The following is a 72,089-nucleotide window of genomic DNA, read 5'->3' as shown; positions in this document are numbered from 1 at the left end:
CAACGACTCTTGTCTAGAGTTGTGGGCACTATCACAACCTGAGTGTACTATACACTGAAAGGAGAGGGAGGTGAGTGTCTCAATCTGAATGATGAGTCTCTGTTTGCTATTCATAGAGAGATTGGCCTCACCCCAGGGAATAGCCCATGAATAAATGAGATTTATGGTGACATCTCTGCTATTTACAAGACTGAAGTCATAGTGGTTGCTATGGTGGCCCTTGGAATGGTTCTCAGGCATTGAGCTGAAGAGGAGACTCCCATGGCTTAGCCCCAGTGTTCAGAGCTGGTTTGAGAACATCCTGGACTAGATGTCTCCTTCTTCACTCCATGTCTGGAAGGAAGTTGTTGAGTTAGCAACTATGTGGTGAGGTAGTAAAAGGATCTTAAATTTTAAACTAAAACTAAGCAATTATCTCCTTGTTTCTCTCTCTCACACCTCCCATAGTTTCCAGCATAGTGAGAAGTTTCACTCAAATTCCAACAATTGGGGCTGGTGGGACATTCCACTGTGGTTTCACAGATGCTCTTCTTGTGAGCATCTCATGACTTTACTCTGACATTTCTGAGCTTGTCACTATTCCTTTAAAGATCTAAGGAAAAATCCTGATGGATTGTTCAAAGGCTTAAATCACACAGAATTAAAATTGCAAGTGTAGCCTTAAATGGGTCATAGGATTTTTCAAGTTCTTGTGGTAAGGCTAGGCTTTATCATTTGGTGACAATAAATAGTCACGACAGTTAAAAGTTACTCTAATAGTAGTTCTGAGAATTAACTAGTCAACTCCAACCATTGTTCTTTAAGCCAATTCCAAAGTACTGAGAATGTAGCATTAACAAAGCCTGTGAGGCTAAATGTAGTTATCCATGGATTATAGTCTTAGTAGGAATGAACTCTGCTGGGGCACAACTCAGTCTTAGAGTACACACTTAGTGTGAATATGCCCCTAGGTTTAATCATCTGCACCCAAACTAACAGGAAAAATGACCTAAAGCTACTTTCCAAAAATAGCAACTAAATCATCATTATTAATCATATATATATATGATTATACATATATTATATATATATATTAGTTGTGTGTATATATGTATATATGTGTTTATATATATTATATATATGTGTGTGTGTGTATATATATATGATGTATATCAATGGTCACTTAGAAGAACATATCACTAATACTTAAATAAAGGCTTGTGGATGTTTATACTACCAAAGTTCTTAACATATGTTCAGTTATTCTTTTACATTTTTTGTTGCATAATTTCATTATGGCTTTTGGGGGGTGTTTTGGTTTTTCAAGGCAGTATTTCAGACTTGGCCATCCTGGACCTTTCTCTGTAGACCAGGTTGGCCTTGATTATATAGAGATCCAGCTGCCTGTGTCTCCCAAGTGCTGAGATTAAAGGTGGGAGCCACCACTGCCCATACAACTTAATTCTTAACATGATAAATTATGGTGGCTATAGAAACACAGTTTTAGTTTTCTACCCTTTATATGTACATAAATCTGTGGCTTCAAAGCCACTCTAATTCAAACAGCTCTCAGCTATATAAGTTAAGCAACAGTTTCTGGGATTTAGAATGAACCACTTCTATCCATAGTTACTACACATTGCTGTACTGAGAACGTAAGTTGTAATGTGGTTGGGAAAAAGTATCCATCAGTAAAGTCATTTTAGTTTATATAGCGTGGAAGATCTGTTCTGAGGCTCACAAATTAGTGTCACGGGGTGTCTTCCTATCAGCTTACAGAGGCAGCTGGACCAGTAAAACAAGAGAGACACTTCAGCTGGAGAGAGAGAGTACCTCCAGTGTGTGAGGTACTTGCAATAGTAACTAGCATGAAGACTTGAGTTAAAGTCCCAGGCTCGACTGCAAGCTGGGTGTGGTAGCGCCCACTTATCTCTCTGCTATAGCACCAGTCCTAATAGGTCTTAATAATAAAAACCCAGAGTCAGATATTGGGGGAAATGCTGAGAGATCAGAGAAGGAGCCAGCCACAAGAGAAACCTCTTACCTCTACTGAATCCTCAGACCAAAGGGGGGTCCTGTCCTTAGGAATCCTCAGATTGAATGCAATGAGCTCCTGTCTCTTCCCTCCTTATACTCCTCTCTCTGCCCAGCCATATCACTCCTGTCCCCACCTCCCTAGTGCTGGGATTAAAGGCGTGTAATTCCAAATACTGGGATTAAAGGTGTGAGTCACCACCATCTGGTTCTGTTTTTCTTTTAAACTGGATCAGTCTTGTGTATCTCAGGGTGGCCTTGAACTCACAGAGATCTGTCTGCCTCTGCCTCTAGAGTGCTGGGATTAAAGGTGTCTACCACCCGTGCCTGGCATGTAAGGCTAACTAGTGTGGCTAGCTCTGCACTTTGATCTTCAGGCAAGCTTTATTTGTTAGATCACAAACAAAATATCACCACATCCTGCTTTTCTGGTAAGATGGGAAGCAAAGGTAGAATCTTTGGAATCTCCCAGATCAGCTAACCTGGTATATATAGTGGTAATGAGAGACCTTTTTCCCAAACAAGATGGAAGGCATTGATTGACATCCAGCATTGCCCTCTGATGCCTACATGCATGCCTACACACACACACACACACACACACACACACACACACACACACACACACACTGCATACACAAACATGCAGGTGTGGTTTCTTTCCCACTTGGTCCTGCAGCCTTTTAGGCTCAAATAAACACACTGAGGCTGATATGAATCATAAACAGCTTGGCTGTTGGCTCAGCCCTCTTTTTGGCTAGCTCTTTCTTAATTATTAACACATAACTATTAACCTATGTATTTCTACACAGTGTTAGTTTACCAGAGAATGCCCAGGCACCCTATGTTCCCAGTGGCTACACGGCATCCCCCTGGCAGCTTCTCCTTGCCTCCTCTCCCCAGAGTTCTCCTTGGCTGGTAGCCCCGCCTATACTTCCTGCCTGGCTACTGGCCAATCAATGTTTCATTCATCAACCAACAAGACAAACATATATTAGCACAGAATCTCCCCATCACAAACATGTATATAATACACTTCACATATACAGGCCCCCTTACAGTAACTTTGATTTACAAAGTCAGATTTAAATCTATTAAAGTCTTTTATGCTACTGGTCAGAAGGGCTGTTTAGAATAGCAGTTTAATGTACTATACAATGTATGTAGGGAATTATAGTGGATGCCAGATTACGTAGTAGGTTGCCCTGACTGTTCAGCTTGATCCCAGGTTTCTTGCTCATGGATCTCTTATCTGCAAATGTACATGATTTTGAGTGGAATGTTCTTTGTTTGGAGGCTTGACAAAGGCACACAAACTCTAGCACAGTGTGAAGAAGGCAGGTCCTGGGTTTACACTTCATGCCTGCTCAAATGCTTCGTGTCTTTATACTAATGTAGAACCCTTGTGCTCTTGATCAAGCAGAGATGGCTGCATCTGAAGATTTCTGTTTAGAATCTTGGAGGAAGTTCTTTGAGAATGCCCCCATTTTCAGGCTCTTAAAACATGTAATGAACATGCCTTGGGAGCCCAGTGCACACAGCTGGTTGAAACATCTCCTAGACTCTGCTTTATCCTCTGGATGATGTAAATTCTACTACTCTTTTCTGACCTCACCTCATTGTCTCTACTTCAACCTTTCTGACCGCCTGATCTTCCCCCAGTTTGCTTATAGTGAAGGGTCTGTACACAAGGTATTTCCTAAGGCAGGCTGTCATCGTCCCCTTGCCTCTGCTGCAGACAGTGTGGTTTGAAAGGGCTCTCTACACACCATGATCAAGAATAACCATGCTTTCTTTCAGGGGACCCTTCCTTTCATTCAGAAGTCAGTACTTTTGCATTCCTGAACCTTTGAAGCTCCAACAGAAAAAAAGGATCAGAAAAAGAGAGAGAGAGAAAAGCACCTTGGTTAAGGTGTATGATAGGGGCCAGGTGGCTATTACTAAGAGGAGGAAATTAATCAAACCATTCCTGAACACATTAGGCAAATTGTTTCACTCCGAGTTAAAAAGCAGCTGGGGAGTATTAAAGTTCGGGGTTCCTGTATGTACTTTATGATGGTCTTAGCTTATGACCTTATATCGTTTTTATTTCTCTATTAAATCAAGATATATCTCATTGAGCTGCCATCCCATATGACATGGAAAGGTTCATTTCAGTGTGTGTGACTAGAATTGCCCCTGATAAAAGGGAATGATACATCTGTTTTCCCCATGTACCCAGTGTGGACAGCTGGAGTTCATATTGCTGTGGATGCCCAAAGACGATGTCACTTTTGGGCTCAATGTGTGTCCCCAAGAGTATCCGAGTCCTAACACCAAATACCTCTGCATATTACCTTAGTTGGAAGTAGGTCTCTTTAGATAGTCACATTAAGATGAGGACATGAGAGTGGCCCTTAATCCACTCTGACAAGTGTCCTTATGCTGTGCTTTGAATGTGAAATGTCCCCATAGGCTCATTGTTTGAACACTTGGTCTCCAGATGGGGGTGCTGTTTTGGAAAGTTATAGTGCCTTTAAGAGATAGAAACTTCCTGAACAAATGGGAACTATGGACAAACTTTGAGGTTTCAGAACCTGATCTACTTCCTGTCTGCTCTCTGCTTCCTGATTCTGCATGTAGACTGTCCAGGCACTGCCTGCTCCTGTTGCTATGGCTCCCCCACCATGATGATTCTATTCCTTTTTATGCCACGTGGCAAAATAAGCCCTTCCTTTCCTGAAGTTGAGGAAAGTAATTAGTCCACCTTATCAAAGGGGACTATTGGGCAAAGACACAAGAAGAATGTCACCTGAAGATTGGAACTATAGTGCAACTAATCAGAGAGTCCCAAAGATTGCTGGAAAGCCACCCAAATCAAGGACATAGACACAAGCTCATACTAGCTCACAACCCTATGGAGTACCCAAACCTGTGCCACCTTGATTTTGGACTTATAGCTGGTACCAAATCAAATTTCCATTGTTGAAGTCACCCAGTTTGTGACACTTTATTCCATCAGCGTGAGACATGAATGCAGAGACTCTTTGATCCTATCTAAAAGAGTAAGCACTGAGCACCCAGCTTCATGGCACACTTTACATGGGAAAGAAATTCCACTTCTCCTCGTGTAGTGAGGTAACTGTCCAACCCATGTGTCCTCATTATGCTACTTGTTCATAATGGCAGCTTGAGATTGATATCCCCACCATAAACTAGCGTTGACTGTCATATGGGAAGCAGATCTGAAGTATGCCAAACACTCTCCTGTGGAAACTGTCTAATTTCTTCACTATATAGAGCACACTTGAGCAGACAAATGGTAGAACCACAGAGGCTGCAAAAGAACTTCTTCAGTCCCAGATTCCAAGTCATTTTAAACATGAGATAATTAGTTAGCTAATTCAAAAGAGAGATTCATCCAAAGCACAGCTTTGTCTCCATTAAAATAAACAGCTAATAAGTGAAAACATGGTTTGTAGGGCACCACTAATTAAACAGAAACTCAACCCAAAGCTTCAGCAGCATTAAAATTAGAACAATGAAATTCCTTCAATTGTATGTTCACACACACACCTATGTTCACTATGTATTACTGTGTTTAACTACAAGCTCTTAAATAAATATCATAATGTATATTTGTTGGATGAATAAGTGAATCCAGAGATTTTTATCTAAGATTTGTGTGAATTAACATACTTTTTACATTTCAGTAGATGAGACTCTTACCTTTGGACTAGGAAGAAAAGTAGGATATGGGAATCAGATGATCTTATCTGTCTTCTTAAACCCATACACACGTTGTCATATTAAATTTGGTCAATTAACTTCTTAGCCTCAGTCACTAGATTATCATAACAGAGACTAAAAATGCCTTGAAAATATATTGTAACTATAAGATAATGTAGGCATGGTTCCTAGCATATATGTATTTCTTGACGTCTTTCATTCCCTGCTCCATCTTTTTCTATTTCTCTTGATGCCATGAACTGAACCTTGTTACAGGGTTTCCCTCCCAGTTCCACAGCCTCCTTGCCCAAAATAAATACATGGATGCTATATTAATTATGAAACTATGGCTGGTGGCTTGGGCTTCTTATTGGCTCTCTTTGTCTTAATTATTAACCCATAACTACTAATCTATATATTTCTACATGGCCTTATCTTACAAGAGATTGTTTGATTCCTGTCCTCTCTTTCCGGGCTCTTCTGTGCCTCTCACTTCCCAGAATTCTCCTTGTCTCCTAGCCCCACCTATCTTCCTGCCTGGCCAATCAGTGCTTTATTCATAAACCAATAAGAGAAATATATACAGAATAATATCTCCCATCAGAACTCTGGGCCTTGTACATACCAGGCAAGCTCTTTATCACTGAGCTACAGCTCCAACCCTAGACATGACTCTTGGTGTAACCTCATGAATATTTTTACATACATCCAAACTCTGACGCCAATATGGCAGTTACATCTGAGTTGACTTTCTCCTAACATTGACAAGATGTGAGGCATGTTCTGGATAATGACTTCCTCTCCCACTCTGTTTAAGAAACACTTGTTATGAAGATAACCTTTCTGGTCCAGGGATGCTAAAGTGAAGAAGTTCTGTCACCAGGATCTTGCTTGGAACGTCTGCTGGCCTCCTGGTGATCCTTGTGATCTCTGTTAGAAAAATTCAAAGGGAACACACAGAGCACACTGTGTGGGATATAGGAAGAGTTTGTTAAAGCTCTCTCAGGGGTGAGAAGAGAGAGAGGCCAAAGGGACCATTTTTGCTGATCTACAGTTTTGACAAGTTTCATATTGTTTTTAAAGTCTCTAAAATGGGCAACTTTTTTTTATTGTCAAGGTGATTGACAGGCCCATTTGGACCGACTCTTATGGGAGGAAAAGAGTATGTCTATGTCCCTTATCAGACAGCCCTGGCTAGATAATAATCATGTAAGTTTTGTTCAGAAATATAACTCAGATACCTGTCTTTTGATCCAAACCCAGTCTTACAGTCTTGTTTTTACAAGCTGGTGTGTGTGTGTGTGTGTGTGTGTGTGTGTGTGTGTGTGTGTTTGTGAGAGAGAGAGTGTGTGTGGTCCACCTTCCATGACCAGCAGGCTTATTACCTAACTAGCAGATCACATATGACTTTGACCCATAGTCTTCTTTCCTGTGCCGTATTATCATTCTCAACTGTTCACGTTGCATTTCTGTTGCTTGGGTAAAATACCCGGAGACCAAGCAGCTTGGGGGAGAAAGTTTATTTTAGTCACAACACCAGGTTATAGACCATCACTGCCATGATGTCACAGCTGCAGGAGCTTGCAAGAGCAGGGCACAGCACGCCCACAGTCAAGAGCAGAGAGAAATGAATGTGTACATGCCTAGTACTCAGCCAGCTCTCTCTCCTCTTACACGACCCACAGCACCAAGCTTAGGGAATGGTGGCACCCACAGTTAGGCAGGGTATTCGAACCACAGTTGACCCATTTATAAATATGCCCTATAGATATGCCTGAAGGCCAACCCCGATCTAGATAATCCCTCAGTGAGACTGTTCCTGGCTGGTTTGACATTGTGTCAGGTTGAGGGTAAAGCCAACCATCACAACAAACACAGACAAATCATAAGTAGTCCAAAGTGCCAGACCCCTCCCACAAGAGGTCCTTTCAGTATGTTGCAGAAGTGCTACTGCATCTCCAGCCCAGAGGTCAAGGGCTGCATGAGTCATTCAGTGTCTGCCTTAGGTTATCCTGCCTGCCATCTGCCTTCTGGGGCTCTGTGTCACTCAGGTTCTCTGAATGCTAATACGTGGTTTTATCATAGTTTCTCAAAATTGTATAAACCTATCAAAATACATTACACATCCATTTATATTTTTCCATGGGGTTGATGAAATCTGGAGTATTTCATGCTGTGTCAAAGAATATTCCTAATTATCTCCAGGAACTGAAGTATATTCAAATATGCACATTGCTCAGACTAAAAAGCACTGAAAACTGATTTGAAATCCTGATAATGGAAACAACAAAATGTCAGCAAAATGCTAAGTTATGTAGGGGCAGTAAAACAATAGACAACACTATATGTAGCTTTACTGTTGCAAAACGAGCCATAATGCCTAGATTCAGGACTCGGCATTTGAAAAAGCTATGTTCTGACTGATAACGCTCATGGATTGTGTTAAAAAGTAAGGAGTAGAGTCGCTGGTGTTAATAGGCAAAGAACACCGGCCAGGCTGAAAAGAAAGCATGCCATTGCTAGTGTTTAAGAGTTCATTTCTGTTTTCTCCATCCTAACTTCCCAGTAGCCTTATAAGCAGAGAATCATAGGCAGCAGACCATATGTCCTACAGATAAAGCATCTGTTTTATATTTTGAGGATTTAGTTTTACTTGCATTATCAGAAATAGTGCCTTGAAGGGAGGTCTCTGGTTCTTAAGAGGCAAGGTGGATTCTGCTCAAAACCACAAACCTTTGAGAGATACCAACATTAGCTCCTATGTTGTCACCAGGGTGGAGAAGTAGCAAGAGGGTTGGAGGGGACAACCCCCGGGGAACACAGAGATGTTGGTCTACATGCAAATTTCATTAGTGATTTAACAGAAGCTGGGAAGGAGCCAGAACAGAGCCCCAAAAAGGGCTGTTGGTGCCACACTTTCAGAGAAAAGCTATTTAACCAAGCATAGGGATGGGTGACCTTTACAGTTCCCACAAGGTCCAGGACAACAATTCAGATTTCTTGGCTCCTTCTCCAATTCCCTTGTACTCTCTCACAATGTATGGTGGAGGAGGAAGCTGCTGATTAGAAAATATGAATCTAAGCTGGGCGTTGGTGGTTCCCACCTTTAATCCCAGTACTCGGGGGCAGAGGCAGGTGGATCTCTGTGAGTTCCAGGCCAGTCTGGTCTCCAGAGAGAGTGCCAGGACTGAATCCAAACAATACAGAGAAACCCTGTCTTGAAAAAACAACAACAACAAAAAATTTCCTTAATTTTAAGCATTGTCCATCTACAGTCATAAAACAAAACCAAAAACAAACTAGGAAAGATGACTTGAGTGGGAAGTCATATAAATTCTCCCCTTGTACAAATTTACACAAAGTAAGTGGGAAGCTGCAATGTGTCGCCTAAATGTAAGTTAGTCAAAGGTGTTTCTTAGAGGACTGTCATAGCAATTCAAAGATGACACAGGCAATCTAGCTTGGGGTCTGTTCCTCAGAGATCTCCCATCCCCTGTTCCCCCAGTAGGCAAACAGAATTTGTCTACTCCTGCTCATCCAGGCAGGGAAGGTTAACCATGGACCTGCCTGCTGGTGTGCATGGCTGCTAAAGGAAGTGAGCCCCATTTCCTTCAGGAAGACCCGGCCTGGAGCATCTCTGCAGGGCTGCCTCAAGGAGCTCTTGAGAGGCCATGTGTTTTGGTGTTCTCAGGAGGGGCTCATTATACAAGGGAATCAATTCAGACCGACTTTAATAGGATGGGGAGTCAAACTGCAGTGTCGCCCCATGACAAAGAGAATTTAAAGTACCCTGTATTTATTATGCTTTCTGTCTTTAATTATGCCTGTCTTTAATATTCCACTGTTAGCACCTTTAATGTTTTTTCTCCTCCACGTTTTTTGGCATTTTTATGATTTGCAGTTCCATTCTAAATGGGCACATGTCATAATGTCATCTAATTTTATTGATAAAAAAAGCCCCAGTTTCCTGTGGCTTTTGGCCAAGGCATACTATTACTTATCATTCTATTTTTTCCCCAGATTATGTAGCCTGTGTAATGTAAAGTAAAAGATTGTTTCTCATTTGAAAAAGAGATTTAATGCTCTCTTGCCATCACCTTGGGAAAGTGGATGGTGGCTCTTAGGGTCAGATTCTTGATAGCTAAAAATAACTCTGGCCCATTGAGAGGGTGCAGCAAATGTTGGTTGAATGAATGATATTAGCACTAGAGTTATTCTCTCTGTCTCTCTGTCTCTCTCTCGTCTCTGTCTCTGTCTCTGTCTCTCTCTCTCTCTCTCTCTCTCTCTCTCTCTCTCTCTCTCCTGTGTATGTGTGTGTGAGTGTGCATGTACACACGCACGGGTGAAGGTCCACCTGTGTACTCTGGGAGGATAAAGGGCAATCTGAGATGTCATTGCTCAAGGGCTGTCCACTTTTTTTTTTTTTTTTTTGAGACAATGTCTCTCAATCATTTAGAACTCACCAAGTAGGCCAGGGATCCTCCTGTTTCCATCTCCACAGTGCTGGGATTCCCACCATGCCCAACATTTTTCCTTAGGGTTCTGGGAATCAAAGGCAAACACTTCACCCATTAAGGTATCTCCCCAGCCCTCTTCTTAATATCCAGCAATAGGCTTTCACTCTACACCTACTAGGCTGGTGGGAGACTTGCACTTCTGTGGCAAGTGAGTACATAATGTAGTTATATACAGTCATGCCTTCTCTAGTCCACTTTTCTTTCATTCTTTAAACTAGTTGACTGCCAAAACCAAGTGCTTACCACGTGTTAGCTGCTGGACAGCCCTGCACATGTGCCCCCTTCCTTCTTTTCTCACCAGTTCTCTGTTCTTCCTTCTTTTTTCCTCTTGTCAAGTTTGAAGGACAGACACAGAGTCAAGGAAGGAACCATCCCAGCTCCCTGACTTCCCAACCACACCCCGGGGTCTGTTTCTAGCAACCAGTCCATCTGTTTTCAGCACTTATGGTTATGCCTGGATCTCTCCAGCAAGGAATAAACTTCACTTTGTTATTTTGTAAATAGAAGCCTTCTGAAAAGACCAAGGCTTAATTTTCCTCAAGGGTCCACCATTGGAATCTTGGCTCTCAGTGGACCCCAGTCCCTTCTTTTCTGGGTTAGGGGCAACAGAGAACCATGATGATATTAGGGAGCAAGACTGGTTTACCATCAAAAGCGTAGGGCAAAACTAAGTCAGGAGAAACAGGAAATCCGTCCTCTTTTATTTGTTCATGTTGTTGGGGTCTAGATACCCTGGTAGTGACTAGGGGCAATGAGAGTCAGTTCCTACTTGAAGAAGATAATATCCTTGTAGTGGGGAATGACAAGACAGGGCATGATAGCCACGCCCAGCATAGAACTTGGAAGGTTCTAGATACAGCCCATGACAAAGGGTCTCAGCACTCCATGACTTGCTGGGGAAGTGTGTGCTTTCCAGAAGAACAGGCAAGGAAGCCAGAGCTGTGAATGGTAGGATCTGATTGGTCTAAGGAGTGTGTGCCTCTTCCTGAAGGCCAAGAGGATGAACTGGAAGGTTTTAAACAGGACAGTGGCATTTTGGAGAGATACTTTGGTAACACCCTGGAGAGGGGTAAATTCGCAAGTAGGAACACGGTCAGGAGGTTGGCAGAGGACTAGAAGGCAGCAATGGTCATCACCTTCCTGAAGTCAGTATTAGGGATGGAACACATACTGGTCTATGATGAGAATGAAGGGAAGGACCATGCTGCAATGCTGGATACAAAAAACGGAAGGAGGGGATGGATGAACCATGGCATTGGATTGGTCTCCTAGCTTCTAATGAAGGACACTGCTTCTTAGGAGTCATCTCAGTTGTCTTTCATCAGCAAGTACAGGCTTGTGCTCCTAAAAGCCTCCAGATCGACATCCCTGAAGGCCAGTGATGTCTTCCCTTTCATCACAGTGGACAGCAGGCAGGTTGTGGAGTCCTGTGCAGCTGGGCAGAAATTCTGCAAAGGACCGCAGATGGTTGCAGACACACACCGGGACTATTGAGCAATTTGGCATGAACTGAGGTTTGTCGGATGAAAGGTTAAGATCTGTTTCCTAGGGCTGGGGAGATAGCTGGGAAAGTGCTTGCCATGCAAGCATAAGGACCTAAAAGTAAAACCCTTGTAAGAAACAGCAGGGTACTGAGATGTTGGTCTTTAATCCCAGTGCCAGGGAAGCAGAGAGAGGTGGATCCCTGGGGCTCATTAGCCACCCAGCTCAGCTGGCTTTGTAAGACTCAGGCCAGTGAAAAACCATCTCACGAGAGAAGGTGGGCAGCCACTAAGTAATGTCACATGAGGTTGTCTTCTCAGCTTCACACACACACATGTACGCATGGCCACAAGTGCACTTGCTCCACATAAACATACATGTATATGCATAGTTACTTCTCAATGTTCTTTGTGAATACGTTCAGTCATAATAGTTGTTCTGTGCTCTGTGAGAGTGTGTGTGTGTGTGTGTGTGTGTGTGTGTGTGTGTGTGTGTGTGTGCATGCATATGTGTGTATGTGTTTATATGTGCCTGGATGGAGACAATACTTCTTCCAGATCCACTGTCACTACAAAGGTCCTCCTTATTGACTCTGAAATGGTGTGGTATTTGTGAAATGGATAACTAGGAACTGAGAATGGCTACTAACTCATTTTCTACAAAAGCAAGCCAAACAGTGCAAGGGTAATGATTGGCTTTGGTTGTCACAACCTAAACTGAATTTGAACTGACAACTTCCAAGTGAGTTATTCCATCACCCACTCCTGAGATATATAATCTTCTGTAAACATCTGTGTTAACCTGGTGTGATTGTGTGTGCCGGTGATTGCAGCATTTGGGAGGCAGAGGCAGGAGGACCAGGGATCCAAAACTAGCCTCAGCTCCATAGTTTGAGATCAGCCTGGGCTACATGGAACAGTCTTACCTCTCAATTCTCAAAAGGAAAATAAAATAAGGCAAAATGGGTGTTTTAAATAACCTACTATGGGAAAGGTAGCTGGCAAAGCTATAGTTAAATAGATATACTCACATTAAAAACTCAGAAATGCACTACATGATTTTTTTCCTCCAAAAAGAACCTCCATAAGGAGTAAAATATGAATGAAAGAAATGATTCATTTCATGGAGTAATTAAAACAGTGGTTCCCGCTTTCATCCATCATACTCATGAAATAAAAATATATGGAGGGGAAAGTGGTATTTACCTGGAGATGAAATTTTAACATATGAGGCAGATAAAAGTTGGTTTTTCTAAAGGAAGACACTGAAAATGAGCTGCAGATCATAATTCCAGTAGAAACTCATCATTATGGACCAGGAGTTGGGGTGAGATCATTGTGGAACGGGAGCCAGAGTGAGCGCAATCTCTACCCAATATTTTTTTTTGAGGCACAAATGTAGCCAGGAGTGACTCATTCAACAGGGTGCCTCAGAGGTGGAGGGTCCTGGATACAAATGGGCAAGGCTGCAGTGCAGGAAAACGGTAACCTTGGATCTGCCCCCTTCATCTCCCGGTGAGTTCAGAGGAATCCACTCTGCTGATTCCCCTCGTGCCTCTGTGGATCCGGGCTGCAGGGCTTCTTCGGGTGACTCAGAGGGCTCTTGCGTCTGCCTGTCTCTGTCCCCATAATGCAACTAATATAACTTTGCTTTTTGCAGACTGGTTAGCTAGAAGGAATGTGGGAAGTGAAGAATCCCTGTGGACTCTGCTCCCCAGGGTGCCCTAAGCATGGACAAGGACAGCTGCAAGTGGGGTACCAGATCAGGCAGGAGGAGGAGGGGCCAATAAGGAGGGGATGGCTTTCCCTCACTTTTTGTTTATTTGCTGTGTGCGGATGGCAGTGTGGGATACCAGGAAGAGAGTGAGATTTAGAGAAACCCGGGTCCAATTTTCTGGAACGGTCTTATTTGCCAGATACGTGTTAAGGGGAGGAGTCAAACCATTCATATATCAACTATGAATTAAGTTTTTACTTATTGCTGAAGATCTCAGACTTACCATTGAAACCAGGTCCCTGCTTTTATGGAACTTATGTTCTGCTTGGTTGTGGCACCTCATAAAGCACTGAACAAACAAACAACCTCTGTGGGTGATGTAAGGCAGGCTGGGACTGAGAGGGAACAGAGGTGCTGTTTAGATGTGGTGATAAGGGGTCAAACCTGTTTGCTCTGACATGTGACCAAAAGGGGGGACTATGAGGACTTTAGTTCTGTGCATGGCTCACACTTAGCAGCTGGCCAGTGTTTTGGTAGTAAGGGTACACACTCTGTGTCCTCTCTCTCAGTATGTGTCATCTGTAAAGTATAGGTGCTTTGGTTTAGGACGTGTTTATATTGGAATTCTATATGTGCATATACAAAGATTTTTATTTTCATTTGCAGTTTAATTCTGGAGCTAGCTAATAATGTTTCAAGGAAAATGAGAATAAGTTAAATGCTTCCTAAGACGAATATACTACAGATCCCTGTCGCCCATCAATACAATTAAGTAAGCATCTGTGCCCATTGACTTTGTGTCAGGCAGTATTCTGGGTACTGGGGAACAAAGACATAAACTAGAGTCTTGGCCTTCAGGGAGCTTGTGTTCTTTCCCCGTAATAACTTGCTCCCGCTATTGGTTTAATAGAACCATCAGGAGGGATCTATATGCTGACGAGGCTCTGAGAGTTTAGAAAAACAAGTTGCACTCAAGTGTTAACTTTGATGTTTGTTTAGTTTTATAAAATATGTAAGAGGCTTTTCCATTAGTGAATAAGACTTTCAAAAAGCTTTCAGAATCTCATGTCATGAGTAGTTAAATATCACTAAGGGCAAGTCGCAAAGCCTGACAGCTTGGAAGCTTAAGTACTGCATGCGGTTTGGATGCCTGGCCAAAGTGAAGCCCCTGTTCCTATCCTATCTGAGGCCACACCAGTCCAGCAGATTCATTGCATCTGAAAAAACCCAGACTCCATGGGACTCCAAGTCCACTCAGCAGCTCTCTGCTGTTCTTTGGCCTTTGTAAGCACCATAGCATCCCCTGGCATGCTGGGAAAAGTTAGGGACAAACCTCAAATACAGGACCTATAATAAGGATGAGATGGAGCACATCCTGGGCAAGGGGTTTATTCTTGAGATACAAGGAGGGCTTAATTAAGTACCGAAAGTAAAACACACCCAGGAATTACCTTTTAGAGACTATTTGCTGTTCGAAGCAAACTGTATAGTGGGACCAGATAAAATATTTGCTTACTGGCTTACCCTGAATTTCTCTCCCATAGTCATGAGATTTACATTCTAACACCATTCTTTGCCCCTTAGTCTTCAGAAGGACTTCAACTTTCCCATCTAAGCTTCTCTATTGCATGCATGCATGCATACACACACACACACACACACACACACACACACACACACACACACACACAAGTGCACACACACTCACATACTCACACACACACACAAGTGCACACACACTCACATACTCACACACACACACATACACACACACTCACACACAAGTGCACACACACATACACACACCCACTCACATACTCACACACACACACATACACACACACACAAGTGCACACACACTCACATACACACACACATACACACACACTCACAGACACACACAAGTGCACACACACTCACATACTCACACACACATACACACACAAGTGCACACACACTCACACACACATACACACACACAAGTGCACACACACTCACATACACACACACACACACACACACACACACACACACACAGGCATGCACAAATGTACACTTACACTTAAACAACTTGCAGTTGTTTTCCCCCAGTGGATGGGGAAAGCCTCACGAATACAGAAATCATTATGTTCATCTTTGTCTGCCCAGTGCTGTGTCTGAAGCTGGGAGGGTGGGGGGGCATGAATATTTGCTAAATTCTCGAGGTTTGATCATGATGGAGAGTATATGACCAGCAGCAGCAGGCTCTGGGGATTTGGGGGAGTCATGTGAGATCCAAGCGACTCTTCTCTGTTCAGGGGATGGTGCACCTGATGTGCTTTGTAGGGCCAAAGGAAATGCACGAGAAGTGAGTGTTTGGTGCAAGTTCTGTGGTACAAATGTAGCGTTGTTTCAGCTGTTAAAGGATCATTATGTCCAGGCTAGCAAGCCCTTTACAATGGTGGCCTTTAAAGTGTTTTTCTTACCTATTTGTTTTATAATTTGAATGACAGGTACTGTTATTCCACTTCCACAACAGGATCCATTATTCCTAATTACAAAACCTTTGTGCTGTAGGAGTTTGGGGAATTGACACTGATTGTTCTGTAGAACTTTTGAAGCATCCACATTGATTCTGCTTCCTGTCCAAGTCACCCTTCGGGTCACACCCTTTGATGAAAACACAGGCAATGCCTGGAAGGTTAGGCCTGAAAGTATGGAAAATATCTAAAGACATTCCATTATGTGTTCACATAATTTTCTGTTTGAGATGGGGACTCACAGGGCCCATTCTGACCTTAAAGTACGTATGTAGGTGAAGATGATTTTAAATTCCTTACCCCCATCCTTCCATCTCCTGTGTGCTATGATCACAGACACATACCACCACAGCCTGTTTATGTGGGGACAAATGTCAAACCCAAGGCTTGCTTTGTGTATACTAGACAAGCACTTTCGAACTGAGTCACATGCCCAGTTCAAGTTCATATAATTTTAAGACCCGCTGATTCATGAGTTTAACAGACAATTTCTTAATGAGCTGTGGAGAAAGACAGACAATTTTTCATAAAAATAAATGTCAGAAAAATTTTCAGTGATTAGGGATAAAGAACTTTCCAGAATCCCTTTCCAATAGAAAATGACTTGTCAACAGTCTGCTTCAGGGGCTCAGGCAGAAATCTATGGAAATAGGTGAATAAGAGGGGATGTGAGCCATAGCTAAGCAAGTGGATAAAGGTGTGTGTGAACATGGAATTGAAGGCATTTTATTGTTCTAATTTTAATGCTGTCAAAGCTTTGGGCTGAGTTTCTGTTTAATCAGTGGTGCCCTACAAACCACGTTTTCACTTATTAGTTGTTCATTTTAACGGAGACAAAGCTGTGCTTTGGATGAATTAGCTAACTAATTATCTCATGTTTAGTTTTGTCCCGTGTGAAATTAACCATGCTCCAATTCTTAGATGAGGAATTCTATAAAGATAAAAATATGTATCAAATCACCTATACTTGTATTGGAAGTATATTGCTGCAGTTATATCCAATGACAATTAACTGTGATTAATTCTTATCCATTCCAGAGGAAATGATAACTTGAGACTATATATATATATATATATATATATATATATATATATATATGGGCTTCATTGGTTACATTTTTGTTGCTTTGATGAAACACCATGTTTAAAAGCAACTTAGAGAAGAAATGGTTTATTTTGGTTTGGTGTTCCAGAGGGGTAGAATTCATAATGACAGGAAAGGCATGGAATTTGATTCCCAGCCACCATACTCAGTGGCTCTCAACCACCTGTAGCTACATCTCCAGTGTCTCTGGTGCCCTCTTCTGGCTTCCCCTGGCCCTTACACCCATGTGCATATGCACACAGATACCCATACATAATTAAAAGTAAATCTCTTCAAAAACAAGAAACTCACAATAAAGGATCTGATTAGAAGGGGAGAGCACACACAGGAGCAGAGCAAGATGAAAGCCTGACATGTCCACTTGCCCACAGGACTAAATCCCAATGATAACTTTTTAAAAAAAATTCATATCTTTTATTCAAGGAAATTAGAAAGCAGAGAAGCTGGTGTGCAAAAATATAACAAGAAACAGAAATTATGCATGTATTTATCTTTTCCTTACTTCCCTTTATTTTCTTAATTTAATTTAAAATTTTTATGATGAGGCTCTGCTCTCCTGGCATTTGGTTTGAGTTCCTGTAGAAACAGACCCTGAGACAAAGATTCTAGGCCAAGTTATGGATGGAGTGGAGAGAAGATGCTGGTAGAAGGGCAATTCAACAGAGAAGCTGGGGTGGAAGGGCAATTCAACAGAGAAGCTGGGGTGGAAGGGCAATTCAACAGAGAAGCTGGGGTAGAAGAGAGAAGCTGGGGTAGAAGGGCAATTCAACAGAGAAGCTGGGGTAGAAGGCATTTACAAATTGTCTCTGGACAGCGGTATCCTACTGGGAATTTCTGTAAGGTCAGAGTGACCCCACCAAAGATGGAAGGAGGTGGAATATTACACAGGTCCCTCTTCAGTCACCCATTGGGTATGACTACAGCAGGGGATGGATTCCCTGGCACATTTTTACTGCTGTACTGACAGAACATCACAGGAGACAGAGAACGAGCCAAAGTTGCAGATGATGACCAGTCTGCTCCAGACTAGAGTGGGAAATGGGAAGCGAGAACCCCTGTTCTATCAAGGGAGTGTTAACACATTCCCAGACTTAAGCTCATAGGGCAAAAATGGTAGAAAATGGGAACTTCCATCAAATCTCTGACCCAGCCTCCACTGGTACAACACTTAAAGGAAAACCCTCAGAGTCTGAAGCAGGATGGCAACGGTCGCCTTTAGCACTAAAGAGAGGAGTCAGAGGTTAAGTTAATGTCCAGTGTTAGAAAGGTATTTCCAAGCAGTGTGGGAAGCAGGAAGAGGTAGCAGCCATGATGTTTCTCTCCCCAGAGAGTCACCAGTCTTTGTGCAGTCCAATTTCCTAAACCAAGTGGTGCATAGATCCATGCCCTCTCTGCTTAGCTCGGTGAGAGATGGAAAATTAAAGCTGCAGAATTAGCCACACAAGTGAATGTATTTGTTCAGATAGGGAAGAAAATCACAGAAATTTTAATTTAACAAAGCTTACAAATACCACACTTAAAAAGTCAGAAAAACAAATTTTTAATTAGCTGTTTGATAGTTTTCCTTAAAATATTCCTTTTTTTGCTAGGTACTCTTTGATTGCCTTTTCATACACCAGTCATGTAATCCAATTTTGTATGAAGGATAGAATGATAATTTAGTCTTTACCATGTTGATTAGATTTTTTTAAAAAAATGACTATCACTAATTTTAAAAGCTTCTTCAGTCATGTGACTGGAAGTGTTAAATACATTTTTGGAATTATTATCAACATTTTCAGAAACCCTTATCAAACTGCTTAGACTATGAACTATGAGATGAGGAGAATATTTTTGAGTTTGGCACCTGGCTTCCTTCATTTCCATGGTGCTGCATGCTCAAAGTTCAGTATCCCAAAGTAGGCAGTGAATCTCTACTTCATCACTGTATCTGTGTTGTTCACTTTCGTGGATTGGTGTTGAAGGAAGAGGAACATTCCTGTCAATTCATATTGGCCCATGGTAACCATAAACAATAATTGCTTCTACCTGGAAGTGTTTATGATCCATGTAAATATAAACTATTGAACCAAAATTAAATATATTAAGAGTAGAATTTTCCTTTCAGCCAGTTTCACACTTAGGTCCCCTAAGCCAGAGGAAATATGGAGGAGAATTCAGAAATCAATTGTAGTTCAAATATGTTGCTTTAGGAAATGCCAGCAAGATTTGCAACTACACATAGACTGTAGAGGGAACTCTATGGTGAGGAAGTTTAGTGGTCCTTAGCTCTAGGGTTAGCTTTCCTTTGCCTGCAGCATTGTTCCTGGAAGCTAATGCACAACTTTACCTATGTAACTCACTGTCTGGGAGATTAGGGTTCCAAATCTCAATACTGGTGAGCATTGACTGCATGCCACTTAGTCCTTTATTTCCCATTCCTTGTCTGCATCCCTATGGCAGATGCTTCCTTGTCCAACCCAGTCCTTCTAGATCACCTCAGAGATCTGGGTGCCCTTGTCCTCTGAGAGCTGTCACCAGCTGTCCCAAGTGTCCTTGTAAATGGTCAGATCACGGTTGTTGATGAACAATGCCAGACACATGGCTTCAAAGCAAGACTTGGCTTTCTACAACATATAGTTGAGTACTGTTCCATTACCCTGTGGAAAGATTCTCACTGCAAAGTGATAACCCTACCATGTATGTACAAGACACAGGAATGGGGAAATTGATCTACCACAGGGAGACATAAAGTCACCGCCAACAGGGATTTCTGTCATCAAAGGAACAGCTTTACCTTGAACTGTTAAAGAAAGTGTCTTCCGGTGGTCTGGTCTAAAAGTGGCATTTCCCTCATATTTTCCAGATTTATTGACCAGCCTTTTTAAGTGTGTGGAAGTTTTTTGGAGGGGAGGTACATTTCTGCTTAAAAGCCCCCTTCCCTTGCTTATCTTTTTACCTTTTGCACTGGGGAAATCTATCTCGTTGAGGAAGCTGTTCAAATGGAATATCCTAACATTCAAAAGGTAAGTATCAGAGGCCGCCTGCTCTGCCAGCCTCCAACATATGTCAATATCTTTTGAAGTTGAGACTCACCATAGACTCTATCCTCATCACTAAAAGATGAGTTTCTGTCAAATTAGTCTGGGGATTTGAACCTGGCGTGAAAAGGTTTCCACATGGGCAAACTCCATTGTGACTCTGAAGTTGGAGACCCACTTTTACGTGAAAAGAAGCCAGTGTCGTAATGAGAAATAATAGTTACACACACTAGTGATTTGTATGGAATTATTCTTGAGTTTATTGTTTAATAAAGACTATCCAGAATTATGGATGTAAAAATGTCATTGATGTCACAGATGAAAAAGCTACCTACATATATTAATGGGATTCATTCACTGCTTTATGTACCCCAACTTCTCCTGGGACTCCACAAACCCACGTGCATACAGACCCTATTCAGTCAGACAGGAGTGGACATTAGTTACGGAGTGGGTATCTGTGGATAGCCTGGCTTATTCCAATAGTTCTCGAATGGACTCAATGTCAGATTCTCTTCTACGGCAGGTAATTTAGAAGACTCAGTTTAGGGGAGACATTCCAGAGGTTGTCAGCCATGTTTTGCTGAGCAGACTTTCTTTTGCAATCACCTGGGCTAGCCTCACTGCACAGTGTCCTTAAAGCCCCCTCTACTCAGCACTTTCCCATTATAGGAATGGTTAAATTTATCAGGTTTAATCCTCAAAACAGATGTTTGTTTCTGTCAAAACGTTGTAAAAAGCATCCGAGTTGGTGATGCCAGAGAAACAAAAACTTGTGGGTAAAAGATGCACACTGCTTGTTTGGACTTCACCAAAGCAAGCTTCAGTGTTCAGGGTGCTCCTTCACACGACAGCCAAACCAGTGAGCATGGCGGGCCGTCCCTCAGCAAATATGTAAGCGGTTTGGGGATGGGAAGACTTTAAAATAATCTAATCTCTCAGAAAACAATATATATAGAGATGAGTCTGTTCTTGCCAGGGTGTCGCAGGAAGCTGGATGTAGCTCTGACTACTACTTCTTTTTCTTTTCTTTTTTTTTCTCTCTCTTTTTTTTTTTTGCAAAGTGTGAGCTCCACTGAGTCCTCTACATGGGAACATGGGAGTCTCTAAATGTGCTCACGTTCTTTGGTTATTTATAGCATGGCGGTCTCCACCTACCTTCCACCTTATTACTCCTCATCCCCAGCCTCACTGTGACCCTATATTTAGATCTGATGTGTCATCTGTGCCCACAGCAAGGTTGTACCCTGACAGGGGTGGCGGGATGCTTGGCTATTTACCATATGGAGGAGAGACCCATTTGAGACATTCTTGCCTTTGGGAGATAAGTCTTCACTTTATATAGGAAACCCAGTTAACAGTCATGGTTCCTTTGGTATCATAGAATAAATTATGTTATCTGAGTGCATATTGCAAAAATTCTATCATTGGATATCACTCACTTGGGTGAAGCAGATTCGTTTTATTTATATATACATATTTTTATATATCAAAAATACAGGTCCTTATATTTGTTCATATTTAGGTAAAATACAAAGTTTAACAACAAAAATTTTAATCCAGAAGCATCTTTAATACTTGCTCTTGAAAAAGATGAACTATTTAAGATATATCAGAAAACGGCCAAAAGAAGAAAAATCAGTGCTACCATGCACGATATTAATTCTAATAATAGCAGAATATATGCTAAGAATATTCCACAAATCAATTACTGCATTGAGTATCAGATTGGTAGCAATAATGTTAGTGACAGATAAGAAAATGGAGGCTTAATGGGTTCAGTAACCTCTTTCTGCCACTGTGACATCAGACTCTGACTCAGATAGTCTGACTGATGAGGCAACAGTTTTAAACACCAATTCTAATTGCTTATAGACTCGTGTGTATGAATGTAACATTGTTGGTTATTGTGTCTTGCACATTTGCAGGAGACATTACCTTCTATACAAGTCAGGTTCTTAGTGGTGTTCATCAAACACCACATCTTGATTCAGATTTAGCCAGACAGCTTGTCACTTGCCTCCTGTAGTGTATAAAACTAAGTTTGGCAACTAATGTGTTTTAAGGTGGCCTCTGTTACCCACCTTTCTGTTCCATGAGAATTATTTTCTCTTTCCCTCTGTCTCTAGACAATGTCTTACAGGAGTGCAAGCTTCAAGACTTGGTACTGCCAACCTGTAGTATGTGCTTGTGTGTGAGTATGGGGTGTGGACGGGCCACACACCCTGTACAGTGGAATGCTACATGATGTATTCAGGCCCAGTGTGCTCCAGTAGGGTGAAGAAGACACAGACTGGAGGACTCTGACTTCTGGTGCTCTGATCTGCATGTCCTCACCACCCCAGCACACACAACTTTCATCCTCTTTCTTTCAATTTAATAATATATTGGCAGTTATATTGGGAATTCTTTCTCCTCACAAAGCAACCATGTTATGTTCATGTACATATATCAGACAAAAGACAACATCGTGCCATGGCACTGTGCGTAGGTTTGCATTTTATTTTCTTCTTTTGCTTAGGGTGCCATTGGGTGCAGCTGAGCTGTTACAGATGTGATGTCAATTTTTTTTTTACATTTTTAAAAAATTACCCATTTTTTTAAGGGTAGAAAGAACAAGTCCTGGCATTTTTGGGAAAGATTTTTCTATAAAAGAGGGTGGAGAAAATGCAGGGAATAATGAATTCATCAAGTTGAAAATGCACAAGGCAGTGGAGCGCTCAGCCTTCAATACGTGGCAAATGGAAAGAGAGCTCCCATTACTGTCAAGATGCATGGACACAGCCCCGCTAATCGCTTGGTCATGCTTGGGAGACACTAAGTCATCACGGGCCCTGACATGGTGAGAACAGGGTGCAGAGGGTTGTTGTAAGAAAAAATTGTTTATTTAACATCCATAACCACCAGTCCTCCCTTCTCCAACCCTCATCCTCAGATAAACAAGCCTTGGTTGGAAAAGTGTGTGTGTGTGTGTGTGTGTGTGTGTGTGTGTGTGTGTACTCTACATCCAGCATAATAGAAAGTCATAGACGAGGAAGGAATTGTACAGTAAGTGACATTTTGAATGAAGAGATTAATTTATATTGTTAATGTTAAAAATTCTTTGTCCCTCAAATGTGCACTGGTGCCATATTAAACATAAAGTAATGGACTATTACGTTGACTGAGGGGTTGTTTATATGCTAGTCCTGTTTTGACTATTTTTGTGCTATTTGTCACTTCAGTGGCTTCTTGAGCAGCCTTCAGGGGATACTATTGTTGCCCCATTTCACAGAAGAGAAGCAGCCCATCAAGGTCACCCAGTTAGTTTATGGCCTTTGAGAGATGCAATGGAGCTAGAGACAGATGATTTGAAGAGTCATGGCTAGCCTCTCCTGTCAGCATGTTTCACTGAGCACTGTGTGTTTAGTGTAGAGATAAGGCACGTGAATTCCCTCTCTTTCGTCATATTCTTGAGTAACAGAAAGAGACTTAAAGACAAAGCACCCTTTTCTCTGCAGGTAGCTTTCATATACACTGCTACACAACACTCAACTGACAGGTGCCTTGTCTGGCCTTAGTACATCCTCAGTGCATAGCCAGGACAGGGTGCAGATGAACAGCTTTTAGCGGAGACAATGGGCTGATCATAGCCTTGTGTTGTTGTTTTCCAAATGAGATAAGGATACCAGGATAAGAGAAGAAAATTAGTGAAGGAAAGGGACCACCTGCAACATTCTAGAAACTACCAAAGATACAAACTATTGGTTCTGTAATGCCAGAGCATCCGATGGAAGGTAGTTGAATGGAGACAAGAGGGGTAGCCGTGTTGGGTTAACAAGCAGGGCTATGGTGGATAATATAACACCTGCTGTGAGAAATGTGTTTGTCTAGAGAAGTGAGGTGTGCAATCGAGCAATGCAGATGCTGAGAAGGGGTGGGCCATGGAGAGCACAGCCTGGAGGCATGAGCTGGCTGCAACTGGAAGCAGTCCCAACGAGAGATGGGTGCAATGGTCCTGGATGAGGTTATGGAGGCATGGATTGTTCAGTGCCTTTGAAGTTGGAGGTCTGAGTGACAACAGCATTCCACAGAGGGCATAGACAAGGAAACAGGAGATGGGGGAAGTGAAGAATAGTTTTCTGCTTTGAAAAAAAAAAAAAACAACAGCAATAACATCGGTTATCAAGACTGGAGTGTAAAAATGGAATGGGCTGGGAGCGGACAAATACGGGGTGTCACTTCTCAAATATCTGGGGGTCTTCTGGGGTGCACTGGTCAGAGCTGTATGACTGCACAGAGCTCGGACTCAGCCAAGGACCATGCATGGTCAGGCATCGACAGCAGGCTCGAGGGCACAGCTAGTGATGTTTGCTAACCGGAGTTGTCTCTCTGTGCTTGCTGCTTAACACCGATGGCATGTATTAGTGCCCCATGCATTCACGTCTGGCCCCGAGGAAACGGGATTTAGTAGACTAGCGATGGGGTCATTTGGCATTTTGTGAGAGAAGGGCTTTGCAACAAGAAACTGAGGCTTTAAATGGAGCAAAACCAAGCAAGGGGAAGAAAAGAAAGCTTTATATGGGAGAGAACTTGGGTTTAGCAAAGTAGTGTTTGAAAGACTTGGTTGTGAGGCATTTAAGTCAAATACTGCATTTGGGGTTATGGAGTTGTAGAGGCTTCAGAGATTCTTTTAAAATAACTAGTAGTTCAATGAGATGTTCACAGCACCTTGGTGTCTCTCTAGCCATGTAGCCAGATGTACTCTAGAAAGGCTAACCCTCTTAAAGAGGAGGAATGGAGATGAGAGGGACACAGAGGGCGGAGACCTTGACTGCCTCCTCTTAGAAGGCAAAATGACCAACAGTTTCCATAACTGACGGAAACACAAAGGAAACCTGACAGAAACGCAAACCCTGTGCTTTAGGGCATGCACACAGAGCTGAGGGCCCTCTTCTTGGTCATTGAGGAGTCTGGCCTCCAGGAGCTTAGCACACAGCAGTGGAGTCTGACCTCCTCACCCATAGAGATTGAAACCACACACTGGATCCTCATTAGCAAAGTCGAATCCATAATACGCCGAAGAACCTTTTTGATTCCAGAAAGTTGGGGGTTAGTATATTTGGCCAGATTACAGGTCAATCCCTGAGTGAAAAGAAACAGTTTGTATGGGGCTGGAGAGATGATTCAGTTGTTAAGAGCACTGGCTTCTCTTCCAGAGGACCCAAGTTCAATTGCCAGTGTTCACAAATACCTGTAAGTGCAGTTCTAGCGGCTTCAGTACTCTATTCTGGACTCTTTGGGACACCAGCATGTTCGCATCATGTAATTCACACATGCAGGCAAAACAATCATACACAGAAAAGAAAAGCAAATGCGTCTTTTTAGAAAACAGACAACCTGTGCTCTTCCGAGGCTTCTGGCACCATCTGCACACTTTGGGCCTGGGCCTGACAAGCTGCTTCCCTAAAGGGTGGGTGGTAAATATTTCTGGTTTTGCTGTGCACACAACCCCAGTGGCAGATCTGCTCAGTTCTGCCCCCCCACCCTCCCCCCCCAAAAAAAAACCAGCTCTAGGCAGTGTGGAAGCAAGTAACTGTGGTTGTATTCTAATGAGACTTTGTTTGTAAAAGCAGGTAATGTGTATGTATGTATGAATACACATAGGCATACCAGAGCTACAGTGAAAAGAGGAGCCTTGAACTTGAAGGAGAGCACGGAGAGGTACATGGCAGGGTTTGGAGGGAAGAAAGGGAAGGAGAAATGTTGTAATTAAATTATAAAGTCAGAGAATAAGAGGTTAGGTAGATGGGCGGGGTGACTCAGTGTGGTGCTTACTGCAGAGTGTGGAACCTAAGCTCTACCCTAGAACTTACACCCCAAACTAGATGTCCTTTGGCTTGTTCTTGTAACCCCGTGCTGAGGAGGCAGAGACAGGCATGTGCCAGGACTCATTGGGCAGTTAAGTCTGGCATAATAGGCAAACTCCAAGTGTCTGTAAGAAACCATCTCCCAAAAACAAAACAAACAGACGGTGCCCAAAGAAGGACACTCAAAGCCGTTCTCTCCAGCGCCTTCCTGACAACAGAACCAAAGCCTAAGGGAAAAGGAGACAGAATTCAGGCTGAGATATAACTCAGGGACAGAGTCTTTGACCAGTCTTACTTAAGACTTTGATCCTTAGCATTGCATACCAAACAAACCAAACAGGGAGAGGTGGCAGGACAGGAGTCAACATTTGGCTGAAGAAATGCCAGAATAAGTTGCAGTTTCAACATTTATCCAGTTTGTTAATTATTTCCATCAACTAGACAACAGAGATTGCATATTAAATGATACCTAGAGGAGAGTCAGGTGTCAACACAAACACACACACACATACACACTCACACACATACACACACACACACACTCATACACATACACACTTACACACATACACACTCACACACATATACACTAACACACACTCATACACACATGTACACATACACACATATGTACACATACACACATGTACACACTCACATACATACTCACTCATACACATGCATACACATACACACACACTCACACACTCACACATACTCTCTCTCTCACACACACACATATACATACACCTCCACCAACAACAACCACAACACAGAAAGAGAAGGAGAGGAGGGCCAAGCCAAGGGGTGCATCCCTTCTTGATTGTTCCCTTAAACGGTACTGCAGAGAGTGTGGATAGGAGGAGGGCTCCATGCATGCCTGTGGCTGCTGTAGACTCTAGAGGCCTCATTACTGGACTAATTGAGATGAGAAAAGTAACAAAGCTCTAATATCGTTTATTTTTCCCTCCAGCACTTGGTTTTGTCCAGACTTGCTCTCTCTTTCCTTATATAAGCTGGAAGGAAGGAATCAGACACATCTCAGTGAAGTCCATAGCTGACTCACCAATCAAAACACAAACCTCATTATTGAGAGGTAATAAAAATGGGTCTAATTGGCTGTTCAGTTCCTACAAAAAGAAATTGCTATCATTACTTCCCTGTCCTGTTTTTCTGAAATAAGAGCTGCCTTTGCACAGGGAGGCCATGATTAACAGACGTTTGGGGCTAATGCTACCAAGGACGTCAAGGATGTTGCTAGGTAAACGGCAGATATATGGAGACACTCATTGTGAAAGTTACAGCTGCTGAAGGGAATTGTAAGGAAAATGAGCTATTACTTGGATGAGAGAGTCCCTCAAGTTTGTGTCATTTTAGAGTAGCGCCTGAGTTTGCTTTTCTCCAGCTTTATGTGGAACTAGGAGATTGCAGTGGAGGTGGAAAGGGCTGTGCCCACTTCCATACACACAAAGAAGTATTTTCTCTGCTGGTGTGACAGGTTGTTCTTACATAGCTCAAAGTGAGTTATTGGTTAGAGTAACTCTAACAATTGGTAGTTTCATATTGCATGTCTTCAGTCACTAATATTTTTGTTTGTTTGTTTGTTTGAGAAGGGGTTTCTCTGTATAGCTTTGGAGCATCTCCTGGCACTTGCTCTGTAGACCAGGCTGGCCTCAAACTGGCAGATCTCTGCCTACCTCTGCCTCCCAAGTGCTGGGATTAAAGGTATGGGCCACCACTCCCTGACTGACTTTTTTTTTTATTCCATTACATTTATAAAGCATTTTAGTGATGGCTTTTAGACGCAGCTTTTGCAGAGGAACTTTCTTTGGAAATTTCTTGTGGATTTTGAATGCAAGAGAACACATACTCTTTGCTCCTCCCCCCCAGATGCAACGCTAACAGGCATCTAGAAGGTGTCCAAATCCATCATGGAAAGCCACACCCTTCTAAATGTTTGCTGCAGATGGATGCTGGGCAGGGGAGGATGACTCAGTAGGGGAGAATAGTTACTGCATAGGCAAGAAGCCTTGAGTTCAGATCCCCAGAATCTCTGTACAAAGCTAGGTGTGGGGATGGCAAGATGGTTCAGTGGGTATGGGTGCTGGCAGCCAAGCCTGGCCACCTGAATTTGAACATATATGATGGAAAGAGAGAACCAGCCTCTCAAAGTTGTTCCCTGACTTCCATGTGTGTGTAGTGGTTTCCAGGTGCGGGGCTCTCACTCAGATAAATAAATAAATAAATAAATAAATAAATAAATAAATAAATAGTTTTTTGTTCCTTTGTTTTTTTTTTTAAAATGCTAGATGTAGCTGTACACATGTCTGTAATCCCAGCACTATAAGGGTGTGGAGACAGGTTAAGTGGGAAATCTTGTCTAAAGGTAATATACGGGGAAATAGCAGAGAAAGACACTAGATGTCTTCATCTGGCCTCTGTCTATACACCCCCCCCACACACACACACACCAGAAAAGGATAATTTGATGCTGATAGTTTGGAGGAAAGAACAAAGCTACTATTTTTTGAGAAAGAAATTATAAATTACTTTTCTTGAAATGGTCTCTGCGAAGACTCCTGTGGGGATATGAAATGAAGTAGCTGATCAACAAACGCCCCTGGTGGGAGAGATCTGTCTTGCTCTCTCAGCCTGTTGCCTGCATCTTAGCTTTTTTGACTAAGGGTGGCTCTTTGCAATCAAATAGATTAAATTCTAGATCTATTTATCTCTAGCCTCTTTCCTTATGACTTAAAAGTAGAACAGCAGGACATACCAGGTTTTGAACTGAAGTAGATATATTCAGAATTCTATGAGTGCCTCTATAATGAGCCCTGTGTATTTCCAAAGTGCTTTCGAGTCATTTATCTCTGGCTTCGTGGACATGAGGACCAGAATAAAGGAAAAGGCCTTCAAGATGATCTGCCCAATCTGCAAGGCCGTTCGTTGCATCGTGATAGAAGAATTTATGGCTCCAGTTCCCTGAGCTCAACTCTTGCATCAACTTCCAGTACACTCTGGCTTCCTTCCTTTGAAGATTAGCCTCACCAGCACTCATGGATCTTTTTCTGTTCGAGAACCATCCTTGATCCGGTAGTCGGGGTGTTGTGTTAAGCATCAGCCTGGTGGGTAAAGAGATCTGACCTCATCTCTAGATTCCCAGCTGATGTGTGTGTTTATACAAAATGTCTGCCAGGACAGCTGCTTGGAGCATCCTAACTAAGATAATAGCATTGACTGGCTTTGCTGAAGAATCAATATGAGTAATATATATATCATATATATTGTCTATATATTTATATAAACATATATAGATATGTTTATTAAGAATGACATAAAATGAGTTTGGTAACCCAGAGACAATAGTTTAAGCAGATATTTATTTAATGAGACTTAAATCCCACCTGCAGTTCCTTTAAAAAAATTTTTTTATAAATTCCTTTAAGCCCCCTGAGAAAATTCTGGGAGAAAATAAGAGGATTATCCCAGAAAATACCCCCTCTATCCCTCTGAAGGGGGCAGGTAGGGGGAAAGAGATTGCAAGGGGATTGGGGGAGAGAGGTCTGTGTAGTGCATCCAGGGAAAGTCATTGAAAATGCTAATTCTGTGCCCACAGACTAAAACTTTGAAGGACAGGTCCTTGTCATTGGACTCCTCAAGAAACAGCAGAGCAGAAATAAAAATAGATCATTGACCAAAAATAGCCCTTTCCAACTGAGAAGTTTTAAAGGGCTGCAGCCCATTTTTTTCTGTTTAAAAAATTATAAACCAAGCTTCTTATTTCTCACCTGGAGAAGATCAGAGGAAGATATGTGGATGGTTTATGGTTACAAATCTTGGGAATCTCTGTTGAAGTTTTTATTTCTGCTCACTGTCTTTATCTTGGAAGAAGAATGCCCATGAGACTTAGGCCCATGTAATTGTGAGGTTGGCACTGTAGAGTTTCCTGTCTGTAGTGAGTTTCTTTCTTTTGAGAGTCTAATGCAGTTGAATGTTACCAACTTTTGTTTTTTAAATGAATGATCTTGTTAACTGTAATGAATTGTGATTGTCTACTTCCACTTAAAAGTGGTTGTGTGTGTGTGTGTGTGTGTGTGTGTGTGTGTGTGTGTGTGTGTGTGTGTGTGTGTGTGTGTGGTTTATGAATGTGAGTATACACACCCATGCATGGGAATGACTAGGCCAGAGGTTGAGTTGGGTATTCTCTTCTATTGCGATGATGATGATATAGCTTTTGATTCCCTCTGTTAATTTCACACAGGATTACATTATACTTAGATCATATACAGCCCTCCCCTGAGCTCTCTGTGTGTCTCCTCCTCCACCTCCTAATTTCATGTTGTATTTGTTATTGTTATCTTGTACTATTTCTTCTTCCTCTTTTCCTCTTCTTCCTTTTCCTCTTCCTCCTCCTCTTCTTTCTCTTATTGCTCTTTTTTTTTATCATAACCCACTGAGTCTAATTAGGGCTGCCTCTTATGTTCATGGCTAGGGTACCATCCAGTGGAGCAGGGACAACCTACATAGGCCTCAACACTAAATAAACTAAACTAACTCTCTTTCCCCCAGTAGCCATCAATAACCAGTAGTTCTTCAGCTACAGGTGGAGCCTTCCTTGTGAGCCTTCTCTGTCTTCATGCTGGAAGATGACTAATTTAATCCTGGGCAGGTTTGTGCCAACAGCCATGGCTGGTGTGAGTCTGAATACCTTCCATTTGAGACAGTGTCTCTCAGTGAAGCTGGAGCTCGATTGACTGGCTCCTCAGTGAGCTGCAGGGTCCTCCTTTCTCTGCCTTCAGCCCAGGTATTGCAGGTGCATGGAACCACGCCTGGCTGTCATTTCCCTTTATTTTACAGCTCTGGAGTTACAGAAGACTTTGTGGCTGATTGGCAGTGATAGAATGTCTGGGTGGGGATGATTCAACAATGGACTATCATAAGAAAGATGGACATAACAGCCCCTAAAAATCAAGACTGGCATTAGAGTGCAGGCTCAGTTTGGAATTTGAACACCTGCCCTTTTATTCTTCAGCAATCAGTCATTGACCCAGCTCTGCTCTGTGTACTGGGGCACAGCCATGGAAGTCCTTGGCTACACACAGCTTACATTCTCTTTTGACAGTGATTCAATAAGAATGATGAACTGTATCTCTTGTGAGAAAGAAAAGAACAGACCAAGAGGGATGAGGTGATTTGAGCTATAGTTTCACCTAAGGTGGTAAGGAGAGGCTCTACTTGGAAAATGACCTGAAGAAGTTGTGTGTTTTATTTTGTTGGGGGTTCCGAGTAATGAGAAAAGAGTAGCTCATGGTGCTGAAGTGATATTTGCTGAGGGAAGAGCATGGAGGAGGTGGCACAGGACATGCAAGGTCATTAGGTCAGTGTCATGGCCATGCCATTTACTCTGAGATTAAAGCACTTACAGGATTTCAGAAAGAGTTGCATGTGTCTGAAGTCATTCCAGTGACTGTTAGAGAGTAGACTGAAGACAGTCCAGGATAGACCGTGAGGAGCCTAGTGCTTTTCTCCAGGGAAGAGGAGAGAGTGGCTTGGTCTGCAGAAATAAACAGAATTTGAAGAAGTGGTTGGATTCTAGATGTAGTCAAAAAGTTGCACAAACAGGATTTGGTGATGGATTTGATGTGACAGAAGAGGGAGAAAATCTTGAAATCAGAGACTCCAAACCTACAATTTTAAAACCTATTGACAAGGGGCTGGGTAGGTGGAGCAGTCAGACACAAGCGAGCGGGCCCAAGCTGAATCATCAACATGCATGTGAAAAGCCATATGTATACCTGGGATTCCAGCACTGGACAATCCCTGAGACTTGAGACACAGGGTGATCCTTGAGACTTGATGGCCATCCAGTCTAGCTGACCTGGTGACCTTCAGTTGGAACAAGAGACCTTGTCTCAAGAGATAAAGTAAACAGTGACTGAGGAAGAGATTTGAGGTTGATCTCTAGCCTATCCATGCATTCACACATGCACGCACACCTCCACACGAATACAAATTCACAAACATACATATATTCTTTAGTATCAATTTAACAAACAGAACACATTAGGTAGAACACCAGAGAAATATACACCTGTTCAGTGCTCTCCAGATTAAACATCTTTTATTCACATTATTCTAAGTGAATATAAGAAGTAGGGATTATATCTCATATTTCATACTATGTGGGGGTGGTCTGGTGCTGTTCTATTCTCTGGGCAAGTTTACCCAGGCCATGGAAGATCAGGCCCTGGAACTCAGGTTTCCTGCAAGCTTAGCATCCTCCTGGGTCAATGCTGGGTTGTAGCTTATACCATCTCAGCATCTTGGTCCTTTGAGGAGCTGAGTCAGTATGGAGCATCTCTGATACTGTTATTGGGTATCACTGTGTCATGTGAATGCCTATGAAGATGGAGCTGCTGACCTGCAGTGAAGTTCATTTCCCTTGCCCTTGGCATACATTTGTCTTGGTGACTAGTGTCTATTTCGCTCAGTTTGGGCTACTTCACTTTTATCTTGTGACTGGGGTGATTTGCTGGTAGCTGTTTGTGGCTCAGGACACCTTGAATCTCTGGAATAAAGCAAGGTTGATGAATGCAACTAATGGTTGTCACCATGACTTCAAACTCCAGTTGCTAACAAATCAACCCAGCATCCCAGTTGCCACCCTTTAATGAAGATGGGCAACACCCAGCATCAGTTAGCACATCCAGTTCTTCGGGATGTTCAGAAAGACTTGACCTAGCAGGTGGATTCCGAGCCAAAGGGAGGCTGTTAACATCTTTTCATGGAAAGGAATATATATATTCCAACATGAAACAAAGCCCTACCCATTTAGTTCATCACATGTAACAACACCGAAACACCTTAACCTCAAAATCATTAGTCTTAAATATCTCAATCAATATGGATTCTCTCAGAAATCAATTTGCAGCTACAAATATGATTGTTTAATAATTCACAAGCTGTGGGCCTCCAGGCTAGAGAAGATTAGTGTGGCAGAAGGTACAGAGGTGGTTTTTCACCTCAGATAAGATTTCAATTAAAAGGGGACAGTGCCTGTGAAATGTTACTTTCACAATAGCGATGTCCGTCTTTTATGTCTGTGTACATTTTGAGGTGTGTGTCCAACTGGGGAGAGATCAATTTAGTTGTGTTTCATAGTTTGTTCTCAGATGAGAGTTATTTAGCTATCTTCCTGAAGTATCATAAATATTTTATTAAGACAAATCATCACAAATTTCGGTTTTACTTACTAGATTAAAAACAATAATTTTAAATGCCTAATGACTGGTGCCAACTCACAGGAACATGGCTTGCTGCAGAACAGGGGGGAAAGGACACATGGCACTCAGGAGGTATCTGGTAACTGTTTCTTGGCATTTCTGTTTGGTGTGAGAGAAAGCAGATTTTATTTGGTCACCTTTGCATGAAGGGCCCTTTGCGCAATACACCATGTTGGGTGACATGCATTATCAGGGCTTGTGATTCCATTTCACATGTAACTTTCACAAGAGATTCTTGGCTGTGCATACACTTTATTTAGAGTTGATTTCATGCCCACTTTCCATCCCACCACTACATAATGGGGAAGTAATATTTCCTAGTGGTCCTTCCAGGTGGCACTCCGGTCCTTCCTTGCTTGTCTCTTCTCCACCTACATCTCCAGCCCACAAATCTCCATAAACCACTGTGAGAAAAGAGCTGCCCCAACCCCACAGCAGCGTCTCAGCCACTGCCTGAAATGTTCTACGTGATTTCATAATGGAATAGATAACTGTTGGAATGAGGGTTGCCAGGGTCACTACCATACACCCTGGAGGATGTCCTGTCACCTGAATGACTTGGTTCTGCCCCCACCCCGGGCCACACCCCCATGTAGGGCTGGGTGACCTTTCTGTCTATTTGCATAATCTTCCTTCCTTAGATTTATTCTCTGTTCCTGGGTCAGAAAGCGGGGCTCATTAATAAACATTTATTGAGCACCAACAGGGTATTATGTTCCAGACATAGTCCCTTCCCTGTAGGGTTGGAATCCACAATTTTGGCTCCCGGCAGTCACCTCTGCCCCGATTTTGAGAAGGGCAAGTTATCCAAGCAATTGAAAAAGGACATTCAAATATTTGTGGGCTTCAAAGGGAGACAGTCCTTCATCTAAAATGTCCTTCTAGATCATCAGAACTTCTACATATGCCTCTTGCCTCCTAAAGCAGAGTGAACTCTGAGTTTCCGGATTCAGATAAGCCAGGATAAGGTTAAAATATTAACACTCTCTGATAATAATTAGATTCTCGGGTTAAACATCTGTGCGGTTAGGTATGAAGACCGGAGAGGAGGGAGGAAAAAACCCTCATAAAAGAGGAGAACGTTGTCAAGGTCATTGGCATGTAATTTTTAAAGTAATTTGGGCTAGGTAGCCATTGTGCTAAAACTCCGATCAGTAGGCAAAGTTGAACCCGACAGGATGCTGTTGGGATGTGTGATGCTTTTCACTGAAGCATGATGAATAATTGAAAATGCCTTCAGCAAATTCCTGCCTTAATGGGAAAATACTTTGTCATGCAGTTTTTCAATTAGTACCCACTAATTCAAATTGGTTTATCATTTAGCCAACTGCACATTAGATTTTTAGTGATGCATTTTTCTCATCTTCGTTTTTTTGTTTGTGGATTTTCCAGTTGGTAGTAAAACTTGGATGGCTCCTCTTGCATGGTCCTGGTAGTTCTCTGCATTTTTTTAAAACCATTGGTTGATAAACACCTGAAAGATTATAAACAGATAAACATGACCAGGGCCTCCAGTGAATCTGACCCTGCTGGGGGGAGGGAGGTTGTCTAGGGAGAAGAGGTGATCTTCCTCTGTGCCTCAGACTCAAGCCCATTCAACACATGTGGGCTTTGAATGACACACCATACCTCAGATGTAAAATCCTGTTTGCAGATTCCCATGAAAGGCCTAATAGTTAAAAATGAGGCTCCTGAAACATCAGCCAGTCAATCAATTAGGCATTTATTAAGCGCTGAAGGTGAACTCATTGCTGAATTAGATCAATTGTTGCAGTCAGTAGAAAATAAAAGCAATTTATCTCTGTATCCCCTCCCCCCCCATTGGATAGAGGGGAAACCAGCCCCAAATTAATGTAACCAAATACTAGGAGGAGGTTCTTAGCCTTTATCCATTCAGCGCTTAGTGAGCATCTCCACATGGAGGCCATTCATAGAGCAGTTTTCCTTTCATATTCACTGCCCCCCCACCATCTAAGTATAACTTCTATGGGAGTATTAATGATACATCTCTCGTGTGTTTTCATAGCTCAGTAGACATCAATGAAGGAATGGATGAATGTATAAATGACAAAGTGATGTTCTTCAGATTTCCCAAGAGAGGGGGCAGGATGTATAAGACCTGAAGGTCCAGTAGGAGCTAGTGTAGGAAACGGGAAGAACAGAAGAGAAGGGAAAACTCCTGCTGGGTCATGCATGGAAGGTAAGAGCTGCATTAGCATGCTCCAAGGTAGAATGGCGATCTGCATGAGCAAAACTTCACAACTCACAAGAGAATTCAAAGAACTAAATAAACAGATCATTACTCCACATTGATGGCTGGGAATTCTCAATATCCACATGATGTCAGTTCTTCCAAACCTCATCCACAGACTTAATGCATCACCCGTCAAAATTTCAGAAAGTTACTCTGTGGGTATTGACAGACCAATTCTTAAGTGTAGGTAGAGCTGCAAGGACTTAGCCTAGCCAATTCAACATTTAAGGAGAAGAGCAGCATTGGGGACTGACAGTGGACTTAACTGGAAGTGTATGGCCATCACAGCAGTATTGGGGAAAGGACAGATTCAGAGAATGATAAACTGGAGTAGTGAGCCTGGAGATACAGTAAAATGTCAATTGATCCCTGAAAAGCAAAGCAAATGGAAACTAAAGGAGAAAAAAGATTATTCCTAAATGAGGCTGGGACAACAGGCATCCACAAGCAGTGACCAAATCCTACTCAAATCTTACATTCTTCACAAATGTGAACTCCAAATGTTTCATGAAATACAAGATGCACAAGTATAGGATCTCTGGAAGACAACATGAGAGGAAATGTCGTTAACCTCTAATATGGCGGTGAATTTGGGGTGACACCCAAAGTACAATTAGTAAATGAAGGATATGCATGACAGCACCAATAAAATAAAATAAAAAAAAGAAAAACTTGTGGAGGACCTCTCCTGCAAGAGAAAACAGCTCACACATCATGAGTAAAGGTTTGTAAACAATGTATCTGATGAAGCACTGTTAACCAAAAGAACTTTGAAAACCAGTAATCCAGTTCAAAAATCTGCAAAAGATCCTAACAGACACCACCAAAGTAGGTCGACACATGGCAGATGAGCAGATGTAGAGACACTCCACATTCTGTGAAGTTAGAGAATTTCCGATTAAAGCAACAGTGGACAGATTGTAACGAGAGATCTTGCTTAGGAAAATTCGTGGAGTCTGTTTGAGATGGGTAAGCACACTGGATCATGGAGCTCTGTGGCCTGAAACACAGTAGGGCCAAACAGAAAGTCATCAGGGAGCCCATGGGCTGAGAGTTTGACCCATCTCACTTTAGAATACAACGCTTGTGCTTTGAAAAGCAACCATGCTGTGTGCTATGGTTGATTGGGTTTGGCAACCCATGGCTATTTGTGTAGTGTTCCACAGGACAACAGACAACTTTAGAGGAAAAGGATGCTCTAGCTTTACTCTCAGCAGAAGTAAACCGAGGTTCCCTGGGTTCTGGAGGTGAGTATGTGGGGAAGTAAAAGTGTGAGAGAAGTAAAAGTGTGTCAGGGACCACTCTATCCACATCGTGTGTGAACCTGTACCTACTTAGGGCTGCCACCTTATATGGCTAGTTTCTGCTCTGTTGGCTGTGACTCCTCGAGATGAAGTAGAACTTGAGAGTGAAGGAAAAGTAATGAGTGTGTAAGCAAGAGCACCCCCCCCACACACACACACACACACATACACACAGAGAACCAGAGCAAGAGCACCCCCCCACACACACACACACACACAGAGAACCAGAGCAAGAGCACCCCCCACCCCACACATACACACATACACACAGAGAACCAGAGCAAGAGCACCCCCCCACACACACACACACATACACACAGAGAACCAAGCACACACAGAGAACACAAGAGCACCCCCCCACACACACACACAGAGAACAAGAGCAAGAGCACCCCCCCCACACACACACACACACAGAGAACCAGAGCAAGAGCACCCCCCCCACACACACACACACAGAGAACCAGAGCTAAGGTGTGTGAGAAACCTGGACCACTCTTGGGGACAGAATGAGCAGATGCAATAAGTCTTTGTCAGTTCTTTGTCCTCTAACCAAATTCTTTCCTCAGCAACTAGAACTCATGTTGTTACTTCGTTACTTCAGGTTGGGCCAAACACTACAATGTCCACATTTTCTGGAGTTCCTGGGAAATGCAGACTTCCAGTTTCTACCCCAGACTAATTGGATCTAAATCGGTACTGTTAACAGGGTCTTTGAAAACTTTGTTAGCATATTCAACCTGGAGGGGAATGATCTAGAAGGTCAGTTTCTGATTTAGAACTCTTATCATGGAATGGACTGTAGAATAAGAGCCATCTCTCAATGTCCCAGACCCCAGCATCTACTCCCACTGGCGGTACCTGCCAGCATCCCAGGGTGCTGTGTTCATACCTACACATTTATATTGTTTAGAAGAGTAGCTCCCTTCAGGCCTAGAAGTGTATCTGATTGAGTAATCAGTCACTGAGAGGAAGGCAGGCTTACAGCAAGTTAAGCAGGATTTGGGTTCTATACATAGAAGATTTAGAAGTAGAAATAACCCAAGAGAAGTTACACTCTCTGGCCCTATAGACATCTCATATACTGAAATACAGCTGTAGGCATGTCAGATAAAGTGTAGAGAGCAGGTTAAGACCCCTCTTGTCCTGGTGTGATAGTCCTGCTAGGCAAATGTGTCCTGAGTGTGAGATTATCCTGGAAATGACATTCAAACTAGGATTTCTGCAGCCAAGGAAGTAATGAGAAACTGGAAAATTTGAGTTGAAAGTTTATCTGTAGAGACTGAAAAGCATGCATCTGCTGGAAATTAGTCAGCATCATAGAACATCTTCAGAGTTGATTTTAGGTGTAATGTTAACCCTTGGCAAAGAGAAGTTATTAACAAGGGGGTTTGGAGACACAAGACATGCAAGTGTCTTTGAAATTACATAGTGCTTGATATGTCCATAATACATTTGGCTCCCATTTCTGTGGTTAATCAAAAACTAGCTCCCCAAAGATATTTTGTACCTTCTTTCAAAATCTGACTCTCCATCAAATGGAATTTCTTAGAAAAAAAATAATGAAATGTGATTAGTGCAAATGTCTCTGAAATTTATTGTACTATTAAAATCCTATTGGGCCTTTGTTTATGAAATGTATTTTTCTGTATTTGAGGTTTAGGAAGGCGTGATAATGAGGCTGTGAAGATTCATGGCCTCTTTTCTATGGCTTAATTTAGGCTGTATATCAAATATGTAAAATAACATTATATCTTCCCACCACCTCTCTGTATCATACATTTTATTATTATTTCCCTGCCAGAAATTTTTCCCTTCTTTCTCCTTTTATAAATACAGAACTACCAGCAGTAGGATAATATTTTAATACAGACAGCTACTATCTGGACCAGACTGAAGAGCAAGTTTGGGCGATAAGTTTTCCCTCCAGGTCTGCCTCTAGGGTCAAGTGGACACAGGGTTGTGTTCAGTGTCAGTCACCACCCTCCACTCTCTGTGCATGTCTTCTTTGTAGCAAGGGCACACTCCACTCTATACTACCATTGTCTAAGCTCTTCGTTGCCTGTGAGCATCTCAGCAGAGCTGCCCATGGGGCACAGCCAGGCACACAGGCTAGACACACACTCTGAAGAGGGGTGATGAGATTAGAAGCATATCCATGGCTCCAGGGGGCAAAGTTCTTTGCTGGGTGTTCCCAGGTATGACATCCTTTATCTTTCCATGTGTGAGTCTCAGACTCTGACCAGGATTTCCTGGCTCTTTGTCTGTATTGTGCTACAGATTTCACTTGTTTCCAGAAGATAAAGACCAATGACCAACATGGTGACAATTAGTCTTGTCTGACCCTCACATGTCTCATGGATGGTATCTCCCTGCTGTCCCCTGCCCCATAAGACAGCCCTACTACCCTCTCTTAGGTCCTTATGTTTATCTGGCTTCTGTTTAACACGGGGTCTGCATGCCTATGGTTGTGTCTAGTTAGGAATCACCAAGACTTGATTTTGTCTGATTAGTATGTTGTCCTCTTTAAGATAACACCTTTTCGTGCTCCGTAGCCCTGCCTGGCTCTCGTGTTTGGTGCCAATCCTTGACTGAACGCTTTCAGATCACTTGCTTTTATGATGTAGTTTTGAATGATGTCCCTCTTTCCAAGGAACAGATTCTCTGAGGCTGAGACTGTGTTGTTCACCCCAGCATATACTACAGAGTCCCACACAGAGAAACCCTTACACACACACACACACACACACACACACACACACACACACACACACACACAGTGAGGCAGTGGTTATCAACCTTCCTAATCCTGTGACCCTCTAATACAGTTCCTCAAGTTGTGGTGACTCCCAACTATAAAATTATTTTCATTGCTACTTCACCTCCCAAAGGGTCGTGACCCACAGACTGGGAATATCTGCTCTGGGGGAAGAGTGGGCACAGTTGTATCTCCTCTGCTCTAAGACCCTCTAAGAACAGCCTGCAGAGTTAATATCTGCCACAGCATCATTAAAAGACTTTATAGGTCAGAGGCTCATATTTAAAAACTTTATTTGGATATAATGAAGGGGAAAAGAGAGGTCCTCATTCAGGTTTTGCAAGAGGGAGCCAACTAGTGCTGTAGTGGGAGATAGATGCTTTTAAGTCCCCCAGGGGGGCCGCAAGAAAGATGGCATAAGTGAGCATCTGGAAGGGGAGCTGGTGAGTGAGCTCTGCTTCCCCAGTGCCCAGTTCTGGGTGGCAAGACCATTACCCCGTCTCCCTGCCCTTCCATTTCAGGCATGATTATAATTCTCTTAAACCAATGATGGAGTACAGCCTCAGAAGCCAACTCTGTTACCTGTCTTGTCATCTGTCCTACACTCTGAACACTCCCTGCTGCCTAATGCCTATTGCTTTCACTGTCATTTGCTCGCCCGATTTTCCTCTATGCAGACAAATCACACTTACCTTTTGCCTTATGGTGTGCAAAGTGTTCTAAGTACAGCGCCTCATTAAATTTTCTAGAAAGTCAGTGATTTGAATTTAATTTTCTATCCTTGCACAAAACAGCTGTGAACGGTTATGGAACATGCCCAGGGTCTTGGTGAGTCTTGAACGCAGGTGTTTGGGTTTGTAAGCTGCAGCATCAAAAGCTACTGTCCTTTAGGATGAAGAGGGATGTTAGGCACTGGTCTCCCTTGCTCATCACCTCATGCCATGTTGATGGTTACGTAGTTTCTCAGTTGCTGTTTTCCATGCCTTTGTTCATTTGCGCTGTCCTTATCCAATCTCTCATTCCTCCATAGGTCACCCTGGAGCGTGATGTAGCCCAGAAACAGAACAGCTTTTTAGAAAGCTTCAGAACAATTCGGTATTGATGATCCCTGATAGCACACTTCATCATACATTCTGCTGTTTGGTTTGCTTTGTTTCTTTAGTCACAGGATTTGTTTAGCAACTTCTAGAATTTAGCACCAAGAAACTTCCTTGCTTGTAGAAACCTGAGTTCTGAAGGACAAGGCAACAGATGTGGGTCTTTCCGCGATTAACTTGTAGTCTTCAGATGCTTGTTCACACTCTTTTCTATGCCATGCTCTCAAATGGGAACACGTTTTTAGACATTCACAGATGAGGGACGTTTAGGCACTTAGCTCTTTTAAACCCTGTCCTCTTGGAAGGAAGACAGAAAAGAAATCACAGAAACTTGGAGGCTCCCAGCTGGGAAGACGTGGTCTGGTGACCAGTCCCTAGTGATTCTCGGTGTCAGGGCTCCTACTGAGGGCCCAGATGCCAGCATGCTGCCCTTCTGCAGGAAGTAGCTGCTCTCCAGTTTCCAAAATCCCTTCTTCCCCTTCACTTTCCTTCTGTCTTTCTTTTATTTTATTTTTGACAAGATGTAAGATATCAAGTAAACCATACTGGCCTCAAACTCACCATGTAGCCGAGGGAAAACCTTGGGTTTCTGAACCTCTTACCTCCACCGTTCAACAGCTGGGATTGAAGGCAAGTACCGCCATGCCTGATTTGCGTGGTGCTGAAAATGGAACCCAGGACTCCATACACGCTGGGCCAGAGCTCTACCAACCAAGCTGCCTCATCAGCCTTGTGTTGGTCACTTTTGTGTCCCTGTGACTAGATACTGGACAGGGCTTCTTCAGGGAGTAAAGGTTTATTTCGGCTCAGAGTTCAGGGGGTACAGATCCTCATGGCAAAGTCAATGTGGCACAGTAGCTCCTTCCAGCTGTGGTTTCTCTTAAGCACGGTATCACCCAGGAAGCAGAAAAGGAACTAGAAGCAATCTGGGATAGAACACTCTAGAGCCCATAGAGACACCCTCGCTCTAGACGTGCCTCTTTTCCCAAAGTGACCAGACCCTCCTAAAACAGAACTGCCAGTGCAATCTCCACCCACAGGAGCCTACCATGGTTATTTTACATCAAAACCATGGAAAGGTCTTTCCATTCTTTTTTTTGTGAGAATTGGAAAGATTTAAAAAGGAGACTTTCTGCGTAGGATTGAGAGAAAGGGGGAAAGAACTGTCGTAGGAATCATCATCAAGAAAATTTCCTAGGCAAAAAAACTGATCTAATCACTAGATCACTACTAGGTAATTCTTTTAAAGTGAATACCCTGTAGTAAAGATTTGCCACGATTTATGTTTGTGTGTACGTGTGTGTGTGTGTGTGTGTGTGTGTGTGTGTGTGTTTTCTCGTTTAGCCAAATGGTTTTCAATAGCAATTACTGAAGTGTCAATGACCTTCTAGCTGAATGGGATTAAAAAACTTAAATGAAGTTTTACTAGTATCAGTCTTTGCTGTCATACAGGTAATTGAGAGCAAGATGTGTGCTGCAACAATGCCACCTATGGTTAGTCGCTTTCTTTGAAGCAAGGTAGAATTTTTACATGGGCTCCGACAAAGAGCAGCCTAAAATCAAGTCTGGCAAGATTAACATTAAACATCTTTTATTCGCTGTGTTTTCCAGTTGCACAAAGAACTAAACTGGGAAGGTTGTTGTACTCCCCTTGTAACTACTTGGGGAAAGGCAAGACCCTACTTTAGAACCAGATCGCTCACAGGAGACAGTAGATGTTTTGTGAGAGTATGCAGCTGCTTCTTTTGTTTCTGCATCATGTCCTTTGATGATTTTTCCCCCTTTTGCTTAGATTGAATTTTCACTCTTCCTTTATGGCTTACTTTTTAGTTATTGTAAGAATAATATTCTTTTGATGACTGGAAAGACATAAAAATATTCATTAGTATTGTCTGCAAGGTTTAGAAGTTTGTTCTTTACAGCTTCCCAGGAGGCATTAATTTGTTGCTGTGTGGAGAGCTGGGAGGGGGTTCTTTAAGATTGTTTAACTGTCCAGGAACCACTTAGTAAGAGTTCATCTTTTCCTCACAGCTATGGGCTTTCTTTTGTAGATATAAAGTTTCCATCTGACATGGCCCTGATGCTAAAGCCCTCTGTGATTCTATTGATCCATTAGTCTCTCGGGGGATAATAACATTCTGTGAAACAATAGCTTTATGGTGTGTTTTCATTTCTGATGTCAGTAGGACGATGAACAAATAAATGCAATTCATTCATATGGAGAAGTATAGGAGACCTGGGACGTCCATGATGATGGCCACAGTGACTCAGAGGTGTGCTCTCTAGTGAGAGAGTAAGAATTACCAGAGAGGAGCACAGGTAGATGTATTAGGGTTATTTATAGGAACAGAACTGACGAGTGTATGTATGTATGTATGTATGTTTGTATGTATTTATGTATGTTTGTATGGATGGATCAAGAAGGGATTTATTTGTGTGGCTTATGGACTATGGTTCATGTGTATATGTTTGTGTGTATGTATATATGGATTAAGAGGGGATTTATTTGTGTGGCTTATAGACTATGGTCCATGTAGTCCAATAATGCTGTTTCTCAAAGAAGAGGCTGAGAATCCAGTAGCTGTTCAGTCCACTAGACTGGATGTCTCAGCATTCCCAATCTTGTGATGGAGTCCTGGGAAATTCCTAGAGAGCTGCTTGCCTTCCATCCATATTGGGATCCCAAAGGAGTAGCTTCTAATACCAGTGAAGGAGCACCTCAGCAACAGGACAGGCAAACTTGCCAGTGAGAGTGAGGGTGAGCTGGCAAAGAGCAGAAGCTTCTTCTTCTTCTATGTCCTTTTCTGTGGGCTGCCATCATAGGGGGTGGCCTAGGTTTAGGGTGGTTCCTTACAACTTAGATGATCCAATCAAGAAAATCCCCTGTAGTTGTGCTCAGTTGCCTGGGTTTTAGTTGATTATAGATATAGCCAAGTTGACAGCCAACAACTGTAGAGTGCTATCTTGCAGTAATAATAATAAAAACGCAGAATTTTTAAAGAGTGGATTCGTGTGGTTAAACTTCTAAGAACTCAAAGACAAGTACTTGCATATTGAAGGAGACATTTATTTTAGAGGAGTGGGACTAGGTACAAGTCTGGATGCCCTGCAAGATGGCTTTGTGCTCAGGCAGTAAGTCTTGCTCACAGTGGGCACTAGGTACAGGAAAACTCCTTGGATCCTACATCTCATAGAAGTATTTCAGTTTTAGTATGACAAAAAGAAAATACACTATTCACATATATACATTATAACTTTATAAAATAAAATAAAAGGCCCTAGAATGTTTTCTTTTCTATCTACTTAATACTTCTTAAATGTTCTCTTTCTAATTTAAGTTTACCCACATCCCTTCCCATGTGCCAATGTAAGGTTGAGGCAAACTGATAAAATATAATAAAGCTGAAATCCCAACTGCAGGAGTGACTAGCGATAAGGATTTGACAACTTACTTAAATATTCTTCGCCTCAATCTAATCTGTAGGGTAAGAATATCCCTCGGGAATATTTTGTGAGGATTAACATGTAGCAGGCTCTTATAAAGGGTACATTGCCCATTTTATGGTCACTTCACGTAACAGGGCCTCTAAGCCTGAGTACACTCCGGTGCATAAACACAGTTAAATGTATCTGTCACTTTCCCCATTGCTGTGACCAAGTATGTGAAAGAAGCAACCTAAAGGGCGGTTTCTTTTGTCCAAGGCTGGGAACTGATGCAGTGTACCCTGGAGTGGAAGGCATGACACCAGCGGCGTGATGGAGCTGGCTGCATTGTGTCTTTAGTCAGGAAGCAGAGGCTGAGTGGAAGGAAACCCAGACTATATAACTTCAAACTGGTCTCCTGTGACCCCAAATCCTCCAGCAAGGTTCCATCTCCCAAAAATGTAAAAAATAGTGCCACCAGCTGGGAACTAGTTCGCAGCCCATGCGCCAGTGGGGGATATAACACATCCCAAGCCCAAAGGGCCTATATGTATATACAGTTTTTAATTTTGCTCTTGAAAGTGTATGGCTCACATGTGCCCTGGTTGGTTTTGACGAGCCCCTTGACATGGCCTGTAGTCATCTGAAAGATGAGTTGTCTAGGTTGGTCTGTGAGCTTGTAAGTGAGGGGCTATCTTTGACTGTTAGCTGATGAGGGAGAGAGCCCAACAGACCTTGGGTGACACCATCCTGAGTTAGATGGTCCTGGGCTGTAAGAAAGCTAGTGAGTATGATACTTTGAGAGAGCCAGCTAGCTGGCAGTGGCCTCCTGTTTCCCATTATACTCTCTTGCCTGTGGAATGAGTTCCCCAGTTAGAGGCCATTCTGTGTACAATAGCAAGCAGGCTTCCCATCGAGTTCCCATTCAAGTCCTTGCCCTGGCTTCCCTTAACAATGGTCTTCCATGTGATGTAGCCAAATAAGGATGGACTGTGATGTAAGCAGAGATGAATCCTCTCCTCCACAACATTGCTTTTAGACAGAATATTTTATTACAGTAACAATGATGAAACTTGGGGGGGGGAAGGTTTATTAAAGCTATTTTTAATCTCATGGATTTTTTAAACTGGCTTATTGAAATAAACAAATTTAAGATTATAATGTAAGTAGGCAAATTTGAAGCTTAGAATTGACAAATAACAGTTTGTTCATTTAAGTCTGGTCTTCTCAATACCTCAGAGGGTAAAGTTTTGTTAAGAGTGGATAACCAGGGATGATCTGGAGAAGCTGGAGAGTAAATGGGAGCATCCTTCTCCTTGTTGTTTGGATTTTGGTATAGGAAGAAAAAGGAAAGGAAGAGGAGAAGGGAGTGGCAATATGTTACGATTAAATCTTTCTGCCAAAAGCCGCCCGAGCTCTACTGCCATATGGGCAGTCTCTGCCAGCCACCTGAGTTCTACCGGCCACGTGGATGGACAAAATAATACAGAGACTTCTATTAGGTACAAATGCTGCTTGGCCAATGACTAGGATTCTCATCTGTTAGCTCAGTCTTAATGATCATAAATCTATATGTTTTATAAGACTTATCTTATAGAGGATGCCTTCCGCTGGTGTCCTCCCTTGCTGGTAGATCACATGGCACTGCTGGCGGAAGCGAAGGGGAAAAGGGGGCACTTCCTGGTTGTCCTTCCTTAAATATGAGCCTTTCTGCTATGTCACTTCCTGCCTGGATCACCACTTCTCTACTACATTTCCCAGAATCCTCCTCGACTCCTAGTCCTGCCTGACTTGCTGCCTTATTGGCCAAACAGTGCTTTATTTATCATCCAGTAAGACAAACACATACACAGAACACTTACCCCATCAGCGATAAGAAAAAAAGATGGGGTCCGAATAAGCACAAAGTAAGTTTTAGTTTCATGTTAATGATTCTATGGAGAAGGTAAAATTGAAATTAGATATAGAGAAAACTGAGGATGTGGTTACTATTTCATGTAGAATATTCTAGAAAGGCCAAAGAAAGGGAAGACTGCAGGTGGGTGTCTTGAACAGGAAGCTTCCCAGGAAGCTCTCCAGTTTGGTGACAGGCTGCTATGGATTTGGATGGCTGAGGTACTGGCAATAGGCTAAACAGCCCTGTGAGAATGAGTTTTCAGGACCCAGTGCCTGGAAGATTATGTAGTGCTCTAGTGGACATGTCAGAATTAGGACTTTCACTGGAAGATACGAACAGTATTGGACGGCTTTCAGCAGAGGGATGACACCATTTGACATATTTTTTAAAAGTCACTCTTTACAAATGGATGTGAGCAGATATATTTCAAAGGGAGAGATAGACATGACTTATAAACATATGAAGCATGCCAACATCATCAGTTATCAAGGAAAGTTGACTTAAACTACAACAAGGGAGCATTTCATACTCAACAGAAATACTAAATGGAAAGAAGCATTAACAATAATATTCCTGATATTAGTAACCAAATGTATAACAATGGAACATGATCTAAACTTAAATATAGTGTGTGTGTGTGTGTGTGTGTGTGTGTGTGTGTGTGTGTGCATGTGTGTGTAATTACACAAATATTTTAAAAACAGGTAGTTTACATAAAATCAAATTTCTACCCTATCTCCTAACAATTCTACTCTTATATATTTGCCCATGAAAGCATGGATCCATGAAAACTTGAACAGTGTTAATAGCATATTAATTGATATAAATAAAACTATGCAATAATCTTAAATTCTCATAAGCAACTACCGAGCAAAGTATGGCATATTGATGCAGTGGAAGGCAGTAGAATGTTCTAATCTACATCCCTTGACATTGATGAGTACCTTAAATGTTTTATGTTAGGGAAAAGGAAACTAGATATTACCACCACCCCTTCAAAACAACAACAAACAAAACAAAACCCACTGTATTCTCATTCTTGTAAATTCCTAGACATGAGTTGAAACCATGTCATATTTTCCTCTGTCAGGAGACTGACTAGAGCATGTTATAAGGGAACTTCTAAGCATTGATTCTCAACTTTCCTAATGCTGCAACCCTTTAAAACAGTTCCTCATGTTGTGGTGACCCCAAACATAAAATTATTTTTGTTGTTACTTTATGACTGTAATTTTGCTATGCTTATGAATTGTGATATAAATGTCTGTGCCTTCTAATGTTCTTAGGCGACCCCCACAAAAGGGTCATTGGACCCTCAAAGAGGCTGCCCCCCACCACATGTTGACAACCATTGTTCTAGAGTGATAATAATGTCCTCTACTTGAGTGTGGTGGTTTTAAGAGTTGTGCATTTGTAGCCAGGCAGTAGTGGTACACACTTTTAATCCCAACATCCACGAGACAGAGGCAGGTGGATCTCTGCGAGTTCCAGGCCAGCATGGTTGGTCTATACGGCAAGTTCCCAGGTCAACCAGAGCTGTTGCACAGAGAAATCCTGTCTCAGAAAAAAAGAATTAGGAATTTGAAAAAAATGAAAAAGAAAGAAAGGAAAAAGAGAAATAACTATCAAATTTTAGACCTCATCTGTGTATGTACACGCGCATGTTTGGTGTATGCACGTATGTCTGGATTTGTTTGGGTACATGTGTTTGTGGCAGCCAGAGGCCACTGTTGGTTGTCTTCCTCAGTTGTTCTCCACTTTGATTTTTGAGACAGGGTTTCCCACTGAACCTAGAATGCGATGATTTCCTGCCAGAAATCCCCGGGGGATGTGCCTGTCTCAGCCTCCCTGGTGGGGTGGTGATGGCCTCACCCTATTTTATGTGGGTGTTGCAAATCTGAACCCAAGTCCTCTTGCTGGAAGGAAAGGCAGTTTCCTGACTAAGCCATCTTCTGAGCCCTACATTTTAAATTTTGAAATTGCTGCATTCTGTTGTAAGCCGTGATTAATAAATTTCCTAACTGAATGTTTTCCTTTTCAAAAGAGAAAGGTAAGAGAGAACAAACATGGAAACTAAGATGCCAATATAGTGGCCTAGGAGGGGAACGATGATGGTATGGACCAGGATGATCATGATCAATAGATGAGACCTGGCCATTATTTAGAGATGACTGAATTGCATGACTGATGTTAGAGGAAGAGTAGATAATGTCTCTGAAGTTTTTGTTCAAGCTACCAGAAGACAGAAAATACTGGAAGGAGGGGTAGATTTGGTTAAAGGGTGTAGACTAGAGTCATTTTTATAAATATTTGTGATTCATATTAGTTATCCAAATGAGTGTTCTCAGTAGGAAGATGAATAAGTTCTGAACTCATAGAAGATACGTTAGCTGGAGTCAAAGTTTTAGGAGTCCTTAGGTATTCAAATTTTATGGAGAGTAGCTGTGACTGTGTAGGCAGGGAGTATTGAGACATAAAAGGGAAGGTCTAAGGATTTAGCTTTTTAATACTGACGGCATAATGAAGACAACACTGAAGACGGGAGACCTAATTCAGTAAGGAGTCCTCTGACCCTGAGCAAGACTTCCCGAACCTACAACCGCATTTGTTCATTGTTCAGAACTTTTGACCATAGTGATCCACAGTTTCTGAAGCCTGTGTATAATCACAAGCTTTTCATCATCCACAGAATTCAATATATATAATTTCAAGAATTCTAAGTTTTCATTTATTTTTTACAATTGTCCCTTAGCTGAAAGCCTGTGACAAAGGCATTGCCCACAACCTGTCTTATTGCACAGTGTTATGAAGTCTGTCTTATGAAAGACTTGGCCATTTTTCTGTCACTGATGGCTGAGTGCTGGACACGGCACTGGCTAGCTCTGCCTGTTCCAGCTAATTTTCTTGAGTCCATGACTGAATTGTCAATGAATAGCAAAGATAAGGCAGGGAAGACCTAATTTGGTTTATGTTCCAGACGATATGGTTCATTGTGGTCAGGAAGGCATGGCAACAAAATAAAAATGAATAAAACTTTTTTTTTAAAGGCCTGGGAATAAAGGTTCTATTTCTAGGGTATGCAGTGAAGATGAATAGGCTTGGTTTTGCTGGCTCTAGTTTGGAGATAGTTGGTTGTCTTCACAGAGCATTCTGGAAAAAGGGTCACTAAGAATGTGTGAATGTGTTTTCAGTGGAACTGGGCTATATCGTACTTTCAAATGCATTTCATTAAGCCAAGATACTACTTTGGCATTTAAAAAAAAAAGCATGCAGTTTTGCAGCTAAAATACTGATGAAATTAGTGTAAAGTTTATTTCCCTCAGAACTTTTTTAGAGATTTGCGTTTATTTATTCTTTTATTTGTTATGGGTATGGGTGTGGGCGTTCCTGCCACAGCACATGTGTGGGAGTCTGAGGATGGCCCTTGGGGGTGAGTTTTTTCCATTTCACCTCTTAGGTTATGGGAATGAAGCTCAGATCATCAGGGTTACACCACGAGGACCTTCCTAGCTAAAAGTTCTCATTAGCCCTTGACTCATAATTTAAAACACGGGGAAGTGAGTTTTCATGATGCACTGACGGACTGAGGTGACTATATGCTGAGATCCTAATATTGAGGGACAATAGTGCTCTCTCTCTCTCTCTCTCTCTCTCTCTCTGTGTGTGTGTGTGTGTGTGTGTGTGTGTGTCTATCTGTCTCAGTCTCTCTCCTTCCCTCCAGTTGTCTTTCCAACCAAGAAATAGGAAGGAGAATGGGATCCATACAAAATCTACATAAATGCTAATATTTTATAGCATCTGCTTGTTTTCATTTTATGTAAGCTATTTGATAATTGTCTTTGTCTTCCAAATGAATAAATGGTAGTGAAACTTGTGTGTGTTTGCCACGAGTGTGCCTGTACTCTGAGTCTAGGAGAGGGCATTGGATCCCTTGCAGCTGGACTTATAGGTGGCTGTGACTTGCCTGAAGTGAGTGCTAAAACCTGAACTCAGGTCCTCTGGAGGAACAGCAAATATTCTTAATTGCTGAGTCATCCTCCACCCCCAAAATGTGCTGGGTATTTTAAAAATAATACATGAGGATATTTGAGGTAAGTTTTCTATGATTTTAAGATCTATTTACATCCCTCCTGTCTGATAAGTGGAGTGTTGCCCGCACAGCCCCATGGTTTATGATGACATCGCCTCCTTTTAGAGATTGCATCTCTGAACCAGGAGTGGTGAAGTCAAAAAGACACAGGGCTAATTACAGTTCTGAAAGACTGTGCTTTAGTTCCAAGGGAAGTAAACTGGGTTGAGAGGGTGGTTCATGTCCAGGGAAAGGGGCCAGGAAAGAGGAAAGAGGAGGAAAGAAGAAAGAGAAGCAACTCCCAGGATATATGGTCTTTGGCACAAGTAAAATTTTACCCTCTACATTTTCCTACCATGCTTTGGGAAATGAAAAAAATTAATGAAAGGGTGGAAAAAAACCTAGCAAGGCTTTACACTTTGCATTATTGAATTCCTAAGAAAGGCTTTGGAAAACGGGCGTGGGGGGGTACATAAATGGCAGCAGCTGCAACCATGCAGAGGCAACTGCTCAACATATGTAAGTGCAGTTGGAAAATCATTGTCTTGCAGAGAATGCTCGAAATTGGTCCCTAATGGCCTTGGTTTTTGTCATATGGTCTTGATTATAAGGCTAAAATTGCATTGCCATGCCTTTAGTGTGAACGAGATGGATGGATAATTACTACGTGCGCTGAATACCTTTCTGCATGGAGGAACTAGGACATCCTCTGGCCACAGTAGCTACCGTTTCCACTAACTGTCAGAAAAGCTCCGAGAGGCCAATTCATCACCATCCTGATGGGGAGAAATGGAATTGGGTCTTCTTTCCTTGGGTGTCCACGCTTCCCATTTACATGCATGTGCAAACTGTAGACACACCTAAGTGGCCAACGGGAGTGCCATGGGGTAGTCTATAGGTAGTCTGTAGAGTGACAGGGGTATTACTGGAGGTCTGAAAAGGAAAAGCTAGCTCTCTAGAAAGTGGCCTGCTCTTGGTGTTGTCTGTGGGCTTGGATTGCTACTAAAGCAGTGAAGACGATCCTGGGGTTCTCTTTGAGATGCTTCAGGAAATTTAAAATTACCAACCACAGGAGCTGTCAAGAAAATAAGAAATGCCCGTGGACCAGTAATTTCAGATGATGAGAAGGAAACGGGCTGGGGAGATGGCTTGGTGGTTAGAAATAGTTACTCCCCATGCAGAAGGCCTTGCATTGTCTTCCTGCATCTGCAAGGTGGCTCACAGCTGCCTACAGCCTGTGATTTCAGTTCCAGGAGATCCAACACCATCTTCTGGACTCCACAGGCACCAGGCATGGCTGTGTGCACATGCATACATACATGTAGGCACTCACACATGCACATGAAATAAAAATAAGACAATCATAAAAAAGAGGGAGAAGCAGATTTTCTCTTTGTGATATTGCCTTTAACAGATGTTGCTCCTTCAATAGCCTCCAGGAGCCCCTTAAAAGGTGATATCATGACACAAACAGCATGCTGGCTGCTGTTGCTGAGGATACATTTCACAGCCATTTAGGTTCTCGCCATCCCTGCTGGAATGAGCCTCAGCAGAGGGAGATTTGAGGAATCAGAAGAAGCCTAGTGCTTTGCCCTGGGTGAGGGCCTGCCCTGGGACCACTGACCAGGAGTGCACACCTTCTTTATCATGGGACATTGATGATGGTCCTACCTTGCAAGGAGGTGGTTTCCTTTTGCCACATCACCCTTTGCAGAGTATGCACAGTTGGCTAGAAGGACAGTGTTATTCTTCACTGAGCCTTGAACATGGACAAGGACAGGGCCAGCACTTTTCTGAAGAATTAGTCTAATCTGAGAGCAGACATGGAGCTCAGAGAGAGTCTGCATCCTAGGCAGCCTAGGAAGGCTTGTGTTTAACATACATAATTTCCCACACTCACACACACATGCATGTGTGTCTTCATGTGTATAAGTGTGTAAATGCATGTACACATGGATGAATGAATATGTGTGTGTGAATTCACACTAATTCATATATATATATATATATATATATATATATATATATGCACATATATTCCTGTGCAAAGAGTTTGTCAAGGACCAGACAAGTAAGAGTTGATCTGGCACAATTAATACACTTAATGCAAGCTTTCATTTTATCATATCTACACAGCGATGCAGTTTGGTTGCACCCGTTATTATCCTGTATAGTAGTTAAATCCGGGATTCTGGGGCAATAAAACATGAGGGTTATACTATCTTGGTGCTGTTTTTAGCTTTCATTGCTATCGAAAGCTGCCAAATTAGTAGCATTTTGTGATTCCAGATTTAGCTCTCTTAATAGGAAGCAGGGCTAAAAGCAGCCGACCAAGCAGCTGAAGACTCATCACAAGCCAGTAAGATCAATAAGCTAAAAAAAAGTAGGAAAAGTTTTTGAGTGACAGCTTAAAAATGGAAAATTTAAATATATACCACTGCCTTCTGCTCCATTGTGTAATGCGTAAAGCCCATTTCGGCTGTGTGTTCTTAAGCAGTCAGGAAGGTGATTTATTTCAATCACCAGATTTGTGTTTGTGTTCCATGCTGTAAACTATGCTCAGAGCTATATATCTGCAGGCAGGTATTAATACCAGGAGTGTTACCTAAGCCTAGCATTGCTAGTATTGTTCAAAGTGTAGTTTATTGGGCTATAAATTGGAACATCAGTATTGACACTTGCTGCATTATCTAAGTCCCTGGATAACTTGTGTGTGATGCCTTTGAGCTGCAAACTTGGAAGAGCTTTGTTTGCACAGACCCAGGTACAGTGTCCATTCAAGATGTACAGTAGAAGAATTTCCCCGGGACCACTAATTTTAAACTTGATTCCATGGTCAGTGTCCCCAGAAATTCTATTTGTGATCTTTCATTATGTGAAGATTCCATATATTTAAAAACACACATAGAAGAGGCTAGAGAGATGGCTGAGCAGTTGTGAGCACAGGCTGTTCTTCCAGAGGACCTGGGTTCAATTCCCAGCATCTATATGGAGGCTCACAGCTATCTGCTATTTCAGTTCCAAGGGATTCTATGCCCTCTCCTGGTTTCTGTGAACACTACATGCACGTGGTGCATAGATATGCAGCGAGGCAAACCACTCAACCACACAAAACCAATCTCTGTGTGAGAGAAGTAAAGATTCTATTCATTAAAAAATAGATGAGAGAAGTGCAAAGTTCAGAAAATAGCAGGAATACCTGGGGACTGTTCCTATTTCCCGAAGTTGGAAACTCTTAACATCCTCCCCTGATTTTATCCTTCAAACAGTTATTTTGTAGGCATTGGTTGCACTTTTCTTGGATATGTTCCTGTCTTATTTATGTAACATGATGAATATCTTCAATAATCGTGTAAAATAGTTCTTGTCGTCAGTAATAATTATTGCCTGGAATAATGGGAGACAGTCTCTGACTGGGAGTTGAGCACATGTCTCGTCTTCCGTGTTCAAACCATGGCTTCACATTGGTAGGGAGTTTGTTGTTATTTTTTGGTTCATCTAGCACTTTTATTTGAGGATTGATCCCTGCACGGTGGATGGTGTTGCCACACACCAATAAAGTTCATTTCTTTTGTTGAAAATCAAGACAGTATTTCAAGACTGTCTAAATCTCACCAGATACACTCTCCTTTATTAAAGTCCATAAACAATGAAAAGACTCTTGCTTAAATTTTCCTTTCGAAACCAGATGCCAAATCAACACCTAAATCATGAGTATGTTAATTTATGTAGGTGTTCCTAACGTGGTACTGTAAAGACTGGTCCTTAGCTTTGGAAGCTAACAGTCATACCTGCTAGATCATTCCTTCTTTTAGTCAGCATGTGGTAGTCAGGGACCCAGCTGTCCTCTGGGTGACTCTGTTTGTCCCTTGATATTCATGGAGATTCAGAGCCCAAATCCCAAGATCCTCCAATACTTTATAAAATAGCATGCTATTATCTGTAGTTTGCTTACATATTAAATATGGTATGACTATGGCAGGAATAGTGTGTGCTGTTAGAGAAATTGACAAGAAGTCTGAGTTTTTCTTCTAGTACTTTTGGGGTGGGATGGGTTGAACCCACAGTTGTGAAAAGGGAGCAAAGGGTCTGATAGAGAAAGCACAATATATCTTTTTCCTAAAGACGTTGTTAGGCTGCATCAGTTTGGGGAGATAGTTCTAATGTTGTGAAAATTTTACTTCCTCTGGAATGAATAAAGAAAAATCAAATACATCATGTGTGGCCAAATGTATTTCCTTCTCTCTCTCTCTCTCTCTCTCTCTCTCTCTCTCTCTCTCTCTCTCTGTCAATGTGCACTGAGGTCTTCTTGATATATGCCTGTGTGAAGATGCTTGATCTCTTGAAACTGGAGTTACAGACAGTTGTGAACTGCCATGAGGGTTCTGGGAATTAAACCTGGGTCTTCTGGAAGAGCAGCCAGTATTCTTATCCACTGAGCCATCTCTTCAATGACCAAACGTATTTCCATTGCCTTGTGTCTTCTTTCTATTTGTTATTGAATGTGGTACAGAGTTGACTGAAATTCCATGGAATTTCTTTGCATATGTCACACAAATATCTTAATCTTGGTAATTTATTGGATGGTGACAAGAGGGAGATAAATCCAGGTGACACACACAGAAGGATAGACAGTGCCATAGGTTTTGCCAAATACAAACCTAGACACACCTGAGAACAGGAAATCTCAAACAAGGATTGGCCCATGGGCATTGTCTTCATTGCTAATTGATGTAGGAGGACCCAGCTTTCTGTGGACGGTGCCTTCCCAGGGTATGCAGACCACCCCAGGGCGTGCAGACCACCCCAGGGAGTGCAGATCACTCCAGGGCATGTAGGCCACCCTACGGTGTGCAGGCCTCAGCCCTCTGTGGGCAGTGCGGTCCCAGGCTGGACTGGATGAGAAGGGTAGCTGAACAAATAAGAGCACGTGCTAGAGAGCAGCAGCATCCCTCTGTGGTCTCTGCTTCAGCTCCTGCTGCAGCTGAGCCCTGGGTGGACACCTCATCTCCATAAGGCACCCTGAGTACTTTAAGAAATACTGTTCGTATTCTCCCATCCTACCCTGTAAAAGTCCACAACACAGTGGCAGAGGGAAGGCAGAGAGCCAGGGACCTGTGAAATCTAGGATGTTTTTCTTTTCATTCTTCTTTATTGCCTCTTTTCTGAGTTAAAATACACAGCTCCGGTCTGAAAAAGAAGCTAAAATCCTTATGCAAAGAGCTTGTAAACAAACGCCCACTTACACCATCTGGTTTCCTAACACATACAAGTGATTAAGCTTCGGAGCTATGATTGTTAAAATTTTAAAAACACAACAACACCAAACACCTCCAAATAGATGCCTTATGCAAGTTTTTAAGGGGGAAGCATATGATGTCGTATATAGTAAATACTGTACAAAGGTTGAGACAAGCTTTTTCATTTCCTTCCCCTTCCCCAACACTTCCTTCCTTCCCTCCTCTCAACCTCCCCATTTTCTCCTTTTCCTGCCCTCCCTCCCTCTCTTTCTCCCCTCCCTCCATTATGGGTGTCATGGAAATGTATGATTTATCACTTAAAATATGCTACCAAGTCTACATTTTCAACAACCTGGAACGAGCCAAGCCCTTATCTTCACATTCATTATTAGTTTTGCCCTTGCTAAAGAAACACGTATGCTCAAATGTATGTGTGTGCCTGTGCACATGAGAGGGTGTCTTAGTTCCTCCTAGAATACATTAAAAGACCTGGGCTATTTAGAAATTATGAATTCATACTCTTTGTCCATAATGATTGAGGAAAGTCAGGTCAGGGGAAATTAAGTATGTTAAGAGCTCTTGTTTTAATTGTATAATGTCGATAGTGCCTTTATAGTTAATTTCCTTGACAAGTTGTAGAGCATATGGTTTGGATCCCTCATCCATTTCTAACGTGGAAATGATTCTAAATTGGGAGATTTCACTTAGGTGACTTCACTGGAGGGAGAAAGAACAAGCATCACTCTGGACTGCAGGGCTATGGAAATAACTCAGTGTCCTAGTTGGCCAGTGTTAGAGTGGACACCATACATGGAGAACCTCAAGTGAAATGAAATCTGTAGGTGAGGAAGCAACACCAGATCAGGCCTGCTGTTCCTGCCTCCTCAGTCCTGAACAGTCCTTGTCCACAGATCTGTCATATCTACTGAGTGGGAGAAAGAAACACCACCAGGAAAAGAGTGTTTAGCTATGGCAATGTCAACTCATGTATCAAAATGGCCTCTATGTGATAATCTCTACCTCCCCTCCCCCAACACACACACACATGATGATCAGTGTGATGGACTCTTGCTGTTACTTGTGGCCATTACATGAGTTTACCATACTGGCCCACGTGACCCATTAGGCCCCTTGGTGCACTGGGCTTCCATCATGTTGCTTTTGCTGCTTTACGTGGATTTTTCATAAATTCTGGGACATACCTCCTCCTCCATGCTAAACATGTGCTCTCCTGCTGCTCTGTACCACAGACCCCGACTATGCTTTACCACAGCTCTCAAGTTCAACAAAATGCTCAGCTCTAGGTTGACTAACTGAACTGATGGTGTAGGCCTGGTCTCCACTGTCAGGGGCTGGGATTTTGCAGGAGATTCCAAATAGTTTTCTTTAATAGAGAGAGTCCTGTGCGTATCCTGGAGAGTAGGGTTTGTGTATTTGAAGTAGAATCAAACCTACAGGTGATGCAAACCTGTTATTTATTGTTTCCGTTCACTTCCAAGTTTATGTTAGATTACAAACTTTGGAATATTAAAATTGAAAACAGCAGACTCAGGCAGTGCTCTCTTGTAGAGTAATGTCATCTAGTTTAGTGATAGGCAACGAACTGTCCCAGGGAGAAAGAAAGTCTCCGGATTTTCTCACGATGGTGGAGAGTAATCCTTTGTCATGGACTGACTTTCCTCAGGCAGGTTTGTTCAATTTTCATTAACTGCCCCGCCCCAAGAAAAATCAGAATTAGGGCTTGACACACTGATTCTTGATCAGACCAACCATCGGAATCAGTGCCCTAATGAAAAGTCCACTAATTGAATTTCATCCACGGGACCGAAATCAAGCAGCCACAGAAGACTCACAGAGCACTGTTTTTTTTTTTTTCTTTTCTTTAGGTTGGGAGTCTAAAGTCATTTTTTAAACTTGAGTGATGCAATTTCTTGTATCTTTCATTTAAAATGCTACTTGGTAAACAGCGGTGCAGATTAGTGTATTTGTAATTTAAATGAAGACCATACATCAAGCCAGAGTCTGCAAAGAAAGGAGAAGTTTAGGGAATGATTCATGCTCTCTCTGTGTGTGATCTACTATAGAAAATAACTAGGTGAGGAAAGGTAGGGAAGAAAAGGTCTGGGTTTGGGGAGACGAACTGAACTATCTCCAGAAGTCACTCCCAGTGGCTAAATCTTTGTTTTCTTCAAGCACACTAATAAATTCTTCCTAATTCATTTTTTATTTTCTCTCAGGGTCTGCTTGCAGATTTGCTTCAACAAAGGAAGCATCCTGTTACAACTTGTAAATAATTGATGCTTCTCAATCCAAGCCAGCTTGAAGGAAATTCTGAAAATAGGCACCGACTGAGCAGATGCTCCTTCCTCCCACTTTTCCTCCTTAGCACTCTCTGCTCTTAATGTTTGTTTAATAAAACCGCATCCCCACCCCTTCTTACCTCCTGATGGAGCGGATAATGGCACCTACTACCGCAAGGGTTTGGGCATTACCTGCTACTTGGCATCTCTCATTTGCTTCACGTCATTCTGCTTTGTTAAAGATTACAGGGAGCTGTTTGTTGCAAGTGGATGTAATAAAGAGCTCTTAATTAATCAGCAGAAATAATTAGCAAAAAAAAAATGTCATGTCATCTTCAGCACCAGAAATGTCTTGTTGGGAATATAAAAGTGTGTGGGGAGGGAATGGGCTTAAAATTGTTCCTAAGAATCTGGAGTGTGATGAGGAGGGGCCTAGGCCTGGCCCAGGATGATGTGGTAGACTTTGGGGAGCCCCTTTTGAGGGCCTTACCCTGCCTGGGGAGTGGAGGGGGGATGGCTAGGGGCAGGTGGGATGTTGGGGGGAGGGGAGGGAGAGGGAGAAGGGATTGACATCTGAAGCAAGCTTGTTCCTAATTTGAACTAATAAAATAAAAAAAAAAGAATCTGCAGTGTGATTTTCACAAAAGATCACACACCCTGAAGGATCACACTGCCCTGAAAGCTGGGCCAGCTATAACCTTGCCCTTCTCCAGCAAGTTCTAGAAGGTTCCAAGGAAATGAGATGATCTATGATTTCCCCCAAGAGTGAGAAAAAAGTTTCCATCTTACCTCCCTGTGGACATCCCTTGTAGTTTTCCAAGGTTTGGGAAAGCCATGATGGCTTTTAGGCCACCATGGTTGGTAGAAACATTAGACTTGTTCACAGAGGTTGTAGCTTCTCTTCATGACTATGTAAACCAGATTGCTTTCCAGGGCCTTATTTCTGTTGCTTATGAAGTGAGGGCTATGAGATCACTCTCTTTTCTGTCAATATCTCTGTCTATATCTCTGTCTCTGTCTCTGTCTCTCTGTCTCTCTGTCTCTCTCTCTCTAACACACACACACACACACACACACACACACACACTCCCCCCCCCCACACACACAAGGCCCCTGATAGTTAGCAAAGGCCTCCTACTCTCCAGAACATGAGGAGCCATGCTCTATTAGACTTAGGGTGTTCAAAGTCACCTGTGTGAATAGAAGGTAAATTCCCCATCCTGTTCCATCCTGTTTTTCTTACTCATTTAGTAGGGTTTTTTCCTCTTTAGATATTTCCTTCCTGACTTCCTACAGTTCAGAGATAATCTGAGAAAGGAATGTTTAGCAAAGTGTTAGACTGGAGAATTTTGGCTGAGTTATTGAAAAAAAATCACATACTTTACAAATACTCTCTTTATTCACAAGAAAGCTTTCTCTATTAGAAACTGCACCAAAGTCACTTGCCTACATTATAGAGTTGGGGAGGGGGCAGATTTTGAGAAGGCTGACTTGGGAATGCTGAGTTTGAACTCACTTATGCTGAGAGGAATTTTCTGTTTCAATCCATCATAGGATAATTATGTATCTGAATAGATAGGTTGTTACCCACTTTAAAACGAGCTTAGCTTGTGGCCATGCAGATTATTCTATTCTAATCTATTTTTTCCCTTGCTAGAAAGTTTCCTGGGAGACACTGAAGTCCTTTTTCCTGTGTCCTTTCCCAGCAAATAGCAGTTCCTGTACACATTGCATTGGCTAGTGTTGCATCTTCTGATGGTGTTTATGGAACTAAAATCCTCAATATTGTTCAGACCCCCGTGAACAGTATATTTTAGGAAGTGCAGGAAGCTGAGACACTGCTGCTGGCCTCATCTGTCTCACTCTGCTCTCAGCTTATATGCAGAGGGAACAGAGGAAGCGCACTCATGTCCCTCCAAAGCACCTTGGCTTGTGCTGTCCGCTTGCTGGTCTCGACAGCATATGAATTGATGGCAAGTATGTGCTGCTTAGACTTTTGTACCTGAGTGGAAGTAGATTCCAAGGCTACATGGCTTAGTGAGATAGATTTCACAGGGGGGTTTCCCTAAGGAGAGGAATGTGGTCTTTGACTATGATGCTATAATATCAGGACTATGCTGTGCCCGTATGGTTTCTTTCTTTCTTGGTGTGTTCATTCTTAGCATGAACTAGGGACTTAGTACCAACTTCTGCCCTCTGGAGGAGGAGAGGTACTTCTCTTTCAAAGAAAGTGCCTGTAAAATTCAGAGGCTCCTCCAAGGAGTGGCTTAAGGTAAAGGAGGAGATGGTACAAAAAAAATCCCATCGCCCTAGGGTCAGTGGGTTTGTGGCAATTTACATTCATATATGGTGTAAAAATATTCTTCAAGCTAGGGATGCAATCATGATGCTTGCTTCCTGAACCTCACACATCACAACCAGAGTGGAGTGTAATATTGTTTCTATTATCATTATTATTATGTGTGTGTTTGTAAGTATGTGTGAGAGACAGAGAATGGGAAGGAGAGACAGAAAGCAACAGAATCAGAAAGATGACTATATGTGTGTGGGCATGAAGCTACTTTGTCCAGTTGCTTCTCTCCTTCTGCCTTCATATATATTCTGTTTGCCAGGCATGCCTGACAAGTGACTATAACCATGAGCATCTCACCGGCCTGAGTAACACATTCTCAATGTTACCTTGATTGCTGCAGTCTTGTTGGTCGCAGCCATGGTCACAGTGTCCAGACAGCAACATGACTTCTCAGATCAGCACCTGTACAATGTTCCCTCTATTCCTCAGCTTTCCTTAAAAACACAAATCTAAATCAGCTACCCCAGGCTTCTAACTCTCCAGTACCATTTGGGTGGGATCTTTCCTAATGTTTCTTTACACTACACAAATTACAGCTTTTCGACAGGCCTCCTGTGCTCACAATCCTGGAAAATAAATAGGTTTGGATTTCATATTCCTGTTTCCCTGCCTCCTGTCTCATTCATGAGTGTACTGCAAACACTGGTTTTCTCTGCCAAACAGCCTCCTTTCTTTACTCTATTCCCCGTCAAATCCCAACCTACACCATACCCTACCTCTTCTCTGCTCCTCCTAGATCTTCTGCTCTCATTCTACCTAAAATTTTTTTTCTTTTAAAAGTATACTTTTGTCTTCCAGTACTCCAATATTTTTCAAATCAAATAAAATATGCTCCCATCTGGATATTTTGGTAGCCTTAGAGTATTAAGGAGAAATTGGGACTGAAGCTTCACTCTTGGTCATTTGTCAGACATTATCATTTTAACTCCATCCTTACCCAGCAGGTGTGAGGCAGCAGTTGTGCAAGGTGGCGTGGGTGGGGGACTATGTGCCTGAAGTGTGACCCAGTGAACACCCTGAGCAGTTTTCAGAAGGCAATGCAGACATCTCCTTGAAATGCTTCCTCCCAAGGTCCACAGTTAGCAAATGTATGCCCCCAAAGAGTGTCATAGAAAATGGCCTGGTGCCATCTGGCTACTTAATTGTCCTACCAAGGCAGACATCCAACCAGTTAGCTTTACCATGTTCCTTCCATGAGGTGTAAGTCTATGTCACTGCTGCCCAGAACAGCTCTAGTAACAGTAGTGATGGGAAATGTCAAGTCCTATGGAATGGTCTCCTTTGTATTTCAAAATTGCAAAGATACAAGCAATTTAATGAGGTTTGACCTAATGGCTTCCTTTGATCAACATACTTGCAGAAACAACTTTTGGTTAAAACCTACAGAGAGGTTACTTTACAAACACATGTCTTTCTGTCTGTTCCCAGATAAGAAACAAAACTCTCATGTAGGGAGAAAAGCATGCAATTTTCAGGCTGATGTCAAGTGAGTCCATTGGTCTTGATAGTGTGTTTTTGTGTTTTTTTCTACCAAAAGCTATACATGGGAGTTATAATGGGAAATTCTTTGAAGCTCTAACTGGTGAATTCACTAAAAATAAGAGAGGAATGGAAGATTAATAAACCCAAGAAAGCTGAAAAGAAAGAAACTTAGAGTAAAGTGGAAGACTATGCCTTGGTTGGAATGTTAATACAGCCCTGAGTGTCTACAGAGGGGAATCAAAAACTTGCTAAAGCTCAGAATACCATCCTAACTATTAATGTGTGCTCAACTCTATTGCCTGGGGGATTTTATTAAATGCAGTGGCCAAGAAAATGACCTCACTTTTCCTTTTTTTCTCTCTCTCTCTCCTTTGGGTTGGATCACATAAATGAATAGAGCTATTTGCTGGTTCATCAATGAAGCAACCTTATTGAAGAAGATGTAAGGAAAGCATCCTACGCTAACACTGTTGCAGTTTGAAAGGTAAGGTCCTCCCCACAAGACTGGGGGATGCCAGTGCTCTCTTAAGATCTGTGTGACATCACGCCCCCAATACATATGCAGGGGTCAAGCAGTCCCTTGATGTCATTATCTATCATGTTGTGTTGTATCAGTGAGAGTTTCCTTTGTAACCAATGACAGACTCAACAAAAAGATCTGATGTTTTCCTTGCATAGTCTTTTAAAATGCAATAGCGACATTATTATTATTATTTTTTAAATAGGCAGAGTTACACTAGGTCGCCTTGTGTCACTATACAGCCCTGGCTGGCCTGGAACTCCCTATATACATCAGGCTAGCTTCAAATTCACAGAAATCTGCCTGCCTCTGCCTCTAAAGTGCTGGGACTACAGGTGTCACTACGTCTGACCCTAAAGCAGTATTTTTAACGTTCTCCAGGGCTTCATTTTGTTGAGTGTGCTGATGGGAAGATGGCATGTGGGAGGCAGGGGTTACGAGGCTGTGCCCTTGTTGTACTGAGCTTAGGTATGCTAACCTATAAAATGTGGCTGTCAAGGCTAGCCCATTTTTTCGTGCTGTATGCTGGTAGAGTACAGAGTATAAAATATTTCTTTTCTGTGTATCTTGTCCTGTGCTTATGATAGGTAAGGCTCTCTGATTCCAGCTTCTGTGAACTTAATTACAAAATCATTATCTACCCAAAGCTCTGTCTTTTCCATGAATAAATGTTGAGTTTATTTCACTTTATTTTTTTGAAGGAAAACTATAGATCTCCATGGTGAACCATAGGTCACCATCCATTACTCTGATGGTGTTCTGGTCACAGTGCCCTCACTTGGACCTATGAACCACACAGAGATGATTGTCACAGGAGGGTTTTGGGGATGGGATGAGGGCCATGCTTTCTTGAGAGTCTCCCACAGAGGTGGAGCCCAGGCAGAGGAGGTGATACCTACCGCCTCCTCCAGGTGGGAGCGGCAATGGCGTGCCTACTGCTGACAGCCTTCTGAGTGTGTGCAGTATGACAGAATGCAGGAGTGCTTGTGCAGAAATGGAGGCCCCCTCTGCCCCTAGTCCTCTTCATGGTGCTTGCTCCTGAGCCCTCTGGAGCATGGCAGGCCTCTGAACATAAGCAACAGGTTTTGGCTCCAGTGTGAAAATGGCACATTCAAGGTGGAATTCCTTTCACATGGGACCTGAGTTGTTTCTTCACAAACTGACAGTGTTTCAGGGTTGCAAAAATAGGTTTCAGTTTTTAGAAGTGGATAGGAATTAAGGTGGCCTTTGCTTTGTTGTCTCAGGTCAAATCCCTAAAAAGAAGTTCTGGCACCAAACCCTTTAGTCCCATGAGTCTGGGGTATGATATGTTGCTTGTAGTAACATCATTTTAATTTCAAATGTTGTTTACACTTAAGTCTACTTGTCTGAAAGGTATTGTTTCCGAAAACCTGAGTGTGCTTCAAATTCATGCTTGCTGTGTTCCTGCAAAAAGGGCCAATTATCTGAACATTAAAAGTAGGCTGGGCTTTTATAAAGTGTTTATCACAAGATTACTTTAAGTAACATTTCTCTTAGAGATTTTCAAATAAGACTTAATTTGAAATAACATTAGTGGCTCCTGTCTGGACTTTCGGACATGTACTTAAATGCTAGGCAGGTAAAAGGCTAGAAACCATGGAAAGAAGTTTTAAGTGAGCTGCATAGGAATGAATGGTGTGTGTGTGTGTGTGTGTGTGTGTGTGTGTGTGTGTGTGTGTGTGCATGTGTGTGTGTGTGCATGTGTGTGTGTATGTGTGTGTGTGAGTGTATGTGTGTGAGTGTGTGTGTATGAGTTTGTGTGTATGTGTGTATGTACATATGTGTGTGTATGTATATATGTGTGTGTGCATGTGTGTGTGAGTGTGTGTGTATGAGTGTGTGTGTATGTGTATGTGTGTGTGAGTGTGTGTGTGTGAGTGTGTGTGTGTGCATGTGTGTGTGAGTGTGTGTGTGCATGTGTGTGTGAGTGTGTGAGTGTGTGTGAATGTGTGTGAGTGTGTGTGTGAGTGTGTCTGTGTGTGTGTGTGTGTGTGTGTGTGTGTGTGTGTGTGTGTGTGTGTGTACAGATGGATTCACCATGCTTGCTGCCTGGGTGGAGGCCAGAGATGAATGTTGGCAATGTCCTCAGTCTCTGTCCACCACATCAATTTTTAATACAGGGATCCTCCTGTCTCCATGCCCCCATGGCTAAGGTTTCATGCCCCCAATGTTTTTCAATTGTGCTGGTGACACAAACACAGGTCTTCATGCTTGGGCAACTATCCCTTTCCTCATTGAAGCATCTCATCAGCCCAGGAATTAAATTTAGGAAATAATTTACTTTTGTGAAGTTTTCCAGAGAAAACACCATCGCCTGTGTCATTGCCAGAGTACATCAGAGAAAAAGGAAAAAAAAAAAAAAAGAAAGAAAGGCAAGCTAGTTTGGGTTTGGGAAATAAATAAATCTATTTGTTTGGAGGGCTGCATTCTGCATTCTGCATGTACGTAAAAGTGAGGTTTGCTTTGATCCTGCCTATTAAAAGTTTATTTTTAAACTCAGACTGGGCAGGAATCCAGCAATGCTCTTTGTCCTGTAACACATCCTGGACTTCGGGTCCCAGCCTGGCAGAGCTGTGGCCAAGCAGGAGGAAGTAGGGAAAGTATGGAAAGTTGATGGGTGCTGAGGGTTTCCCTCCCTTCCTCCCCTCCAGTTTTGAAATTCAAATTGAATGCAATTTTCAGCTCATTTGAGCCAGAATATAGTGTTGCTGAGCTTCAGTGGCTCTTAAATTCAAAACTCACGGGAGGAAACAGATATCATCTGTCACTGAGGTGGGAGAGAGGAGACTACACATTTTATTCACCAGGGGCAGAGCTTCAGTCACTAATTCCGACCTTCCGAGGACTAATCATTTGCCAACCAACTGATCAAGTAATCAATGAGACCTTCAAGCCACCCAGCTCATGAAGTCTGGGAGTGGTTCCTCTCTCCTCCCCAGCTCCTAAGAATAATTGCTCGCCTATTTCTATATCATTGGTATTTTAATACCTTTTCCTTGCAAGCTGAAGCAGAATATCTTGGCAATCTTTTTTTTTTTTTCCTGCCCTTCCTGGCTGTTTTTTATTGTTTCCATCTTTAGTGACTTCATCAATGAAAATTAACAGAAGGCTTGATGTTGGCTCTGAAGGGACAAAATTTGAGCTATGTTTTATCAAATAGACTGCGGGGAAAAACCTTCTTTCCCAAGGCAAGCCTAAGTGCCAATTAAAAGGGGGAAGACCCACTCACAGCGCACTGGAGTCTGTGAGCATGGCTTATCTCCAGCATGGATGTTTCAGCGACCCTTGAGAAAGCCTCTCTGTGAATTTCTGACACAATGGATATGTGCCCTGGGAATACAAATGGATTCCAGCAATGATGATTTGACATCCTTCCTCTGATTTCAGGAATGATGCGGGATGGCAGTCCTGCTCCCGGTGTGTGTTACAGGCTTTTGCCCCTGGTGCTTAGCCTTGTACGGTTAGTGTGAGCCAAAATTTCCAGGGACAATGGAATCTACTCATTAGCCCTTATTAGTCAAATTTACCATTTTTTCCCTCTCAAACTCCATGGGAAAAGTTTATGATAAATTAGATCTCAGTTTGTAGCTATGACACTTAGAAATGCGAAATGTTTTTAGTAAGAATAGTATCTGGCAGCATATATATTTATATAGATATTGTATTGTGTGCTCCGTGTGTGTGTGTGTGTGTGTGTGTGTGTGTGTGTGTGTGTGTGTGTGTGTGCGTGTGTTCACACACTATGTTGTACATTCTCAAAGCCTCTGAGCATGAGCCAGCAGGGACTTCCAAACACTTTCACATTAATAAAGTGATCAGCTTCTTTATTATCCTGATGGCAATGCCCTTGGGTGTGACAGCCCAGGGATCAGGCCTCTGTAACACTTCCTTTCTAAGAAATGGTGCTCTGGAACATCAACCTGTTTCTCTCTGGTGTTTCCTCAGTGCAGCCACTGAGTTGCAGGAATCTAAGTGCTCCTGGGAAATTGTGATATTTTGTCAGAATTTGGGTTTGGGACCGCTACCCATTCTTGATAAGGTGCCTAATCCCTTGGAATTTCCCACTGGATAAGAGCATCTTGTGATGAACTGTTAGCATGCTTGGGCCGCTGGACAAGAGCAGCTTTCCCGAAAGACAAAGCCGAGGACAGAGCTTGGGGCTTTCCCCTCCACTCACTACTTCAAGGTAGGAGAGAGGAGATGGAAGTAGAGTCAGTCACCTGCCAGAGCTCCTCGGTGAAGACATCATGAAAAGCCCTGAAAACATGAGGTTCAGAAAGCACTTGGCGGTGCCAGGGGGCGGTGGGCAGGGGACCAGTGCATGCAGCTCTGTGCCCTTTGAGTGCATTCTCAATGATCTGCTATTCATATGTAGTGTTCGTAATGTTTTCTAATATAGCACACAAGGAAAAGTACTTCCCCATGTTCTGTGAACTCGGCTAGTAGCTTATTACCATAATCAAGAGAACGAGATTAAACAAGTCTCTCATTTGTAGTCAGACAGAAGTTCTGGGTAGCCACAACTTTCGGTTGGTGTGTAAAGTGCAGCTTGTTCCTGGGGGCTGAGTCCTAACCCTGTGGGCTCTGAGGCAGTCTCTAGGGATGGGTGGGGGAATGTATAGTAGATGTGTTTTCTGTGTGTGGTTATATATTGTGTGTGGTTGGGTGTGTGTGTATGTGGCAGGGTAGATGTGTTGTCTGTGTGTGATGGGTATGATATATATGGCGTATGGATGATATGTATGTGTGTGCATGCATGCATGTGTGACAGGGTATATGGTCAATGTGTTGTCTGTGTGTGCTGGGTGTAGTATACATGGTGTATGGGTGATTTGTGTGGACATTTATCATACTGAGTCAGCTTTGCATTTAATTGTGTGCCAGTTAATCACTGATTTGTGAGTGTGGAGATGCTGAACACATGGGAAGATAGAAATACTCTGTGTTGAGTAGAAGGTAAGGCAAAAGGTTTGAGTATCCTATGTCTACTCTACCTACTTTGGCAAGGAATCTACATTTCAAACTAGTTACTAAACTAGTTAATAGAACGATTATTTTTCCATTCAGGAATATTTCTTTCATTACCAAGTAGATGTGATTACCACAAGACAGGCATTCACTGTATGGCTTTGTGGTGGGTGAAACAGTTGTTTCTCTAACCGAAGGGATATAGCAGATCCTAGAGTTGAAATATCACTCTGTCTCAAATAGACACCATATACCCCAACAGTTTCCCCAGTTGGTCCCTCAATCAAATAGATATACTCTAACTGGAGTATAGTGGGAAATTACCAATACAGAGTCAGGTAGAAATATAAGGGTATTTAATAGGGAAAAGCCTTACTTACAGAGCAACCTAGCCAGCTGGCGTGGCAGCGGTCTGTACACAAGCCCAAAAGTGAAACCGAAAGAGAAAACGCAGTCACTCTACATCATCCTGACCACGCCCTCACAAGCGTGGTCAGGCACACCTATAGCCAGCCCCTAAGTAGGCGTGGCTACAGCTTCCCCTACACTGGAGTTTGAAGAAATGATGATACAGAGATGGCGGGTCAGCTGTGAGGCAACTAAAAAGGGCATCACTGAAGTGCTGAGAGAATGGACTTCTCCACAGATGCTTAAGGACTTGGCCAGTAAAGGACCAATCCAGTGCTGTTTTTCTGGATGAAGGCTCCGTGAGGCAGGCAGACTGGGTTCAAGTGGGCAGAGAGAAGAGACACAGGTAGGAGGAAGACACAGTAGGCATCCAAGAGGCACTGGGTTGTGTGGGACGAGGCATGACGAGGGCTCTCAGTGATGATAATTTGGTGGCATGTTGGCGTAAATGAAGAGTGAATCCTTGGTTAGAGAAGGCCGTGGCAGAGCAGGCTGGACATTTCAGCGACAGAGCTAACAGAGAGAACTAGACATCAGGAAGAAACATGGAACCAGTAAGGAAAATGGGCAGGGCCAAGGAGGATAAGAGATGTAGACAGACAGAGAGCTAGAAGAATTGGGGGAAAGAGTTGCTGAATGGTGGCCATTTTGCAGTTTAGTTTCCCAATGGAATCACTGCGTGAGTGGGGGACAATTTCATCCAAAGCAGGGTTCTGAGCAAAGAGGAGTCTATATTTCTGCTTCTATAGAAAATTATCAATGAATCTTAGGAAACTGTCCAAATTATCCCTCCATCAGCATTTCTAGTAGTTCATACTGTAGCTTTTGCAGCTTTGTTTTTTGGAGGTGGTGTATTCAACTATTTGTGTTTGCATCCAAAACATTTTTAAATTAAGCTGGATAGCTTTTATAATTTTTATGGGTTTTTTGTACCCATTTTATGAATTTAAATGTTGATGTTGCCTGGCCTACTTTTTCTCCCCATGAAGCTAGTTATCATTTTTCTTAATTTTTGAAACATTCTTATATACTAAGAATTTAAACTCCTTTTAAAACCAATGTGCTATGGGGCGATTGGGTGGTTCACCAGGTAAAGGCATTTGATCCTAAGTCAGATGGCCTGAGTTTGAACCTTGGGACCCACATTGTAAAAGATCACTGACTTCTAAAATCTATCCATTCATGTGCAGACATAACTTCACACATACAAATAGACTAGTAAATAGTTAAATTTAATGTGTTACATAAATGTCTCCTTGTTTTATGTTTGCCCTTTAATTTTGCTTTGTATATCTTTCATTGTAGGATAGTAGTCAACTATGGTTTCATGTTGGGGGTGTTTATGACCTCATTTCCTTTGTTTTTTTTTTTTGGAGGGTGTTGTTTGTTTTTAGATTGGCTTTTTCCTGAAAAGGAAAGAAAAAGAATGTCAACTTTCAATCTTTTATGTTTTTTTTCCAGCATGGTCCTTGATTCCCATAGACTGTGGACTAGCTACAGATGTGAGTTTTACAGTGTAAATTCTCTGCATTGAGTGTTCAGGGCCCAAGGGATGTTTCCAGTCGTTTAGGAACCTCTGGGAGGGTAGAGCATAGCTGGGGATAAGTAGCATTTGCCCCAGATGGATGAGGGAGGAGGCAAAGGGAACAAGGATTTTAATTTGAGAATTGGGAAGATGGCTAATGTCCACCCCCTCCCAGCCCCCAGAGGACAAGTTCCTACACACCTGGGGTAGTGATAGGGAACTGTAAATGACAATCACCCCAATTTGATCTTTACCCCTCTGTAATGGTTGTTGTTGATTGTTCAACTGTACAGAATCTAAAATCATTGGCAGCATGGCCTCTAGGTGTGTCTGTGTTTGGGGGGGGGTTATGTTAATGCATTTAGGTAGAAAGACCCACCTACTCTGGGTAGCTTGTTTCCTGGCTGACATTGGAACTGTATGAGAGCCCCAGACATCCACCATTCTGATTCTGACTTCATCTAACCAGCTGCTTCAAGCTCCTGCCATCTTGATTCCACCTTCAAGATGGACTGGACCCTTGAACTGTAAGGTATAGTAAGCCCTTTCTCCCTAAAGCTGCATTTTTGAGTATATTTTATCATAGAAACAGGTAAAGAAGCAAAGATAAATGTCATACAAATGTTCTGAAGTAGCTCACAGCACTCCCTAATATGTACAATAAATTCAGCAATGTAATTTAAAAAAAAAAAAATCCACTGTCTTCCTCTGGTTGCCTAGGACCAGATGAAGCCCATTCATTCCAGGTGAACTTAGCATGCTGCCTTTTTAGTCGTCAATCCTCAGTGTCCGGCCCAACCAAAATTGTATCCATTCATGATTAAATTCTCCCCCCGACAAAATCACACGGAGCTTCCCTATCTCCCTAAATTTGGCAATGACTTGGCAAAGAGAGTCTCTGTTGCACTAAACCACCACATTCCTTCGGCTTCTGCTTGTCAGTTTAAAAAGCAATCCCCAAGTGACCCTGGGTGTCACCTTACTGGCTTCTGTTTTGTAGTTTTCTCTCATCTTTGGCTTTAAGCTCCCCGCCAGCCCCTTTGCAGGCTGTGTAAAACCTCAGCTCTTCTTCAGGCTTGTCTTCCATGTCTCCTTCCTGCAGCTGTCCCTGGCCAGCTTTTTAGGAGGAAGTTGGGAGGCTGAGGTGGACTTGAGTATTTTACTACCTGGCCAGAGACAACTCTGCTTGCTGTGATCTAGCCTACATGTTGTTAGCTAGCTTATAATTTGCAGGAATGGCAATCCTTGGTGGTCCCCACTTCTTTACCGTAGTGACGGTCTTCATTTTCCCTAACGATGTCTGCCTACTGAGGACTTCTCTCGGCAGAGACCCATGTACAGAGAAGGCGGTGACAGAGAGCATGCACACGGACCAGAAAGTCAGTAAAGTTCTCTCTGACAGAGGTGGGGGCTTGAGAATGGAGTGATTCCAGTGAAAGTTCACAAAGAGAGGTGACATGCTGGAGGGGCGGGGGGGGGGGGGTTGGATAAGCGGACCGTTTGTTATGGTGAACAACCATAACAAGATATACAGAACCAAGTGGGAAAGAGTAATATTCCAGGCTGTCTACAGGGAGACAGATTAGAAGAGAGATTAAAGATGAGAGGAGAAGAGGATGAGTGCGAACAGAGAGAAGTGAGTCAGAGGAATGTTCCTCAGAGGGGGCGTGAGTCAGAAAGGGAGATTACACAATGCACTTGGCAGAGTCTCTCTGAAGTGGGGGTGGTGGCAAGGGGCTGCTGTGCACTCAGAGAGGGAGGGTCCCCTGTGAGCTGTGTGGTAGCTACGGATGCAGTGAGGTCAGTAAGATGTGATGTGCATGAGCAGGGGTGTTGGTGGTGTCTGGGGAGGGTGAGGACACCCGGCGATGACATTGCTGGCAAGGTAGCTGTGCTTGGACAGGGCTCTCTGACATAGCATCTTTATAATTGAATACATCGGTGAAGAGGAAGGGAGATCGGGGATCCAGTCCAATGTTCTCATTCAGCTTTTATGGAAAATAGTCTAATAGGCTTAATGTCATTTCTCAGTCGTCAACCCCCCCCCCCCACCGCGCGCGCGCGCGCCATGATCTACTGTGCCCCTCTTTTAGGCTGATGCATGATTCTTGGCTCTTTGAAGCTCCTGCCGAGCCAAGCCACCTCTCATACCTATGCCTTTTCATTCATTTCTATTGTTCTCACCATTTGGAATGTTCATCTGCCTGCTCCTTAGTTTTAACCTCACTCCTATTCGAATCCAACACATCAGCTTCAAAAGCTTTTCTTCTAAGTTCTGTGTCCTCCACCCACCCCCATGATGGTGTATCCTGCCCCCACTCCAAGTCAGGTCTTCATGATCTTCTATGAAGTAATTTAATATTTCTCATACTTATGGGATGTCCCGTTACTTCTGACTTCTGTAATGAAATATGCACCTTCAAGATCTTTAGTTCCAGTGTGTCCTAGTCTCTAGCACTCTCCATGATGCAAAGTAAATGACCTGTGAGTATTTAGAAAGAAGGAAGACTAGAGACAGCTTTGATTGGGAGACTGGTTCTCTCATTTGCCCAAAGCGTGCCCATTAGATTATACTAGCTGGCCAGCAAGCCCCATGAATTCTTTAGTCTCCAGTGCTTGGGTTACAAGCATGCCGCCATGCCCACCACTATTTTTAAGTGTTCTGAGGCTCACACTCCAGGCCTCAGGCTTGCAAGGCATGCACTTTACCAAGGGACCATCTTCCCAACCCAGTATTTTCTTCTATAGATAAAAAACAATAGAGTTCTGTGGCATTGAATCCATTCATGTTGTGTAGAGGGGATCTAAACTGTCTCTGAATACCTACGTTGTCATCTCAACTAGAACTCGAAGAACACCTCTCCATTTCTCTCTAGCCCTTGCTACTTCCTGTCTGTCTCTGTGATGAAGCATGCATCATGTTACTTCCTGTCTGTCTCTGTGATGAAACATGTGCCATGTTACTTCCTGTATCTATGATGAGCGCTCTAGGTACTTCACTACTTCACGTAACTACATCCAGATAGTATTTGCCGTTCTCTGTCTGCTTTAGTCTTACTAAATGTATCCTCCAGCTTTTTCCATTTTGTCATGGTATCAGAATCTCCTCCTTCAAGTGGAATGATATTCCACCATGATTTGCTTTTCTATTTATTTATTGATGGACATTTGGGTTGTTTCTCTGGGAGGGGCACTGTTTTGAATGTTAAAATGCGTCACTCATCAGGTAACACATTCTCTCAGGACATAGGTGGGCTC

This window comes from Cricetulus griseus, chromosome 5, assembly GCF_003668045.3.
Source record: "Cricetulus griseus strain 17A/GY chromosome 5, alternate assembly CriGri-PICRH-1.0, whole genome shotgun sequence".
NCBI classification, from domain to species: Eukaryota; Metazoa; Chordata; class Mammalia; order Rodentia; family Cricetidae; genus Cricetulus; species Cricetulus griseus.
The sequence above is the reverse complement of the archived record's forward strand: the minus strand, read 5'-3'. Positions refer to the sequence as shown.